The sequence below is a fragment of the Scleropages formosus genome, chromosome 9, assembly GCF_900964775.1.
Source record: "Scleropages formosus chromosome 9, fSclFor1.1, whole genome shotgun sequence".
Classification (NCBI taxonomy): domain Eukaryota; kingdom Metazoa; phylum Chordata; class Actinopteri; order Osteoglossiformes; family Osteoglossidae; genus Scleropages; species Scleropages formosus.
In genome coordinates this window covers 756,077-807,500 of record NC_041814.1, presented here as the reverse complement: position 1 = coordinate 807,500, position 51,424 = coordinate 756,077, and the positions used below count along the sequence as shown (strand labels likewise).

Genomic DNA, 51,424 nt, shown 5'->3' with positions numbered 1-51,424 from the left:
TTTGAAGAAAAGTATCAGCTGAATGAAAAACTGGGAACAAAACTCTGTCATGAATAAGCTGAACCTTCCCTGCAAAGTGAAACGAACAATTCAAGGCTATACTGTGTATCAAATTCAAAGAGGTGAATATTCATCTACACATGGCAATAATGGACATTACTGTGGACACAGTGTCCCCCAGATGGTCTACGTGCTGCCTGGAGGGACACCTGTAAAAATAAAAAGCCACTTTACAAATGTCATGACATTGTGAAGGGAGAGTGCACACACTGTTCATTGAGCTGACATTCTTCTCCAAAGTGACTTACAGTGATTTACCCTTCTTATACAGCAGAGTGACTCATACTGGAGCAATTCAGGGTAAGTACCTTGCTCAAGGGTATTAGAGCAGGAAGAGGGATTTGAACCCGTGACCTCAAAGTTCCGAAGAAGCAGCGCTAGCCGCTACGCCTCTAGGTGCCGAATGAACACGTGACTTTCTGTGCCTGAAAAATGTGACCCACGTTAGTAAACCCGACATCCCGTTTTTGGGGGACGGCTGCATCTGGATTCACCGAAACAAAGGTCACCCAAAGTGTCCCCGAAGGTCCTCGTGGAGTCCCGCAGCCCCTTTGGGAGCCTGGCTCAGTGACAAAGGCGCAAGGCAGCTAGGAACACACACACACACACACACACACACACACACACACACACACACACCGTCACACTTTGGCAAGATCAGCAGCACACCCACAATGGGTAGAGTTTCAGGGAAGTTTCTGGAACCATCCAGGCTCAATAAATTCCTAATAATCTCGTTTCAGGAAGAGCATGAGAAAAGAGGGCTGGACGCGTAAAACCTTAAAACTGTCATCTCTATTTTCATCTTTCGTCACCAATATGACCAGTGGACACAGGGCACAAGTTTCACCCCCAGCCATCCTTCTCTTTTCATTTCCCCACCAATAACATCTATTCTCATACAGCAGGAGTGAGAGAGGAGCTGTTCATGTACTACATTTAGGGTTAGAGTCACTTCCACTGGACCCTTTTCTCCAAAGCAACTTACAACGATTTAACCCTTTAGAGAGCACGGTACTTTCAGCAACGGAGCAATGCAGAGGAAGCACCTTGGGGTACTGGAGCAGCAGGTGGGGTTTGAACCCACACTGTCCGCACCCAAAGGAGCCACTGTTGCCTGTATAGCAGCGAAAAGGCGGCTTCCTATAGCTGCCTGAATCAAATTCAAGACTGGTTGTGGCCTACAAAAGCATAAATGGAACTGCCCCCAGCTATTTACAAGACCTGATCATCTGCTACACCCCAACCAGACTGTTATGCTCCTCCACATCTGCCTGCTTGGTGGTCCCATGCATGAAAGGTAAAGCGCAAAGATTCTCGGTTCTGGCTCCGTTGTGGTGGAACGACTTCCCCCTCTCACTCAGAACTGCTGGATCCCTGACCACAGTTAAAAGGGTCTTAAAATTCACCTCTTCCAGACTCACTTTGTCCATGATCTCTTAAGTTTGTGTAAGGTGTAAGTGTTCTTGCTTTGTAATTCTGAGATCATAACTGTTGAACAATGGATAAACCTTTACGCTGCTAACCCTGTAATGTAATATAAATGTTATATATTTTCAAAAGGGGGCGCGGTGGGTTGGACCGGGTCCTGCTCTCCGGTGGGTCTGGGGTTGGAGTCCCGCTCGGGGTGCCTTGCGGCGGACTGGCGTCTCGTCCTGGGTGTGTCCCCTCCCCCTCCAGCCTTATGCCCTATGTTGCCAGGTTAGGCTCTGGCTCCCTGTGCCCCAGCTTGGGACAATACGTACATATATATATATATGTATTTTCAAAAAACAACTAGGAAGGTGATTAGGAATCGTTACTATTCAGATCAACTTTTATGCAGCTACTCGTGTGATGTACAGTAGTACATTGGTTCATGGTGGAAAGAAACAAACGCGTCTGCATCTAACTGTCTCTTCCAGCTGATGTAAGGAACACATGATTGTTTTTTTCTATGAGATGTTCGTCGCTTTGGAGAAAAGTGTCTCATAAACGAATACATGATGATGTACATGTAAAAGGCGTGTTCCGCCGGGCTCCGTCCCAAAGGCCAAGAGGATGCGCGACTTTTGCGCTCTCGGTTCGCTCACAGAGGGAGGAGCATCTCGGCAACCGGAGCTCTGCGCCAAAGTGCAACCTTCCTTCCTTCGTGAGCGCAGCAGGTTTGGCCGGTGGCCCTGGAGCCGAAGCCGAGTCACACCTCCACAGTGCGCCGAGCGCGGCTGCAGCGCGGGGCTCCAGCTGGACACGGGGTCGATGCCCGACGCGGCTCACAGGAGCAGCAGGTACGATCGCACGTGTCAAGAAGAAAGAGACGTACACTCGCGTGACTCGGCTCGCGTGAGTTCCGCTTCACCACCAGCTTTTCCACGCGTCTCACCGACTCCTGGTGCTGCCGGCTGTGTGGCCGCAGATCTTCCGTTCTTTTTTTCTGCGTCACCGCGCTTGTCTTGATGAGGGTCGCGGGGGAGCGGAGCCTGTCCCTGAGGCATGATTCGGTCCAAAGCTGGGGCGAGGGGGCGGGGTACACCTTGGCTTGGACGGGACGCCATTCGCACACCAAGGGCAATGTAGAATCACCGATCTACGTGAACCGTGTGTCTTTGGGGCTGTGTGTGGGAGGAAACCGGAGCACAGGGACACGGGGACACCCCGCAGACTCCACACTGAGTGAGCCGGGATCAAAGCCGCGTGCTCTCGCGCCGCCCAATCTAGTTTATTATGTTTATTATTATTCCTCGCGACGGTGCTGCATGTAAGTCACAGTCCACGTCTCTGCGAAGCGTGATTGTGTCCAGATCCGAAATACCGCGCGTCTCGAGGACAAACGACGTGATAGTGTGACGTGATACAGTACGAGCGATAAGTCTTATCATAAGAGTGGGAATAAAGGGCATCAACAGCACAAGTCAAGTGACTCTTACAGTAACACAGTGACAGTGTACACCGGCAGCAGCAACGGGGCACGCGCACAGTTCGGAGGGGACATCGCTCGCTCCGGGTGGGGTGTGCCAGCGGACAGGGGATGGGGGCGGGGGGGCACATTATGGGCTGTAGGAGGCAAGAATAGACAGGATGGGGGGCTGTAGGAAATCATGTGCTTTTAAATGGTGAGAACATCAGTACTTTACACCTTGAAGCCATGAGTGGCTGTTTTTCTTTATGTAACTATCAGAAGTGTTCGGCTCAATTTCCATTGTCACTTTGGGAGGAGGTTATAAAAAACTGAGGTACTTGTTTGTGTATCTTATTATAAAAAAAGAAAAACTTTTGATAGGAGGTTATGATCACGACTCATCTATCCTGCGTTTTATGCACCTGCTTGAGTGATGAACATCGGTGCATCAAGTGGAAAGTAACAAACTAGGTTTACTTGAGAATCACATGTCTGCAGCCATGTCTCTTTCTCTTAATGTAATCAACAAATTGTATCTTTGCTGAGGTGTACGTCGCTTTGGGGAAAAGTGTCTGCTAAATGAATAAATGTAAATGTAAATGTAGTTACCATCTAGTACCTTGCTTGCCTCCACACACCATGAGGAAAAACTCTAAAACCTTTACATTTATGTGACGCTTTTCTCCAAAGCAACTTAGTGTTAAGGTTCTTACAACCATTTACCTATTTATATAGGTATTCATATTTACCCTTTTTTCTTCTTTCTGCTGCTTTCTGCTGCTGGCTTCTGAGGGTTGCCACACAAAATTAAATTCAGTTCAATTCGATTCAATTCAATTCCGTTCAATTCACTTCACTTCAATTCAATTCGATTCAATTCAATTCCGTTCAATTCAATTCAATTCAATTCAATTCAATGTATCTTTATAGAGTGCTCTTCTCATGCACTGACACAGTGCACTTGAGCACAGGTATAGGAAAAAGAAACAAATGCATCAGACAAGGAAACAAGGAAACTCTTCTTCTTCTTCCTCCTTGGTTTGACTTTGCGAACAAAGATCAGGAAGGATAGGATCCACGTCTGATGCAGGCACGCTGGTGACTGATGAGGCCAACGCGAGACAGGCAGAGTCTGCCGCAGCGGCTGCATGGGAGGGACTGCTTTACGGTTGCTGCTGAAGGAATCGCTACAAGACCTGACTTAAAGGAGTTGTGGATGTATCCTAAAGCCTGCGCAAAGGAGCTTTTAGGTGGAATGCAGTGTGCGCGGAACTGATCCCATCCTTTAAGCCCGAGGTTCATCTGCCATGGCCTAGCGAGCTGGGATGGGGACGACGGGGTCCTCAGGCCTTAGGTTTTCTCTCGGAGTTTCCCTCTCCTAGGCAGACTGCTGCCCAAAGCTGAATAGGTCTGCCTGCCCCACTAAGGAAACTACAGAACTAGTGTAATACATGATCAACGCGTTTATAAAGCTATAAGTTTGTCTACTGGCCATGGAGGAAAGGAACAAAAACTCCCAACTGAAAGTTGAGGGAGAAAAAAAAACCTCTGAGGGTCCAAGTGCCAGTGGCTGCTCAGCCCTCCTGGGCATCCTAGATTCAATAAGACTCCTAAATCAGATTACAGGTAATAATGGCATTGTTGCTGTACGGTGGCTTCATTTCCCAGTTCAAAAAGGTACGTCTTGTCCATCATGGTGGTTGCTCACCATCTTCAGTCAGCATGATTTCACAAAATTTCAGTGTATTGTATACATGGCAATAAAGTGTCTTATACAGCTGGGTAATTGTACTGGGTAAGTACCTTGCTCAAGGGTACTACAGCTGGAGGTGGGAGTTGAACCTCTGACCTTGGGGTGCAAAGGCAGTACCTCTAACCACTACTGTACCAACTGCCTCTTTAGATTTAATGGCCTCTATGATTCGGTTTTCTAGCTACACATTTAGTGAGAGAAACAGAAGAAAGACTTGTGATTTCGAGTAATGAACTCAAGTATTTGTATGTGTCATTCCAAGTATCAATGTGAAATATTGCCAAGACACGGGAACACCTGCCTGTAGGTCAGCATTTGTTCGAGTCCTCATTTTAGCGATGATGGAAGTAGAAGTGGCTGTAGTAGGGATGCAGGGGGCACTGTGCTTTTTCCTAAGGTTTGGGCATTTTGAATCCCACTCCTACTCTAGAACCCTTAAAAAAAGCAGACAAGGTGTCAAGCCAAGGTTGGTCATTTCTCGGGCCACTTTGACAGCAGCCATTGAGTTGCTTCCACTATAAAACCATCTTGCGCTCCTATCTCCATGCTGGTACCCACAAGTAGCTCTTGCGTCCTGTCTCGCTGCGCAGGATGGATACACCCTTAGACCACTGGTTTTGGCAGCAGGAGTACTGGCTCCCTCCCGGCATCACCTGGAAGGACACCGAGATGAAGAGGGGCCTGCAGAATCCAGCGCCTCGAGATCTGCTGCTCTCCCTGCCTTTGGCTCTGGGCTTCATGGTCCTCCGCTACAGCTTTGAAAGGTATGCGATGGAGAGATTGCGCTGGGTGGTTTGGAGGCAGGGTGGGGCCAGCACGATTTTGTCACGCATCACCCGTCCTTCGATTGTACAACCGGACCGGGCGTCCTCGACCTCTTCCTGGAGCACGCGAACCCGATAGAAATCTATTATGAACCTCGGCTGGAATGTGAACGCGATGGTGCGGGACACAGAGAAACCGGTGCTCAGATATGGGCTGGGCATTCATATTTCTTTCCTCGTTGGTTCCTTCGCGCAGCAGGCGTGGCGCAAAGGGCGAAACTCGGACAGGCCCGCATCGCATCGTTGGCGCCTTGCGCTCTCGTCTCACATCTGCATTTTTTCACACGCTCTATAGGCAAGGCTTGCATTCCTCACTTTGCCGGAAACACATCTCTGGGCTTCGCGTTCACAACCGAGCAAGCCGGGTTATCCTAAACGTTGTGTATTCGAGAGAGAAACAAGAGAGCTAAAGAATACCAGTCAAAAGTTTGAGTACGTTTGCTGGAAACTACCTTTATCCAGCTATGAAGCTTCTGTGGGAAATGAGGCCACGTGTCTTCGCGGCTCTTCCACGATTTTGGAAGCGGAGCTATACGATTTTACCTGTTCATTTAGAGGAGAACTTTTCGTCCAAGGTGACTCGCAGTGCAGTTACAGTGCGGTACACTAGCCGCTGTCAATCACTCATCCGCACACTAGAGCAACACACACACACACTACTACTATGTCTTTGGATTCTGGGAGGAAAGGGGAGGAAATGCAAACTTCACACAGTCTGAGCAGGGATCAAACTCATGTCTTCTTGCACCATCCACGCGCACTGAGACAACGGTGCTTCTCGCTCGCCACTGTACCACCTACTGCTTTCACTCTTCTCCAGTTTACCTCTCAAACATCGTTGAGGTCACCCAGGTGTACCCAAACTTTCGACTAGTACTACTAAACTAAAAAAAAATTATCTTCCGCTATCACGGCAGACTAAACAAGTTGTCCCATGACTCAGTACTTTGCGAAGGAACGCAAAGTAGGTGACGAGCGTCTCGTGGTAGAGGTACGGGTGGAGGAGCTGGGCGGCGCTTGTCAGGTGAGATTTCTGGGGACAGGAAGTGACGGGCGCTCTGTTCGAGGACAAAGCGGGCAGGAACACCCAAGGGAAGAAGTTCCAGAAGCTAAAGAGCCCTCAGGCTGCTCTACATTGAACACACGCGCGAGCGAGAACGTCCACATGCGCAGATGTTTAAACGCACGCAGCGCAGCCGCGATTCCCGTGACTCGAGCTGTAAATGGTCTCCTTCTCCTCACAATTTCTAGTTACGGGGTTTCATTTTCGACTGTGACAAGTGGATCTTCTCTAATGTAAAGCAAATGATGACAAATGAGCCCTTTTAGCACGATCGCTCTATGATGGTGCGCCGAATAGGTGCTCAGTGGTTTCCGAATTCTGCCGAAGTGTCTGGAAGGGCAAAAATAATCACCGTGTCCCCGTAGGAAAGTGGCTCTCCCCCTGAGCAGACTGCTGGGTGTGCAGAACCAGAGACGGGTCCAAGTCTCCCACGTTCCGAAGTTAGAAGCCTTTTACACCCAAAGGAGTCACCAGCCGTCTCAGGTGAGAGACCCCGACGCCCGTCCGCACCCGGAAAGCCAAAGAGCGCGTGTTACATGCGAGAAGAATACGGTGCTGGCAGAGGAACACCGAGCTGAAAGTTCGCTTCACGTCTCGTCCCGTTCGCAGAAACTCGAGAACGTTGTGCTGTAGAGATTTTTTTTCCCTCCAAAACCAAAGCGTCTGCTTCGTAAACTGTGCTCTGTTTGTCTGCGTTACACAATGAAACACAATGGCTTTTATGTCCAAAAACATTTCCTCAAAACCTGGGCCAAAATGCAACCAGGTATTTGTAAAGAGGTCAAAGTGAGGACGCTGGTGGTGTATAGAGAAGCACGAACAGTATACCTTGGTTAATATATCACAAGGGAACATTATATGTAAACACACCTGATGACTTTTTTCACCTCAGCACCGAGAATGGAAAATGGACAAGTTTTACCCCGTTGAGAGAAACCGGAATCGCCGGAATCGGAAGTGTCCGCCGAGTCCCCTGAGTGTGACGCAGTTGATGGATCCCGTTTGCTTTCTGGAATGTTCTCCGTGGTATCTCCACGTTTGTTTAGACAGAGTTTGTTCCTTGAACCCCCCCGTCTGTTTTACAGGGACTGTTTTATCCCCCCGTGACTTTGCTTCCTGAAGTTTGACCAAAAGTAATTTTAGCCTAAACTCACAAACTGTGTGTAAAGTTCCAGGTTAATTCAGCCCCTTCCAGCACAGTTATATTGACATTTATTTAGCTGATGCTTTCCTTCAGGGGGGTGTGGTGGAGCAGCGGCACAGTGGGTTGAACCGGGTCCTGCTCTCTGGTGGGTCTGGGGTTCAAGCCCCGCTTGGGGTGCCTTGCAATGGACTGGCGTCCCGTCCTGGGTGTCCCCCCTCCAGCCCTACGCCCCGTGTTGCCGGGTTAGTGCGTGTGTGTATGTTTCCTTCAAGGCCATTTACACAGGTGGGTCACTTTTCCTGGAGCAAGTTAAGGTTGGTCAAGGATATTACAGGTGGAAGTGGGATTCAAACGTGCAACCCTTGGGTTTGAAGGCAGCAGCTCTAACCACTACAGCACCAGCTATGCCTATGTTAAACAACCTCCCAGTCTGGGAAACGCACGAGAGATGGAAATTAAGCTCAACGAGAACCATTCAGAATGAGCTGTTACTCCCCAACACATGGGGACGACATCACAGCGGCTCTCGGGTAACACGCCTTCCCTCGGCCGGTTCTCGTCTTTATTCTTTCGTAAACAAGCTCCTCTCGATCCCTGCTCGCATGCCAGAAATCCATCGTGTCAAGGAAGCGATGGGTGGTGGAGTGCTTCCTTCTGCCTTTCACCGACATCTGCGTTGCGCAACACGGGTGGTGAGTCAGTGTTTCTCACGCACCTCCTCTTAAAACACCTGCTGTTCTGCAACAACCTAATACCTGTAGCAGAGTCATGTGAGCAGGATCACATGTATATTTTTTTCTCACTGCACTTCTCATGGCTTTGTCCGAGTCTTCTGCTCCTGTGTTTAGAAAATGTTTGAGCGGGGCAACCGCTCGCTTATTTTGGGACCAAAAACACGAACGGTGGAGTTACGCGCAAATATCGAGGGGACGCGGCAGACTTGATTAAACCTCATGTTACGGGCTCTCAGTTCATCTTCTAAGTCTTCGAGTGTTTTCCTCCAGCAGGAGGAATTTTGTTTCCTTTCCCCTGCTGCCTTGGACAAATTTATACCTTCAGTTTATACTTTCAAATGTGTCTTTGTTGTGCTTGTTTCTGCCAGTTTTTCCCATACCTCTTTGCACTTTCGCTATTATTCCCTTACAATTGCACCGTGCGTAAGTGAAGTGAACCGAGAGTCGAGCTGTAATTATAATAAGGAGCAACATCACGGTATGTGGGTGACGCCCATTTCTTGCATTGCTCCCGATTTATCTGCTGCCAGGAGAACATCCTGACCACGCGAGTTGTTTATTGTCGGTCCCAGGTAACATGTGCGTATTTGATGTGTCCCTGCATGGCGTCCAGAGCGAGGTTGTCGTCCTGGCTAAGCAGTGCGGTCTCACTCCGAGACAAACCGAGACGTGGTTCCGTCGCCGCGGGAACCAGGACAGGCCGACCAAAACCAAAAAATTTTGCGAGGCCTGGTAAGTCCCGACCGCCCGCGTTGTGCGGCACGACGTGTGATGTTGGGGCTTGCGTCTAAGGAACGATGGAAGTCTCTGAAATTTCCCATGAGCAATAACTGAAACGACCTGTGTTTATCTTACTTTGCAGCTGGAGGTTTGCGTTCTACCTCATTGCATTTATGGCAGGTCTTGCTTCTCTGATCGACGTAAGTACCGAACACACACACGCACGCATGCACACACACACACGGAACGGCGCCACTACCGCTGCTCTCAAAGACATACTAGTCCAGCAGATGTTCCTCACGGTTGACGTCCACGATGGACTACAGCCACGGAGCTGTCTGTCCTCCCAGCGTGCGACGCTTACTCCGTTCAAAGTAAATATGACGACGCAGGATTTAGACCCGGTCGCCCGATTGGCTTGACGGGTTCTGGCTTGCGACTCATCCTGCTGTTCCTCTTGCTGTGAAATTTCCCCTTCCGTGACACCGCCGTCGCATCTCTGAACACAGAGTCCTCTTTGTGCTCCTCTCGCCCCACCTTGCAGACCCCGTGGTTCTGGGATCAGAGAGAGTGCTGGCGGGGATACCCACGGCAGGTGAGTCCTCGGCCTTGCGGTTCTTGCCGAACGCAATATGTCCTCGCAGACGTAGGCAGGGCCGTGTAAAAAAAAAATGTGGGCACAGCGTATGTAGAGAGGGACTTGTGCCCCGAAGGCGAGCTGGGGCGCATTCGCATGTTTGCACGGAGCCTGTGAATGACGGTGAAAATCTCGCAGAGAGGGCTAGAGAGGGTGCGAGGCCGGTTTTTCCACAGTCGTCTTCCCCGCAAACGAAAGCTGTCGAACTGCGGGCGTGTGTCTCGGTGCCTCGGGCCCGAGCGGGACGCGCGAGCCGAAAGGACGCGGGCACCGGGGGCAAACCCCGTCCAACGCGAACGAGACGGTTGGATGGGGGGCTGGAACCCGTGCCCGTGCAAATCCCTCGCGTACGATTCAACACAAGGCCCCGTTTGTTTCCACAGCCTGTCGCCGAGGCTCACTACTGGTACTATGTCACGGAGCTCGGCTTCTACTGCTCTCTCCTGCTCAGCATCACGGCGGATGTCAAGCGCAAAGTAAGCCTCCGCCTCACGGCCACGTGACGCACCGCGCCGGCCTGCCGGCTCCCAGGGTCGCGACGTGTCGCATTTCCAAGTCCCGGCCGCAGCTCCGCTCTCCGCTTCTCTGGCTGCTTTTCTCGGCGTTTTCCCTGTTTGTTCCAGTATGCGAGAGGCGCTGCTTTCTGGGCGCCCCAACCCCCCCCGCCCCGGCCTCCTCGGTCCTCCACGGGGTCGGCGTGTGCACTTCCCCACCCTCGCTCCCAGGGGGGCCCCTCCTCCAAAAACAGTGCCGTTGTGAGCGCCACACCCGCTACACTCATTGTGCGCCACATTGTTCCGACACACCTTTCCGTTTGTCGGCGAGGACCAAACGGAGCAGAGCGTTTTTCCCAATGCAAACAGCGTAACGGAGCTGAGAGAATGTGAACGAACACATAGCGATCGCATTCGCTCCCGGGCTCGTTTATCGTTTCCCGCGTGGCTAGGTTCCCGGGCCCACGGAGAGAATCCAAGACACGGTAGCCGAACGCTGCTGGCGTAACCCCCCGACAAGAATGAACGAAAAGCGGATCACGGAGCTTCGTGGTCAGATCAGTGGTAAAAAAAGGCAAATCATTTTTGCCGTGCTTGCGCGCACGCACACGCACGCTGGCTGAAGCCGCTTGTCCCGAGCAGGGTCGCAGTAAGCCGGAGCCTAACCCGGCAACGCAGGGCGTAAGGCCGGAGGGGGAGGGGACGCACCCAGGACGGCACCCCAAGCGGGACCTGGCCAAACCCGCCGCACCACCGCGCCCCCCTTCACTGTGTTCTTTTCTCGCCAGATTAACGTAAACTACTGAACGATATTTCAATTAGGCCCAAATAACAGGGAAATTATCTCTCGCTCTCACAAGCACACCCTAGTATTGGTGACACGTCCGCGATAGTGGCAGTCACAGGCAGTCAGAGCCTGAAATGTGTCTCTCTCCAGGACTTCAAGGAGCAGATCATTCACCACGTTGTGACCGTTTTGCTGATCGGCTTCTCGTACTGCGGCAATTACGTCCGCGTCGGCACACTGGTCATGCTGATCCACGACTCGTCGGACTTCCTGCTCGAGGTGAGAACCGCTTCCCCGTTGCCGCTTCCCATTCGTTCTCATGTGTTTTTGAGTCTGCGTTCTTACGTTTGGCCGCCTACGCCCACAAAGTGTCGCAAGAAACACAAACACCAACACATGTAATTTACACTAAAAGAGTAGCTACAAGAACCTCTAAGAATACGCATTACGGACAGTACGAAAACGTAACGCCATGACTGAGACGGGACTCTGTTTGCCGGAACTGTAGAGATTCCCGCCTGCTTTGTTAGAGCCTTGTTTTATTTTCATCCGTGTTTCATTTTTGCTCGTATTTTAGTTCCGAATTTCTTTCCCTCCGATTTTAACGCGAGGCACGTAATTGATTCGCTTTGACGGGGAAACTCTTACTTCTGGAACGCGACACACCCTCGGCACCGGCATTGTTTTTGGTCTTTCTCGTCACGTTGTGCCGCACGCAGGAGTCTTTTTCTTGGTTAATCTTTTACGGGGAGATTGCTTAAAAACATCCATTACCTTCTCATGGGCTGATGCGTCACTGTTGTTGTCGTACACTGATCTCTTCTGTAATCCCTGTTCTCTCTCACCCCACCCGTTTGCTTGCTGTCTTGGCACGTCTCTGTCTTCGTTCCCTCTCGCTTCGCTCGTGTCCTCAAGGGACAGCCCAAGATCGACTATCTTGATCTTTGTCTTCCGTATGAACGTTAACGTGGTTTGCTGGAGATGGATGGAAATGGATGGATGAGCCGATGACCGATGACTAGCAGAGGCACACAACGGTGGCGTTCCCATTATTAAGAAAGGAATGTGAAGACGGCGGTGAGAGTCACTACGCTCATTTGAAGTAGAACGCTCAAGTAAACCATGCGCTTCGCTCCACAGTCTGCCAAGATGTTCAACTACGCTGGCTGGCAGAGGACATGTGACGCTCTTTTTGTCATTTTTGCCACGGTCTTCCTGGTCACTCGCCTTGTGGTTTTTCCCAACAGGTAAGAAGTTTGCCTTCGGGATGTTAAATGGCAGAACGATCGCAGCACCGTACATTTCGAGGAACAGGAAAAGTGACAGTCAGAACGAGACAAGTATACTAGTGTAGGGTATGCTGCTCGTCTCAATGTGATCAGTGTGAAAAGGTGAACAGGAGGTAACTTGTGTAACTTGAGGTAGCAGTGCAAGATAAACGTGCGAGATATCAGGTGTACATCAGGTGTAACGTGATGGTGAGATTTGTTGCTCATCAGAGTGTCTCTTTTTGCATGTAGAATACTCCATACCACCCTTGTCTTAAGCATGGAGTTCTTCGCACCCTTCTTTGGTTATTATTTCTTCAATTTCCTCCTGCTGGTGCTCCAGGCACTGCATGTCTTCTGGGGCTACCTCATCCTGCGTATGATCTACAAATTTGTCTTCCTAGGAAAGGTGAGTGTGGCTGTCGCGATGAGACTCGCCTTGCCGAAGAGGCACGCGCGTCGAGCGTGGACGCTGCAGGTCCATCCTTGAAGATGATGGAACGCGGCCATTTTCACGCAGGTCCTGTCGCGGTATAAGGCCTTCACAGCCGTTCTGTCCCGTGCAGGTGGAACGAGATGAACGCAGTGACGAAGAGAGCGGCGACGAGGAGGACGAAAGAGGAGAGAAGGAGGAAGAGTCAATGTGGGAAGAAAGAAAATGTGTCCTCGATTCTAGATTGGCGGCCCTGGCCAACAAGTGTGCGCTCAGCAACCTGACGAACGAGAAGAGTGCTCCGGCCAGTGCCGTCCCGAAGTCCAGATGGCACATCGCTTCTCCGGCAAATCCAAGAGTTAGGATAAATTAGAACTCGTGTCAATTATCGGAGATGGTCCCGTGAGAATTTCAGACTTAAATTCTGACACTGAAACCAATGGGAAATGCTGGGAAATGTGCGGATGACCAAATTTTTTCCTTTTTGAAATGTTAATATTTCACGCTTTGAAATATTAAGCGCAAATGAGGTTTTACATACATCAATATTTGATAAAAATTCAGCAGAAGAGTATCAGAATTTAAGTGACAGGATACTTATTGCGACTGTCTGAGTCACCCGCATAGCACAGGCATGGCCGAGCGTTCACGCGGTGCCTCCGCTGAAGTGCAGACACTGAGGCTGTGATTTATTCGAGATGACTGAAACGGGAACTTCAGAATCTTCACGAAATGCCATCTCGGAAGAGCGAAAAATAACCCACGTTCACTTTCTGTGAAGTTAGAGGCTCCGAGGTCTGCTTCGCTACGGGCCGATATTGGCCGAAAGGCCTTCACGCGACGCTGGCAGCCGGCGTAGTTGCGTACACACACACGATGAAATAAAACAAACGTCAACATATTTGACACACCAGCCAGCAATCTTTTTTCCTCACAAGTTGTAGATTACTATGAAGCCTGAATATTTGTACTTTTAACTGTACTGTATGTTATTTATTGCGTGATCAGTTTGGTTACTGTGAAGGGGCAGCTGTCTCGAATGTTCCTCTGCTCTGTCTCTCTTTTCCACCTGCTTGGATGACGGACTCTTCGTCAAAAGCGAAACACCTCACGGCGGAAGCAGCTCCGCGGCCGTCGCTGCGACCAAATGGGTGTCCTTAACTACTTGGATTGAGTGACGCTGACCTTCCCGGGAGCGCACACGTCACACGATGGGCTGCAGCTGAAAGCGAGGACCTCCCGATTATCCATACAGTTTTGAGAGTCCTTCGTCGTTGACTTGTATTGTCTTCACGAAGGCGAGTGTGAAAAAGTCTCCCTCTGCTGTTGAGTAATGGCAGGATGCGTGTGCAGCTCCTACGTGAACCTTCACGGCTCCCGACGAACGACACGGCGGAGTGCTGTTCGCGTCCATTTATTGTAGCGCTCACCTATTCAACTTGCTGACTCTTTTCTCTTCGTTGACGAAGTATCTTGCCGAAACAATCATCATCCACTTTTGACGGATTGCGAGGAATAACCTTTGACAGTTGACTGCATGCAGGCCGCTTTCACCCTGTCTTTGCGATGCGTGGCATTTTGTCTCAAAATCACGTTGATCTGGCCTGCAGCACTTTTAACCGTAATTTGTTTAAAAAATAAATATAAAATAATCGTAAAGAATTACAGTTAATATTTTCCATTTTTAAAACTGTTCTTGGTTGGTGTTTTTACGTACAGTATGTTAGCTACAGAAATGTCTTACAATGGATGTAATTAAATGTGATATTTCTGAATTGTATTGAAAGCAATACTGGAAAATCAAAGGCGAAGTGGGAAATGTGGGGGAAAAGACACTGCTCCTGTGTTTCTGTTGTCCTGCGTTCCTCAGATACACATATGGAAAAGAGGAGAATGTAAATGTCATTATCATTCTGTATATGGCACACACAACCGCCAGCCTCAAAGACTCTTCATGACTTTCCTCTTCGTTGACGTATTCTTGATGGCTTTCCTGCCACAGTTTCATACCTCGTGTAAGACTCTTTATTAAATCCAGTTCAAGTACTGTGAACAATCTGATATAGCACTGCTTTAACATATTAAAAAAGGTACTGAATGCGAAGTACGTTGCGCGTATGCACTTCACGTTCTGTTTACAGCCTACAAAATGCATACATTCGTTCAGTTGTGGATGCTTACAAGCATCATGACCTCATGCATACAGGCATTTGTAAGGAAATCTGAAATTGAATCGTTATTACATTCCAATATTGCACTTGTGTCAGAGCTGGGGAAGTGAGCGGAGGAAACCCATACGAGACGTGCTACACGATGGGTCCCATCCACAACTAGCTGCTGGACCGAATGGTGACGCAGCCACGGACTGGGACGGGACAGGGGATTTCCTCATCGATTTGCACGCAGGTGTCCGTGTAAGGGTCCAGCAGGACCATGTTGGGGAGCACCTTGTTCCCCTTGCGCTCCCCCAGCAGGTACACCTGACCGCCAGCAGTGGTGCAGCCTGTGAAAAACTTCCTCTGGAGACACTCCTCTTCCAGAACGGTCCACTCGTCCGTCTCCACATCCAGTCGCAGCGCCTGACCGCCGAAGAAGTAGCAAGCGCCGTTGAGCACCGTGGCGAGAAGGTCGTACCTAGACGCGAGAGGATGGAGAATGGCGAGTTGCTCCACGTGCGCAGGCAATTACCGAGGTGCGCCGTGAGCCTTGTGAAAAGGAGGGATCCCGCAAAAAGACGGTTACTCTCATTCTACGCCCAACATATAGCTTTGTGTTCGGTTACTGGAGGCATGGCTTCTCTTGCACGTCGGGGGCCTCCAACAGCTCCATGTCTACTGGCAAGCAAATAACACGGTTCTTGTACCTTTTCATCCCAGAGGAAATCCTTCATCTATCATAGTAATGGGCCCTACAGCAAAAAATGTCTTCAACAAAGTACCAAGGTGAGTTAAAAAGACAAAGGAAAGTTGAAAATTTGAAGGGATAAAATGCACCGGGAAGGGAAAGCTAAGCTAGGCCATGTGCAGGATCCTCCGTTTTTATGAGCGACACTTTGCGATTTTCATTCGATTAATTTCCATCGAGAATCTTGGATGTCTGATGTACAAATATGGGAACCTTTTGTGCCTCGGGGTGCATTATTTCTTTTTTCCCTTTTAAATTAATGGCAGTTAAGCTCTATGTGGAACATGTTCTAATATACGAAGTGTTTAAATTAATTAATTCATTTAATGAGAATTCACCTGACCGCAAGATGTTCGGGAACAAATGACACCGTGTTACGGTGTACAATGTATGCGTGAATAATCTCGATAGGACGTTCTTCTACTTCTCATTGATGACAGTAACCGTGAGCAGACTGATTTATCGGCCTCCTGCACTCAATCCCAAGACTGGCCAGCTAAGACTTTTTCGCTTTGTTGTTTAGTAGAAATGTACAACCCTAACAGCACTTTTGATTTTACTGACATTTAAACATCGCCTTGTATTTCGGTCGTTTGGAGCACAGAAGCGTTGCTTGCATGCTGTCCGTGTACCTTCACGACACAGTCAAGAGAGCGGACATGCGATTTTGCAGCGTCTTACCGTGGAAATGGGGAGTAGGAGACCACATCCCATTGGTCTGTCTCTACCTGGTACCTCTGGATGCCGCCGTAAACGTCACCATTTTCATCTAAGCCACATGCCACGTAGATACAGGGAGCCAGAGCGACAGCGGCCGCCCGCTCTACCGCCCGTACCATAGGACTCACGCTCTCCCAGCTCTGGGCTCCCAGTGTCAGCCTCTCCACGTCAGGCACAAGGCCTTCGTCCATGCTGCCTCCCAGGACAAAGACTCGGCACCCCAGGCCCGCCGTACAGTGGCTGTGCCGGGACTTGAGCAGCGAGGGGCCGTCGACCCAGCAGCCGTTCGCGCACCGAAAGATCCGCACCCAGTCCACGCTGTACCACACGACCTCGTCGCGAAAGTAACCGCCAGTCACCACCACGCTGTCACCTGGGAAAAGATGAAGAAAAAGAGGGTGTGATGCTGGCCTGCAAGATCGAACAGACTCACGGGACGTCGCTCCATGACTCTTTCTGAACGACTGTTTTCCCTCGTCTGAAATGACACCATTACCTACAGCAGCTACCGCGTACTGCATGAGATTCTTCCTCGTAAAAGGTACGCAAGACTTCCACATTCCACATCGTGGGTGGAACTGGCACAGGGTCTGATCGTCGCGGTCGTGGGGCCCACCGAGCACATACAGTGTTTCCTTCACGCGGGTTCGAGGACTGAGCCTCGGCGTCGTCCAGCTGGCGGGCGGCTGCGAATCCAGTTTGCAGAGGAGTTTGGCCCGAGGGTCAGAGCCTTTCACGTGGACCAGCATCTCACTGATGTACTGGAGGGAAAGACACTCGGGTCGCACAAAGGCGGCCAGCTCGAGGAAGTCGTCTTCGCGGCTGGGGTCGAAGGTCGCCCAGCGCAGAGCGACCTCAAAAGCTAAGTCCTCTCGCGGCAAGAACAGGTCCTCGCTAGCAAGGAGGTCGGCCACGCTCTCTTTGGACAGGTACAGGAAGTCCTCCTCGCAGGCCAAGGCAGGTAGATGGGTGAGGGCCACCTCTCTTGCGGCTGCGTACAGCTCCAGACAGCCCAGCCGCCAAGCGTACGCCATCATACCCAAACAGTTGCTCAGATGCAGCTGCCGCTCGAGGAATTTGCAGCACAGCAGCCTGGCTTGCTCCATCTGGAGGAAGTCCGCGGCCTCCAGGATCCCCAGAACATTCTCCTTGTCCAGGGGCAGCCTGGAGGTTCGTGCGAACGCCATCAGGGTACGGAACTGCTCGAGTCCCACGCCTTTGATCTGGATGTGACTCCTGGTGCTCTCCTGTCCGCCCCCGTAGAAAAGGGCTCGGAAATAAGGGCTCAGGCTCGCCAGCCGTCGCCGGTTCACGAGAAAACTCTCCGTTTCCACTTGAAGAACGGTGTCAGGCACCGCTTCTCCCTGGGGCTCCCTAGTTGCTGTGCAGACGGGCGTTTGGGGGGAGTCAAAGTGCTCCCTGAGCGGCTCAAGTGGAGTAGCGGCGTTGAGGCTTTTGAGTCCCTCCTCTTGCTTGCTGGAGGCCATAGTCACAGCACATAGCTGCCTCTACTGACTCTAACTCTTCACCGACTTGTGATCTGAAGTATTTATAACCACTGGCCCCTCTTGCATTTGGTTGCCAGCTTAGCAGGGAAGTCATTTTAGTTCGGTAAACAAGCACTAAATATAGCCTGTACTTGTCTGCTAGCCGCGCGTTTAGAATACTTAAATCCTTGCATTGGCTCCCGGTCTCTTATAGAGTTGATTATAAAATCCTACTTTTGACCTATAAGGCAATACATAGCATTGCTCCGGGTTACCTTTATGAGATCATTAATTTTTATATTCCAGCACGATATCTCCGTTCGTTAGATGCAGGTTACCTTAAAGTACCTGTGATCAATAAGACCTCAGTAGGAGGTCACGCCTTTAGTTATAGAGCACCTAAACTGTGGAATAGTCTACCAGTTACTGTCAGAAATGCCCGTCTGTTTCTGTTTTCAAATCCCGACTTAAGACTTATATGTTCACTCAGGCATTCCACCCCATAATGTAATTTGACCTGCCTTGGTTGTTTATCACCTTTACAAAAATGCATTTTAAATTTACTTAAGTAACAAATGACTAACTCTGTCCTATCTTCTCGTTGAGCACTACCTCACTATAAGACCTGAGGAGGCTGGCCAATGGTGATAGAGGAATAGTGTGCTGACAGAGGATGATGTCCATCTGCCGTGACGATCGAGACGTTCCACTTCGAGCTGGGGATCCAAGATGCCATTTACCAACATTATAATTACTTGTTAAACACTGGCTTACAAATTGTTACTTTCTAGAATGCCCAGGAGGGGTGGGCAACCACTGGCCCGTGGACCCCCAGAGGTTTTTTTCTCCCTCAACCTTCAGTTGGGAGTTTTTGTTCCTTTCCCCATGGCCAGTAGGTATACTTATAGCTCTATAATAAGTTCTTCATTATGGTAGCCATTAGTTGACTGTCTTCTTCGTTTGTATCAATTTTTCTTGCTGTATGCCCGTGTTAAAGCACTCTGTGTGACTGCGTGAGACGAGTGCTCTATAAAAAATAAAAATAATAATAATAATTATAATAATATCGGAAATTACATATAATGTCTGCTACTAAGCCTGATTTAGACTAATTTTTAATGCACTTGGCAATCACCAAATTATAGGTCTGATTTTGTAGAAATAACATGGACTAAACTTGCACATTTGGGAAGATACTTGATTTCACGCACAAGCTGCCGACCAAATGCATTATCTGTAAGAAATGTTTCAACTGGTCAAATAAAGTTCAATTTAAATCATAAAATAATGTACACGTAATTTTTTGCAGGTAATCCAAGAATAAAAAATATGAGGTACCCAGTCTGAGAAATATGTGTGCAAGCATTTAAAAAGGATGCCTGGATGAATGCAAATAGTCAAAAAACTAAAAATGTAAAAGGCCAAGTATTTATCAAGGTTTTTCAGCAGTACAACAAATACCGTTACAACAATGTCGGCGTAAGAGCGAACGAAGAAAACTTCTAGCATTTTTTTGTACCTTTCAGTTTCTGTCAATAAAAAAATTTCACTTTTGTTTGACTTCACAATGTGATATAACTGCCCCTCCATGCTGACAGAAGTGCATCCCAAATTACCGCAAAGTGAACGCAGTTTCCTCACATAACTTGCATAATTTGTACCCGAAATCTGCTAAGGTCAGTCCTCCGACAAAAAACTCTTAATTGCCATACATTTACGCGGAGAAAATCAATTCCCGAGGCGCAAAAGCCATTTTTTTTGCACCAAATATTCTTCATTTAAAATTCAATTCTAATTTAATTCAAAACAAAGTTTAGAATATTAGAAACACCTACTGAGGTACTTCTAATGTAATTAATGTAACGATGCGTGTACGACTTAAGTAATGTATAATTTGCAAAAGTGAATCCATCCACCATCAATAACTGCTTATCCACGCAGGGACAAGATGGTCCAAATCCTATCGCAGTTTACACATTGGACAGGACACCAGCCCCCACTCACACACGCTCGTACACACACTACAATCAATAGCGTCGCCTATTCGCCTGAATCACGTGTTTGGACTGTGTGAGGAAACCATAACATGCAGAGAAACCTCGAGCAAATACAAGGTTAACATGCAAACCCCACACAGGACGACCCAAATTGAAACCTGAGCCCAAGGCTTGTGAGGCATCCCCACAATCTCCTGCACTGCTATGGATTTGCACACAATGCATTCACTTTGCGGTAATTTGGGATGCACTTCTGTCACGGCGAACTGGAGCCTAATTCGGCAACACAGGACGTAAGGCTGGAGGGGACACACCCCGGACGGGATGCCAGTCCATCGCAAAGCACCCGAAGCGGGACTCGAACCCCAGACCCATCGGAGAGCAGGCCCCAGCCAAACCCGGTGCGCCACCGCACCCCCTATATATTTGCAATAAATGAATAATAAATCAGATTACACAATTTGTATTGATATTTCCTTTCAGAAGAATTCTATGTCTGTTTTAAACTGCAAGTTTTAAACTGATAGATAAGGCTCTCTTTTGCATTTTTGCTGTTTCAGTATCTTTTTGCACATTCTTCATAACATCTCATTTCGGCTTGTTATTACTGAAAAAGTGATTTTGCTCTATAAAAAGTCGCAAGATTTTTGAGGCACTTCTGAATGGACACACTGCTACAAGACAGATGAGATGCACAGAACGCCACACTATTTGAATGGAGGAATGCTGTTCAACATCATCGAAGCTCATATTTTCATTTGAAATATCCGGCAATTCTCATGAGATTTGCAGTTAAGTATACCAACGACATGTGCTCTTACGCATATAATGAGAGAGATCATTATGCAGGGGAAGACTGTATTTTAATATTTATGTACATTGTTTTTTAGATTTGATTTTAAGGGCATGTGTAACACCAGTAGTGGTGGGGAATCACATCGGCTCGTCTGTATACCAGTGAAACACTTTCTTTAAAAACATGAGAATCATAAAATGGGGGTTTTTTACCAAAAAACACTTAAAGTAACTATTTCGAGATAAAACATGCATCACTGAAGGTCTGTATCTTCTCTCATAAAGCATTTTATAGCAAGACAGTCACAAATAAGGAGCAATGTCTGTGGGACATCATATACCAGGGTGCTGTTACTATGCATTGTGACGTAAACTTTTCCAGTAGAGTACTGTACTTATCTGTCTTTCTGGAAAGATGGAAACTGCACTGATGCTTTACTCCAAATCCACTTAAAGTGATCTACCAATTTACTGTGGTGCTTGAAAGGTTGTGAACCCTTTAGAATTCTATTTCCGCATAAATTTAACCTAAAACATTATCAAATTTTCACAGAAAGTCCTAAAACTAAAGAGAGCCAATTAAACAAAAGAGACAAAAACATTATAGTTGCTCATTTATTGAGGAAAATAACCAAATGTTACATATTTGTGTGTGGCAAAAGTATGTGATCCTCTAGGATTATCAGTTTATTTGAAGAGGAAATTAATCGGCCGTTTCAGTCAACGGGATGACACCGAGGTGCGAGTGGGGGAGGTCCTGCCTTATTTGAAGAACAGAAATCGGGGGCTTTGCTGTCAGTCTGATCGTCACAACACAAGTTTGTGGAAGTGTGTCACGGCTTGAACAAAGGAGATTTCTGAGGACGTTTCTAAAGAATCCGAACTCCTCCAGTCCGCCGTCAGGCCGACTGTGTACAAATGGAGGAAATTCATCACCGTTGCTACCCTCCCCAGGAGTGGTCGATCAACAAAGATCACACCAAGGGCGAGGTGCGTAGTAAATCGGGAGGTCACAAAGAAACTCAGGATGTAACGTCTAAGAAACTAAAGGCCTGTCTTGCATTTGCTAATGTCGGTGTTCATGAGTTCACCATCAGAAGAACACTGAACGACAATGGAGTACGTGGTAGGGTTGCAGGTAGAAAAGCACCACTCTCCAAAAAGAACATTGTTGCCCATCTACAGCTTGCTAAAGACCATGTGGATAAGCCAGAAGGCTAATAGAAGAATGTTCAGTATATGGATGAGGCCAAAATAGAACTTTTTGACTTGAATGACAAGCGTTATGTTTCGCAAAAAGCAAACACTGCATTCCTGCATAAGATTCTTGCCTCATCCGTAAAAGATAACATGGCAGCATCATGATTTTGGCCTACTTTACTTCCTCTGGACCAGGATGGCTTGCCATCATTGACAGGACTATGAATTCTGAATTGTACCAGAAATTCTACAGGAAAATTTCAGGGTATCTGTCCATGAACTGAAACTAAAAAAGTAGATCATGCAGCATAACAACTCTAAAGTCATTCTACCAACAAATGATTATAGCAGACAAAAGTTAATGTTTTTGGAATGGCAGAGTCAAAGTCCTGACCTTAATGCTATAGAAAGGTGGAAAGACCTGAAAGGGGCAGTTCATGCGAGGAAGCCCACCCACATTCCTGAGTTGAAGTTGTTCTGTAAGGAGGAATGGGCTGAACATCCTCTAAGCAGCTGTGCCAGCATTGTCCGGCGAAAGGCAAACATAACTGCAAACATTACTGGAAATGTTTAGTTGTAATTATTGCTGCACAAGTGGGTCATAGTTATTGAAAGCAAAGGTTCACATACTTTTGCCACACAAGTAACATTGGATCATTTTCCTCAAATAATGAAGTATGTGTCTTATTTGATTGGGTTCTCTTTAGTTTTAGGACTTGTGTGGCAATCTGATCACATTTATGCAGAGAGAATTCTAAAAGGTTCACAAACTTTCAAATGCCACTTTCTATACCTATTTAAATGTACTGTAGTACTTTCCCTGAATTGCTACATCTTGCTCACAGTTACAACAGGTGAGATTCAAACCTGTACAAGGGTTTATCCACTATCTGCTACACTACATGCTGCTGGAACTCTTGATCCTCAGCCTTACAAAAGTTAATTAATACTCATACAATCCCTCATTTTCTATTCACTGCACTCAGTTTTTAGTCCACTTTGCATTTACTACACTAGACTTTCAACACAAGGCCCTGCAGCCAAGAAAACATTTAAAAAGAGCCCGGTACCACCACATCTTTGCTATGTATGAACTGTTTTCAATTCGTTCTGGAGGCATCCTTCTAGACAAAACTGAGAAGTGCATTTAATTTGCCTTAACTTGCATTCACAATCTCGGCTGCATTATGCGATTTATATACTGAAACAATGAAATGACAGAAATAGTTCAATTTGATTTTTATAAAATTAAGTTTCATAACACAAAGGGCACATTCTTCAGGTGACTTCAGACAAGTAACAAAACTCAAATCTCTCCTGATATAAGACACAACTTAAATGACAGCACAAACTAAACAATCTGTGGCAAAGTGTTTAAAAAAAAAAGTTTAAGCCACTTTGTACATACAGTGTTCCTCTCCATTCCTTAAGTGCAGCACGACACATTTTCACTTTTGTGCACTTCAAGTGGTGACTTCAGCTCAGAAAAATACCAACTGGAAACTTAAGAGGAAACAAAGCCTTCTACGAGGAACCGATGAGATGCGTCAGTCACACAGAGGTGCGATGAGATGTGAGCCACTACAGGTGGAAGAGCGGAAGGAGGGAGGGAGGCATGATGAAGGAAGGGCAGGAGAAGACCGCTAGCCATCCTGCTGCTGGATGAACGGGTTCGGAATGGATTCCATGCCATCCTGCGGACAAATGAGAACCACCGACGTCCCGCGGCAAACCACCAAACCCAGCTGCCGGGTGTCCTCCGTTAGCTTGTACTGATCATCAGGGTCTGCACAGAGCGGAGAAGGAATAGAAAAGGTGAGCCAAATATACCTGCAAAGACTCACAGCGCAGTCAGTGTAGTGGCACAGCACATGCATCAAGGTATTTTTGGAAAAGTGACTAACAGATCACAGGCACAAGAGCAGTATCTCAGCAGAAGTGCTTCACCACACACACACACACACACACACACACACACACACACACAGGACAGGTGCTGTTACTTACCTCTCAGGTACTCTATAGTACCATCCAGCACCAGGTTGAGCAGAGGGTCGAACCCTTTGAGGACTCCACTGGCTGTGGGGACAAACAAACTCTGCTTAACTTTTTTTTTTTTTTTTTTTACTGAATTTAACGCTCTCCTCGCAGGAACGTATTGTAAATACAGAGAAAGTGTAAAGAAACGAAGGTTGTAGGAAAGAAATGTAACACGACGAACGTCGAAGCCTCGAGTCCTCCTGGGCTGCCGGCGGTGCTGCCCGCATCGGAGCCCACTTTACACTTTTATTTCGTATTATTTCCATACCTTCCCGACCGCCCTGAAATTTCACTCGGATGGTCTTGTCAATGTACTTGGACAGGTCGAAAATGCTCTCTTTCTTCTTCTTCTCTTTGTCCTGAAATTACAGAGAATCAAGTTGAATGAATCGTGTCACACACTCAGTGACAGTCCGGCTCACTCTGCCTCAGAGTTCAGCGGAGCATAGCGCAGCAACAAGTTACCGTTACGCATAAGCTTCTTTTTTTTTTTGCTCTCTTCACTTCCCCCACTTAAAAATATGCTTAAAAAGCACAATGGCTTTATACCGTCTACAAGCATTCCTCATATAATTCAATTAACATTCACGGAGCGAAACCGCACTCACCGCCATTTTTTTTAACTCCGCATCAAACCCTCTGAAGCTCCGCCCTTCCACCTTCAACCTTTGACCTCTTTGTCTGTCCGCTGGAAAAAAAAAATCCTTATATTGTTTACTTTATTTTTATTGTTGGTAAAAACCTTTAAGATTATATTACAGTTCCGGTGCAATGTTTCAAACCTTCTTTAAAAAATATATTTGAAACATTGACATGTACTTATGGCCAGTTTTAGGGGCGTGGCTTTGTGATTGACGTATGGGAACCAATCAATGTTTTTCTTTCATTCCGCTCCCCTAGCTAGCATCCTACAGGCCCGTGGGAGGAAACGGAGCCTGATTGATATGCCTACGAACCACACAGATTGGGCTTCTTCTGCAGACGGACTGATATTAGCCAGTGAGGAAGGCGCTAGAGAATGTGGGCGGGGACTGGCGAACAGCTGGGGGGCCTTGAGTGTGGCGGTGCGGGGCAAACAATAAAGCGAGGCGGACATCATGAGGGACCCCGTGGTGCTGCTTTTCGGGACGTTGTTGGTGAGACAGGTAGGACAGCGTATATATTCCCGTTCGGGGCGTGTTTTGCCGTCCGAAAGATGTCCTCTGGAGCCGAGGGAACGCGCTGCCGGGTGGGGGCGCCAAAATGGTCCGCACGAGCGCACAGCGAAGGGCCTCTCGGCTCGGCAGCCAATCCGCACGTCAGTGTCCGGCGCCGCATTGCCCTTCCTGGCTTCCAGCTTTTTTTGTTTCTTTTTTTCCCCATTCCTCCAAATATAATAATAATAATAATAATAATAATAATAATAATGTTCGCTGCCTGCGATTCGGCGAGTAAAGTTGGGCCGCTTCGCGTTTGCCGTCCTGGGCTGTAGTAGAAAACGAGAACGCGCTTCGTCTTCCACGCGTTCAGAATGGCTTAGTTACAGTTACCGAGCACAAAAAGCCGGCTGTGTATTTAATTTATTTTCCCCGGAGAACTGGGGCTGTCGAGCGTTTTCCTCCAGTCAGACGGCCGAGGGGAGAAGAAGGATGACGAGAGGCGAGTCCTTCTCCTGCCCGGGTTGCTGTCGGGGGTCTTGTCACACCGACGGTCTTTGCTGCGGCGCTTGATGATGGAGACCCAAAAAAAAAAAAAGTGAACCGTTAGTATTTTCGGGGCAAAATATGTGCACCTGCAAATTAATACTTCCGGTAGTAACGCTCACCACAATCCCCAATACTTAATTCCTGCTACATAATGCCAAGGAGTTATTCTACAGCTGTGTGTGTGTGTGTGTGTCTGTGTCACACAGTTCGCTCACTGTAGAAACACACAGTAAATGGTGTCACCTATTCATCTGGACAATACTGAATATTCCCTTTGCTCCACAGCTGTTGAACACACTTCCATCCAGCTTACATTCATTTGCGAGATGCTCTCTCTCTCTTGTGCCGTTTCTGTTGTTTAAATACCGGAGGGCGTGTGTTTCGCGAGCTCTTCTCGTGCTTGCGGAGAGCGTGTCCGAACGCCCCGTCTCTCCCGCAGGTGCTCGGCGAACACGGCATGGCCCACTTCAGCGACAAGGACAAGAACAAGGGCAAGGATTACTGCATCTTCTTCAACTCGCAGTGGGCGCGTCTACCTCAGGACCTCAACAAAGCCGTGAGCCCCTCGCGCCGCCGCCGCTTCCTCCCGTTTCCCTCCCGGCTCTCCCGTTCGTGCGGCCGAGCGTCGATCGACCCGCCGCGCTGCCGTAAGGGAAACCGGTTCCTGCTTTAATCGTATGGTTGCGATCGAAGGTGATCGCCAGGAACGGCACAGCCAAGGAGCGGGTCGTCATCTGCTACCCGGGATTTCCTTGGCGCTGCTCATTTCGGGCATTTGTAAATATACATGAGCGGGGTCGCGGTGGACCGGAGCCTAACCCGGCAATGCAGGGCGTAGGGCCGGAGGGGGAGGGGACGCCGGTCCGCCGCGGAGCACCCCGAGCGGGACTCGAACCCCAGACCCACCGGAGAGCAGGCGCAGGCCAAACCCGCTGCACCATCGCACCCCCCCCCCTTGCATTTGTAAATAGAGGGACTGTTATTTCGTATAGGAACCGTCGCTGACGCCTTTGTCCGAGGCAGCGTGCGATGTATACGCACACGCGCAACGTCGCACAAGCATCTGTAAAATTACAAATTGTATTTATGCTGCAGGCTGTTCTTACCGTGTCCGTTTAGGGTACGTACCTCGGTCAGGGCCGCTGCGAGGCGACGGGCCGAGACGCCGCTGCGCCTGGAGTCCCGCGAGCGACGGAGAATTAAAGGGTATTTTACGGCGAAATGTGGAAAGTTTCGCGGAGGGTTGGTGACGATCTCTTAACGTAGATCCGTGAGCTGAATAAGCGGGTAACGTGACGGCTTTCGTCCGACGCCATTTACTCTTGATGTCTTTGGCCGTATGTTGAGATTCCGGCGGGGAGAAGGTGAGGATTTCTCTTTTCGTGCTGACCGACAGCTTTTGAACTAAAGGGCTGTAACATAGTTAATGATGTAATACAGGTAATTTTGTGACACGAAATACCTCTGAGGGAGGATTCTGTCTCATAGGAGCTTTAAACCCGTCGCACTCTTCTACGAAAGCAGAAGCCCTTAGCGTGGCAGCTTCCTGCTGCTTGTGAAATTAAGAAATTTCCATCTTGTGTGTGTGATCCACGTGCGTTATTGTATAGCACTGTGTAATATTCCCTGTTGTGGTTTCCCCTACTTGCTAAGAGCTAACAGCCTGGGAATATGGCATCTGCCAAAGCGTACAAAAGCCCGTTGCCACTTGGAGTAACCAGTTTTTCATCTGTGCTCCATCGCCGGAATGTCAGTGTTGACACACTATTCACCACACTGCTTTATAAAGAAGTTTACGTCCTGCTTCTGGATTTTTGTAAATTGGGTGGGGTTGAGGTGCAAGTGACTCAAAACTCGTGTCTTTAGACTTTGAACTGTATCTGTCGTTGCTGTGCATCTGCGGTATTGTTAGCGTTGCCTGTTTTTATCCTCTATTTTCTCTTCTCGTCTGTTGATATCTGAAAGTCCTTTGTTTTCTTTTTAATTCCCCTCCGTTTCCGTGATCTCAGTCGCGCCTACAGATTCACGACCTGACGGGCTCCGTGCTGTGCTCGTCCTCCGAGGTGCCCGAGGGGGGCTTCACCAACCGCGTGCCGATGGTGCTACGCGGCAACTGCACTTTCTACGAGAAAGTCAGGCTGGCACAGATCAATGGTGCAAAGGGCCTTCTCATCGTCAGCAAGGAGAAGCTGGTAAGGGCTGCACTCCGCTACTGTAGAAGATGCCCTTTCCCGGCCTGTACGCCGGCACACGCGCGAGGAGCGGTGTGCCTAGGCTGCACGTTGGGTTCTATGATGTCGTGCGGTTGCACATCAGTAAAAGTAAAGCTAATAATGGGGTGCCTGTGTGTCGTAGAATGGGACTACAAGATTGCATACTTGCATCCTACTTACTTCATATTTCCATTGGTCTCATACCTGCATACTTACTTGAGAGTGCTTGCTGCACAGGCGGACCTAAGTCTAAGTAAATCGTACTTATAATATTTCCAGATGAGGAACGTGCAGTAACGCGTTAAGCTGTATTTAGCTGACAAATTGTCCGTGGTGACTTGGAGCGTGACAATGGATATAATTCTAATTTCTCTGCTGCTCATGGTGAAGACTCCACCAGCTGGGAACAAGACTCAGTATGAAGAAATCGACATCCCTGTCGCCCTGCTTAGCTATTCTGACATGCTGGACATCAGCAAGGTAGGTGTAACTGTTCGCCCCGCCGCAGGACCTGCAGCGTGCGTCGTCCCGCATGCTCGTGTGACAGCTGTTGCCCTGCCCTCCGCTGCAGACTTTCGGGAAGGGAGGTCAAGTGGCCATGTATGCGCCGAATGAGCCGGTCCTGGATTACAACATGGTGATCATCTTCCTCATGGCTGTGGGGACGGTGGCTGTTGGAAGCTACTGGGCTGGCAGTCGAGACATCAATAAGTACGTTTCTTAAGCGGCGACAAACAAGGGCCTGATGAGCGTTGCTCGTTTATTTTGACTTGGACTGATGTGCGGTTATTAATATCGGGCAGCACTTTGTCTTACTCGCGGGATCGTTAGACTGGTGCCAGTACTGGATTACTGGATTTCAAAGTGCGTCGCTGCACAGAGGTGTGTGTTAGTGTGTGTATGCATGGCAGAGACCTGGTGAGTCTGAGAAGTCTGTCAGTGTTGGGAGCAGATGATGTGTGTCGTGAGGGTGCTATACTTTTAACCAGAAGCCACTTCAGATCCTCTTAGGTTGAGCCTGTGAGAAGAGTAGTAGTAACTTGACCAGTGTCTGTCTGTCTGCTTGAGCTGACGGAAACGATGCACTTGGCATGCCGTTTGAACTCGCAGGCGCTACATGAAGCACAAGAGGGACGACGGCGCCGAGAAGCAGGAGGAGGAGACGGTGGACGTGACCCCGATAATGATCTGCGTGTTCGTGGTTATGTGCTGCTCCATGCTGGTGCTGCTCTACTACTTCTACGATCAGCTGGGTAACGGCCACTTTCACAGACGCGCCTGCTGCCGTCGAACCGGGCTCGAAGCTTAGCGACTTGCCGAAGGAACGGTGCCGTAACGAACGCTGCCTTGGCACGCGGAAGCATTCTGCACGCTTTGCTCGTGCACGTTAGCAGCGTGGGCAGATCTTACGTTTTTGGCATCTGGGGCATCTCAAAGGTAGAGCTGCTGTTTTGCTGCTTGTCAAGTTTAAGTGGTGTGAAAGGTGATGAGACGCGCTGTCCGTTCTTTCTCTTTCTGCCCAGTGTATGTGATCATCGGGATATTCTGTCTGGCTGCTTCGATTGGCCTCTATAGCTGCCTGTGCCCTTTGGTGCGCCGGATTCCGTTTGGAAAGTGCAGGTGAGTGCAGAAGCGAACAAAGTGACGCGCTTCGCTGCCGTTCCTCCTTCGAAGCTTTCAGCGTTGCCGCTGGCCGTCTTGGCCGCTTCCCCTGCGCAGGATCCCGGAGAACAGCCTGCCTTATTGTCACAAGCGACCCCAGGTGCGCATGCTGCTTCTGTCCGTTTTCTGCGTGAGCGTCAGTGTCGTCTGGGGAGTTTTCCGGAACGAGGACCAGTGAGTCTGTTCCCAGCTGGGAAAAAAATAATTGCATAGTCAGCATTTATCACATCATTTGTTAAATTTTCTTTCACTGAACAACTGGCTTGAAGTCTTACTTTGTTGTTACGTACAGGTGACTGATGCTTGCGATAGTAAGAAGGGAGAACAGTTAGTTTTAATGTCTTAAGTGTTTAAATCATTATAAGGCTGTCCTATGTCACTGAACTTCAATGCGTGTGGATGTTTACTTTATTCTTCAAGCAAAATGAACAGAGTGTAATGAATCCCCATGACTGCTTACAGGTGGGCTTGGATGCTACAGGATGCTCTGGGAATTGCTTTCTGTCTCTACATGCTCAAAACAATCAGATTGCCCACTTTTAAGGTGGGTGCTGCATCGCTTCTCCTCTTCGTGGCATCGCTGTCCCGAGAGATGTGTGAACGGTGGCAACCAGCCGTGTGTCGTACAGGGCCATTTCCGATATGGGGGGAAAAAAAACAGAGAAAACCCAATTCGGACTGCGGGGACTGTTTCCCTCGCACTAGATTAGATGGGGTATCATCTTCCCAGCATCTTTTGTGTTTAAGTGCTGGAAGACTTGTCCAGTGAACATCCACCGAATTCACACTTTTTTTTTTTCCCTCTCTCTCCCCTCTCTACAGGCTTGTACCCTCCTGTTGGTTGTGTTGTTTGTCTATGATGTTTTCTTTGTATTTATAACTCCACGTTTCACTAAGGTAAGTTCACGTTCAGTTTACTTTTTTTTTTTTTTTTTTTTTTTTTTTTAAATATTGCTATAGACTTCACGTCTCATCACTTCTGAGATTTCTTTGCGCAGACTGAAGATTCTTGTCTCTGTGCTGTCCTCAGAGTGGAGAGAGTATTATGGTAGAGGTGGCAGCCGGTCCCTCAAATTCCTCTACTCACGAGAAAGTAAGTTCTTAAGTGTTTTGTTTTTAACTAAATGTTGGTTTCAAATGCCAAAGTTGTTTGCTACACGAATCTCTCTCTATCTCCAAACCTTATTACCACAGTGGTTCTTGCGGTGAATGTAATCATTTGTTCTTCATATTCGCTGTCTGCAGCTTGTTTACGTTCCCCAGGGCAGTTTACACTGGATTGCATTGTTCTTCCGCAGCTCCCAATGGTGCTTAAAGTCCCCAGACTGAACTCGTCTCCCTTAGCGCTGTGTGACCGACCCTTCTCCCTGCTCGGCTTCGGGGACATCTTAGTTCCAGGTAGAATTAATTGTGCACTCTAATTTGATTTCTCTTCTTGTTTACCTCATGCGTTTAAAGTTTAAAAAAAAAAAAAAAAAAAATCGGTAACATTACTTAACAGTGACTTTAGTCTTACTGTCTGTGACTGAAGGAATCTTCAGTTGACCTCTTTTTGAAAAAGGAACAGGTAATTTGCGATCCGTCAGTGACACTGTGTTGCGTCACTTTTTTTTGCTGCGCTTTCCTGTTTTGACCATTTGAAATGTTAGTGCCTATAGTGTCTGACATACTACGTAAGGAGCGTAACGGTACTGCAGGTAACGAACGCGGTCAGGCCCGCTATGCCTAAATGTGTATGGAGCATGGATGAGATGAGTTCAAGGTTTATTGTAAATACAAGTACCGTGTAAAGAGTACTATAAAATTCTTGCTTGAGTGTTTCTCCATAGACTATAGACAACACAATAGATAGTGCTAAACAATGCCAGTAACGATAAATAGCCAGAGTACTTAAAAGCGACAATGCAAGTGATGTGCTTGGAGGGATCAGTGCAAACAGATGAGTGATGAGAGAGAAGAGATTAGATTACATCTGTGCATCAAGTAAGCTTCTGGTCTGCGAAGCTCGCGGTATGAGATGGTAACTGCTCTTGTGCTCTGCTTTTCCTGCAAGGCCTGCTTGTGGCTTACTGCCACAGGTTTGACATTGTCATGCACTCATCACAGGTCTATTTTGTGGCCTGCACTATAGGTGAGTACTCTTTCCCTTTCCTCCTCTTTTCAGGTCATCCAGTAAATACAATTACAGGGATGCTTTCCTTAAGATTTAAAGTGTGTTATAAATTAAATGCAAGGTTTGCTTTGTGTCACAATCTCTCTTGTTTGTGTAGGCCCAGATCCAGATTTGCAATTGCCAGATAGGCTGTAATACCAGTCTTGCCTTATATGTGAATGCACCTTCGATGCCTGAACCCCGATGTGTGCCGATGTCTCCCTGCAGCGTATGGGATCGGCCTGCTGATCACATTCGTGGCTCTGGCCATGATGCAGACAGGCCAGCCTGCCCTCTTATACCTGGTGCCTTGCACTCTCCTCACCAGCCTGGCAGTGGCACTGTGGCGCAGGGAGTTGCACATGTTCTGGACAGGAAGTGGATTTGTGGTGAATAGCAGTTTGATATGAGTGCCTACAGAAATTGCTGTTGTTATTAAGAGTAACTGAATTTAAAGTTGAGTAACACCAAACTTGCCCAAATCAAATTGAACTTCTTTGTTTGTTTCTTCCTAACATTAATGTCTGTATTGACTTGTGAAGTGAGTGAGTGAGTGAGTGGCCTAATGGCATATTTCTTTGAGCTCCTGTTTCACATTTCTTAATAGACTTGTTTTGGGTGCGTGCATAATGTTTACTACAGTTTCCATGTCTCTTTTTTTTTTTTTTTTTTTTTTTTTTTTTTTTTTTTGTGAATATATAATTCACAATGTCTTTCTTTCTTTTTCTTTCGGTCTTTGATAACCGCCACAGAAAGATGTACCCCAGCCTCCTGTAGCGCTGGCCCCCATCAACTGCACTCAGACCCCCGAACAGCCCTCGGAAGAGGCACTGTCCAACCCTGAGCTGCAGCATGCAGCGGTGTCCAATCAGACTGAAGACCCACCTCCGCTACAAGAAGCAGCCCCCCCCAAAGATGCGGGGAGCCCCTCGGAATAAAAGACAATGATATGGGATGCCAATTTCTTTTTTTTTTTTTTTTCTTTTCTTTTCTATAGAGTAAAGTTGTATACCGAAGGACGTCTCCCCTTTAGCAGACTACGAATCGTGAGGACTGTACACTTGGCATTAAGGAAGCGACGGGGGCACTCGGCTGCTAATTTCTGGATCATCTCTCAAAGTATAAAGCTATAATTTATGGATGCTAGGAGGCCTGTTGCAGAGATACCGTGTGACCTGGGGTTTTCTCCCGTGCGTAACGAGCACACTGCCATGCTTACAGCTGTGGTTTCCCTTTACTTGCTTCTGTGGCAGTTTTTACCCATGTACGCGCAGCCAAGCAATAGCAGGGAAAGCTGTGCAGAATGTCATTGGAAGGAGCCTAAGTGATTATGGTACTATACAGTTCCATAATTAAATTTTCTTCCTGTCATACTGTATTTTTGCTCTTTTCTCCTCCGTGTCCCTTATAATGAACTGCTGATGTTCATGTCACACTCTAGTCAGTATAAGTGGGAGAAATGGCAAAAAAAAAAAAAAAAAATTCCAATAGAAAGAATGCAGTTTTATTTAACTGCACTGAAATCGATATCCCATCTCCATGGTTTATTTTCTGCTTCCTTCTGCTGTAACACATGCATGCTAATATTTTAAGTATTTCATAATGGGGAACTCTATGATATGCAGTAATATAAAACAACTATACTTATATTTTATACTGGTGTTTCAGCGTATTCTAGTATTTAATTCCCTTTTTATAATGTACCAGCAGGTGTCTCTTTTGTATGGACTTCTGTTTAGACAATAGTGATAAACCTGATTTGAAACAAACATGTATGTGTGTAAATAACCACATAACAGAAACCAAGTACTGTAGTTGTGACTTGCTCCAGGTTGTGGTGTGTGGTGGGGGGGGGTTTAAATGGCTTGGAAGGTAAACAATACCTGTTGGCCTTGACATTGTCATTTGGTGTTACTGGAACTGAAGAGTAGTTGGGTTGTTTTGTGTTTATTTTTTAATTTAGAGCATTGTTCCAGTCTTGTCTTGCATTGCAATTTAAACCACATGCTGCTTGAACATTGTACATTGTGTGTGTATATATAAACACATTTACTGCTAATTTAACAATCTTATTCCCAATTAGACTCTACACACATATGGAAAAGTAGACTTTTTTTTTTTTTTTTTTTTTCTTCCCCTGAAAGCATCTTTCTATGCTTTGACTTTTGAGGTGTCACAGTATATCATTTGACATTTACGTACTTCTCTTGCATTTCATCTCACTTTATGAGCAGGTCTGACTTGTTACTACACGTGTAGTATTACAGCCTTGAGGGCTGCTAGTAACTCCTTGTTTGGGGGCTGGATGGCAGTATTCTGCACTTGTGTTCTTTCCGTTCAACACGGGATCAGCAGCCATTACTGGTCCTTTTTTGTCTGGGTTTGTGTATTTTATAACCTGAAGCTTGAACTCAGTTTTAAAGGGGGGTTAAGACAATTTCCATTTGCTCTTTGGGTGTTGCAGAAAATCATGTGTTTTGAGTGCCCGTGGTCAGTTTACACTGTGTCCAGTGCAATCTGGTGTAACGTCACTGAAATAAGCTGTGGGTGGGAGTGGGCCAAGTGCTTTTATATACCTCAGTTGAGCATTAAGTACAATAAAGAACCTGCATTTCATGCCTGGAGACTTTTAAATGTTGTTTTCTGTTTGATGCATTTCAAAACAATATGTAGGTCTGTATCACTTTTCACAAACGGGTCAGCAGACAACAGTATAAATGGTAGGGTAAAACAAACCTGAAGTCGCTGTCCAGGAGTTCTGCTTGCTTGTGCGTTTGTGTCGGGGGGACAAATTATTCCGAGGCCTTCTGTCTCTCCTGCCGGGCTCAAGACTGTGAGGTTTGGTTGTTGTCCTGTGGCTTCTGGAGCAGATGTGTGACACCGTCACCTGTAGAATGTCACAGTTTGGAGGAGCCACCATGCGGCTTGAATGTCCCCTCTTATTTCGCGGGAAGAGAGGCCTGCTGATTGTGATCTGAACGCTCTATTTGGCTGTGGCTCCAGCAGTGGGATGTGTGTGTGTGTGTGTGTGTGTGTGTGTGTGTGTGTGTGTGTGTGTGTGTGTGTGTGTGTGTGTGTGTGTGTGTGAGAGAAGATTAGCAATTCATGCCTCCCAGCACACTCACAAAGAGATGCTTGTGGCTTTAACCGCATCTGCTTGGGATCTCAACTTGAAGCGTTATGAAAAATGCCTTGTTAACATGTCTTGGTCAAAACTGATTCCAAGTGGAGTGCCTTCGCAACTTGAGTCATCTTAACAGAAAATGTCAAATCATTCTTTGCACATCTCTAAATTCTGAGATCTAAACGTATACAGGTCCACTGATTCCCTCCCCAGTGCTTTTCAGTATAAGCTCTGCTGCTGCATCTAGGTAATTCTTGTGCTACAAATAGTGCAGAAATTATTAATTTATGTAATTTTGTGTTTCTGCAGATTTAAAGCGAAGGTGTCTGCTGAGACGGGAAACCAGCTTTGCGGCTTTTCTGATTTTTGCTGGTGGTGGGCACAATCCCATTTCAGGTCACTGAACAGGTCTTTTAAAAAAAAAAAAAAAAAAAAAAAACCCTGAAAAGACGAGCTTCTGCGGGCGGAAAGGCGTTATGATGAGGAGGCACCTGAGCAACTGCAGCGGGTTCGTTGCCAGAGAGAATTTGCATTGGGGGGAGAATGTGGATCCTTGAAAGATGTAAAGAGATACGTGTGGAGAAGGGACTTTGTGGGCTTCTGGCCAGGTGCTGACGGCTTGCCAAAGTGCTCTTTTTCTCCAAGCGGTCAAGTACACCACATACCTGTTCCCTGTCGGGTTTTCTCAAACCTGTATAACACAATGTTCCAACTGCTACAGGTGTTCCATATTTCTCAAAGGCTCTTCAGCACTGTGTTCCATTTATGCTGATGTGACCAGTTTTCCATGAAAAAACTGGTTTCCATCTTTTCAAATCCACTAAATCCTTGCTTTTTCAGCCAGTTAGGTGTGTACAGTCCAGCCCTGTGTAAATAAAAATGCAGGGTTTACCATGAAACTTGCAGAACAGAATCCATTACACATGTAAATAAGCATCTGGGCTCTTGTTTGGAGTGAAAGAAGAAACCTGTGCTTTAGCTGTCCATTTATTGGCTTCAGCTTCCCAATAATCCAGAATGGCTTCACTTGAGTGATGCAAGATGCTCAAGAAGTTTTTCTCTCTGATATTGGCCCTTGGGTTGGGGCCACACTCACCTACTTATGTAAAATGGCAGTAAAAAGCATCCCGTGTTGATACCGTACTAGAGCGAGTTGCTCCGTTTCCCTTGTGCACAGTCCTTTGTTCCCCGGAAAGAGCGAGGAGGTGTTGGATGTGCAACGGGATATGCTGGGGGGGGGGTTACCTGGAACCTCTACACACCCACCGGCTGCCTGAGCGCATAATAGAGCCGCCGGTGTTTCCTCCTGCGACTCGTCCCTGCGCATCTCGGAGGAGGTCACGAAACGGCTTCAGAAAGGGTGAGATCTTTGATGCGAACACACACACACACACACAGTACATTACTCTACCCTGACTCCTGTTGATGGTGTCATTTCGTTTTTATTTGCAAAGTAGACATTTGCCAAGTGTTGATGCATTTTGGAGCTCGAAACTTGTTGAACCCAGTGGAACATGGTACCGATACTGGGAAATGTTGCCTGTATCATCGCGATGAATATCGAAAAGCTCGGGGAGACGCAATTCCAGCTTTGTTAAGCTCCTGCGGCCCGAAGGCTGCTCTCGAAATATGGAAATGAGTCGCTCCGCTTTTCTCACCGAGGGCTTCCGTTTCTGGGTCGTCATCCTCTACTGCGCAGCTATACTGTGTTTTCCAGCTACATTTTACGCCCCTTTTTACACACTGTCCCAAGTCACAGTACCCTTTTGCAGATGGGTTGCTTATCGGCTCTTAGTTTCTTGTTTCGCGCATTTATTGCACTCCCGTGTTATTTGTAAGAGGAAAATAAAGCTGAGTATCTCCAAACCTGCAAAGTGAATCTTTTGTTCAACGCCCCGGTCCCACTAACTTTAAAAAAACTTGTTTACATCTGCGATGTGAGCCATTTGCAATTTTCGTGTTCGTCGACTGGCCTCGCGATCCGTCTCTTATCCTGCAGCTTCTGGTTCGCAATTCTTACCGGACCCGCTTCTCGTACGTCCTCGTCGTTCACGACCGCTCACCTGTTCGGGTCATCTTCGCTTGTCTGATCTGCTGATAATTTGCAAGAAGAACTTTCAGCTCAGACACCCAGATGTTCCGGGGTAGACGCAGTGCAAGTGTTGTTCGCTCTCACACTTACAGTAGGCTATTTGTGTAATGAATCCAGTTTAGACTGTGGGACAGTAGAATCGATGTCTGTTTCCATTTGTCTTCCGCAGCTTTGCAGAGAGCAGCCGCTTTACTGCTGTTGCGTGTAAAACAATCCAGTGTCATCAAAGCTCTGGCAGGTGTGCAGAAGATTGTTGGAGGTTCATGTGTTGCGTCCTTGGACTCGAATGTACTGGAAACATCGCCCAAGGTGTGCGTTTCTGAATGGCTTCTAATAATTAAAAATTGTTACACTGATACATCAATACATGCTCATGGCGATCTTCATAAATAGCTCATTGTGTAAAGGCTGCGGTACCACCATTGCCTGTAATATCTACCCGAAAAAGTGCATTACTGTATTCCAGGACAAACGCTCGGTGAGGTACGGTTAGAGAGAACTTAATTTGTGTTCGTATAACGCAAATTAACACGTAACATCTTGTGTGTCGGCAGAGGCGGAGCGCGGCGCACTTCTTCAGGAGCAATGGAGGCGAAGAAGGATGCGGAGGGTGCAGCACGGAATCGATCATCTCCTACCTGCTCCTCCATGTGCTGCAAGAGCATTGCCCTGGCTTTCTTCTTCATCTTCCTCATCATTGGGCTGTTTGCGGGACTCTTGATTGGTAAACTGCTTTCTGCCGGCTCACGTTTGCCCTTGACAAACAGACTGCACCCACTGTGTCCGTCCCAACCGAACTTCCAACAGGTTTACTTCAGCTGCGTCTTATGGCGTAAATCAAATGCGACGGTGCTGACCGTCTGGCTATATTATTCAGGGGAACCACGTTGAGTTCGTGTTCTCTTTTCAGCATACCTAAAGCAAGAGGAATACAATTTCATGGAGACCGTTGAGTTGAAAGGACTCAAATATAATTCCAGTCTGCAAGATCAGACGGCTGCGTTTCCCATATTGCTCTCCAACGTGCTGAACACAAAGGTATGACCAGAGAGGTTTCTACACCAAGTTTGTCTCCAGATTCACTTCTTTTACCGAGATCTATTTGACCCTAGGTCTACAATGATGGGGGGAAAAAAATTATATGAATTTTATACTTTTACAGATCAAACATGTTTTTCTGGCTTCAACTGTAGCAGAACATTTTGTGAGCAGTAACATTGTAATGTATGGGTAAGTAAATTTAATTAATATTGGATTAAAAAAAAATCACATTTCTTCAATCGCAGTCATTCTGATCATCTACGCCTTTTTAATTCATATCTGGGGAAAAAGAATTGGATCTTTCTCAGTGTATGTGTTCCGGAGGAGTACATTCTGTACAAATGCTTCTTTTCACAAACTCTTCATTATTACTGTTGTTGCTAATTCATGACTTGCCACTAAATGTCACACCATTCCCGCCTTTCTCTCTGCCGCCTTCTAGGAATGTCAATGACAATGTGATGGCAGCCATCACGCTGACCTTCAAGATGTCCAAGGCAGAGAAGTACTCTGCTGACTTCATCCAGGATGTCATGAGAGCAGGCCTAGATTCTTTCTTCAATGGGCGTACCCTGGTGATTCCACAATTTGGGGAGATCAGCGCTATCATTTTGCACGGTACTTTTAATATGAACAACGCTGTCGGGTTCAGCAGTATCGTTTCTGCCACGAAGCCTTGCGTTGAGGAGGCCATGAATTGTTGCACATATATAAGTGTATTCCATCTCTTTTCAATACACAGGGGCCAGTGGGAAGTCGTTCTATAATATTGGAAATAGAGAAGGTAGGATGCAAAATGCAATCTCATCCTCGATAGCATGTGGAGCGCCAGGGTCCTCTTAAAACACATCCAACCTTTCGGCTTCGTCCCTACAGCCACCTGTCCGGAGAATACTTTTCCTTGTGACAACGGGCAGTGCATCACAAAACCCAACCCTGAGTGCGACTTCCTGCAGGACTGTGCTGATGCTTCTGATGAGTCTCACTGCAGTGAGTATCTATGAGAGTAGTGCCATCCGGCCAAAGCAGACAAGGAGATATATATTTGTTACAAAAATCTGAAACGATGTTTGTAGGGAAACGCAGCGAAGGTAAATTGAATGTAACTTTATTCTGATGTAGTTTGGTTTAACCCTTGTCGTCGTTTTCAAATCGCTTATCCCCTGTTCTTCAGTCTTACGATGTCCAGTTCATCACTTATTAAGAACCCTGACCAGTAAAGTAGTAGTTTCGCTTATCTTGTCTGGAACATCCAGTCCAGCACAATAAACTGGGACCACATTTAAAAACTGTGCGAGATACTGAGACACAGTGCATTGTGGGAAATGTGTACCCACGCTCTCAGTTGCATTCTGGCACTCTACGGTCTAGAATCATGCCTACATTTCTGGTTCTTCTGTTCTGCACGGTTGTGTTTTAATTTACTAATTATTAATTTATTTAAATGTGACACGTAGCCTTCCTCTTTCTCAAGGCAAGTCCATGCACACCGCTGTGATATTTGCTTTAAGAAACTATATTTATTTTATAAATAATGTTACTACTTGCTGTTGACTCTATTTCAATGTGTTATCCTACTTTTTCCTTCATCATTTAGGACGATTTTGGGGTAAAGCTGGGATGCGCTCGAAATGAACTGGAATTGTTCTGCTACAGGAAATAACGGACCGAGTGATTTCATGATCCCGATTTTTGATATTCGGCCCATTTTCAGGAGCAAATTAGGACCAGATAGTATGCAAGAAGTGTAATGGTCCTTTTTGAGAGTCAGTGAGTCATTCAGCCACAGGTTGGCGATGCATAATCTGTGCAGTAACATGTTGGACTGCATTACCTGTTGGGTTTCCCCCCCCCCCTACCTGGCTGTCCTCCGCAGACTGCGGAACACGTCCTGCCATGAGCAGCCGTGTGGTGGGCGGCGTGGACACCCGTGGAGGGGAGCTGCCGTGGCAGGTCAGTTTGAGGCTTCGTGGCCAGCACGCCTGCGGGGCTTCCATAGTCAATGAGAAATGGCTGGTCAGTGCTGCCCACTGCTTTGAAAGGTAAATGGCTGAATAAATTCTTTCCAAACTATACAGCATGCATAATTCTGTAACACTTAAGCTAAGTTTTATGTTTTTACCGTAATTCCCCCCTTGGTGTAGAGACAATGACCCAAAGGACTGGACTGCCCTGGTGGGGGCCACTCTGTTGAGCGGGACAGAGACGGAGTCCAGGCTCATTAACATCACAACCGTCATTGTGTCGCCGAATTATGACCCGGAGACCACCGACAGCGACGTGTCCGTGCTGGAGCTGGAAACCGCCCTCACCTTCGGCCCTTACATTCAGCCCATCTGCCTGCCCTCCCCCTCCCACATCTTCAGCCAGGGCCAGGAGTGTGTAGTGTCTGGGTGGGGGGCTCTCCATCAGTTCAGCTGTGAGTGTGAGCTGGGTGTTGAAGAATTTGTGTGTCTGTATATGTATGTATGTATATTTATTTTCAAGGCCTGATCTGAAGACATTTACATCCATCCTGTTGCCAAAAAGTCCTGTAATAACTCATATTTTACTCTTTTATGTGCATTTTTGTAATGTCACAACTGTAATTTCATCCCATTTCTGAAGACCTCCATTGATTCAGCTGTTGGTTTTTTTTTTTTTTTTTTTTTTTTGTGTTTCCACGGGCAGTCGAGCTGCCATCTGCTCTTCAGAAAGCGGTGGTGAAGATCATTGACTTGGGCGTGTGCAACGGGACCGCTGTGTACAAAGGAGCCATCACCAACAACATGCTGTGCGCTGGCTTTCTGCAGGGAAAGGTGGATGCCTGTCAGGTGAGGCCTCTGCTTGCATGATATCAAGAGCTTACGCACTCATGTACTATGTATGTACACCATGTTTCCCTGGATTAAACAATTACCTTATGCCGTTTCCCCTCTCATACTTCTTACACGTGGCTTTTTTGGTTACAAAAACTACCAAGCAATCCAAGCTGTTCCATTTTTCATATACACTTCACGTGTTGATGTATGCAGATTACAGGTGAACTGGAGGCCCTAAAATCCTTAACTACATAGCTCTATGAGTGAATGTGTGTGTCCGTGTCCTGTCGTGGGCAGCTGATGGACAGGCAGCCAGTCCCAGGAGTCCACGGTCTCTTGTTTGCAGGCATTGAACTGGCAATACATAGTCAGTGAATTGGATTTTCAAATTCTACTGTAAGCACTGTTGTAAAAGACTTATAGAACAAAAAGTAATTTACCAATTGCTGGAGAAAAAGCACTGGAACCACTTGTACTGATATTTTTACTCTCTCGTGTAAACTGTGAAGTAGCGTACACTGTGATTGAAGAGACCGATGGAAACTGAATCCAACATGGAAGGTATTTAACAGCCAAACTGTCTTTGTGAAAGTGTGTTTTCTTCAATAACTGATACAGTTGATATAACAGTCTCAAGCTGGCAGGTGGACTAAGACCTTTAACCAGGCATTTTTTTTGATTGCTGAAAGGCCTCAAATCATAAGTCTGCCTCTCATGTGCTTGCAACCTTCACTCACAAATCTTTTTTTGCCATTGTGTAAAACTATCATTAGTCATAATGAGCCCTAAAGCAAAAAAGGTTTTAAAAAAAAAAAAGTACTAAAATTTAAAAAGAGACTTCAGATTCAAACCTGAGGGGAGACGGTGCAGTGAGGAGGCCGATGCATAAGCCCAGTACCCCAAGGGTCTTTAGCCAGCTGTTTCTTACAGCGTTCTCATTTTCTGTACTAGGTTTTTCGTTACATTTTCTCTGTGTTTAAAATAAAGGAATTTAATTTTTTTTTTTCTTTTTTTTTTTTTGAAAAATCTGAACTGTTTGCTACTCAGGAGCACAATATTTTTCCCATTTCAATGAATGGCAGTTAAATTTGTTTTAGGAAAATTCTCCCAGGAACTGATTTATAGAAATAAATGTGTTACACAAAGGAAGCCTGTATAAACGTGGGATATGGATGAACAGTTAATTATTCTAGAGCATTCCTTCCAGCGGAGTGACGTGGAGCTCCAAACAGTAGATACGAGTTTAGAAAAATACAGTAATGGACAATAGAGGTGGCAAGTAAGTGCAATGACAGCTGAGGAAAGGAAAACAAAAAAACCTCTTGGGCATTTTGGTGTGGTTGTAGGGACAGCTGGTAGCATAGTGGTTAGCGCTGTTGCCTTTGGCCCCAGAGGTCACAGGGTTGAGTCTCACCTCCAGCTGTAGTACCCTTGAGCAAGGTACTTACCCTAAAATTGCTCCTACAAAAAATTATCCAGCTGTATAATTTGGTAAATAACTGTGTAGCTTAACACTGTAAGTTGCTTTGAAGAAAAACATGAGCTAAATGAAGGAATGTAACGTGATCCATTACCATTACGCTCTGTGCCTTGCTGAGCACTAGATGACACACAGCACCTCGGTGCACTCGTAGATCATCGTAGGGAAGTACAGACTTCCTATAACAGAGGCTTCATTTATGAGAGTTTGAAGTTATGAGGAAATTTGTACTCCATATATGAGAAAGGCTTTAGGAGAACAAACATTTCCATGGAAAACATGAATTTACCTTTAAGACTTAGTCATTAATCTCTAAATTTGAGTTTGACAGAACAGTTCTCAGCAACACATTGTACCTGCAAACCAGTCTAAAGGAGCGGGGAGGGAGTTGAAGCTTCCCCTACTTCCCTCCTAAACCTTGTAAGCCCTTTCTGTGGAACAGTTAATACAATATATTTGGGTGGTACAAACCTGAATCGGTGTTGGTCCATAGGCACCTCGACTACAACAAGGTGTTTAAGTAAAACCTTCAAATTTCAGCTCGTGAATGGATGTTGTGCTGCAGTCACGTTTCCTGCGGTCGTTGTGTTCAAGGACTGCGTGTCGTTGGGCTGCAGGGGGACTCCGGAGGCCCCTTGGTTTGCGAGGATGCCCCTGGACGCTTCTTCTTGGCGGGAGTGGTGAGCTGGGGAGTGGGCTGTGCTATGGTCAACAAGCCTGGGGTGTACTCGCGTGTCACGAGGCTGCGGAGTTGGATCCTCATCCACACTTCGCCCAGCCTGGGTCCTCCGGCGCCGGTAGCACCTGCTACGCCCATGACTACGCCGGCCAAAGACCGCTCCGCCAGGATTTTCACCGCAAGTCCCGTTCCAGGTTAATGAATATCATCCATGAATGAATATTAAACATTCACTCATGAGTCAGTTACACATTCGTTCCTGAGCTCAGAACTGCAGTTCTGAAACGATCAACTTTAAAGACCGATTTCCAGGACTTGAATCGCAGTAAATGCTCAATTTTCTTCCTACTGATAGTTAAATATGTTTTGTCATATTTTGTGACTTTTATAAAGACCTGTCTTGTGTTTTTTTTGTAGCCATAAACTGTAGCGGTAACTTCCATTGCGGTGCGGGTGTATGCGTGGGCAAGGTCAACCCTGAGTGTGACGGGGTCATCGACTGTGCAAACAAAGCTGATGAGATGAACTGCGGTAAGTGTGTAACTTGCCTATTCTCACAACCCCGCACATGTGATGATGACGAAAAGAGGTGTGATCTTTTTCCACCTAGAGTATTGCGCTGCTTTTCAGTTCTGTTGAACAAATAATTACAATGTACAGATTTCCAGTTTCATTTATAACATCATTTAGCCCATTGATCCGATTTACAAAAAGAAAAAAGAAAAACCTCAAATCCACATCTTAACATGTTTAAAACGACAGATTTCCAGGGTTTGTACGCATGTTTCACATGACTGTAAGGCAGTAAGTATTTCAGCAGCGAAATAGCAGACTGTTAAGAAGGTTCAAGATTGTTAGGCGACCATCCTGGATCCATCACACAATCAACGCTGTCATTTCGAGTGACTGACAGCCCGCGGCCCCGCGGGGCCCTCTCCGCAGACTGTGGGAGTCGACCGGCGGTGGGGCCCCAGAGGATCGTGGGCGGCGTGGCGGCACGGAGGGGTGAGTTCCCATGGATGGGCAGCCTGCAGCACCAGCGCTCCCACCGCTGCGGAGCCACACTCATACACTGCAAGTGGCTCCTGACGGCGGCCCACTGCTTCCTTAGGTACATGGGCCACTGGCTGCCTGCACCCGCACCTCCACCCCACACTGCTGCGCCGCTCTGCCTGCATTTCACCGTGAGCCGCACGCATGCCAAAATAGACGTCTTACGCTGACGCAAAAAACCGTCCATCGCTACGCAACGCAACACACGATTCGGGGCTGTTCGGCTGCGCTCCTGCAGTCGAGCTCTTTGCACAACCGAGAGGTCAGAAAGGATAATAAAATGCATTCAGTTGAGTGAGTAGCTGGAGTTGGATGGTTCTCTGCCCAGCTAGGAGAACTAGACCCTGGGCTTGGTGCCACAGGACAGCATCTCAATAGCCCTGGCAGGCTTGATGCAGTGTTTCCGTCACACCGACCGACCGATCGAGCGCAAATTGCGCCGACGTTGCCGCGAGACTCGTGGTGTACGTCCACAGCAAAACGGATTCTGCTCTGCTTAACATACAGCGATCCCAACCCTGGTGGCTGGACCGTCAGCCTGGGCTCCGTGATCCGCTCGGGTGTAGGCGCTTTGGTCATACCCATCCAGAGGGTCATCCTACACCCGGGCTACAACAGCACCAATATGGACCTTGACGTTGCCCTGCTGGAGCTATCAGTCCCAGCGCCACAGTCCTACACCATTCGGTCGGTCTGCCTCCCCTCCCCCGTGCACAGCTTCCTGAAGACAGCAGATTGCTACATTGGCGGCTGGGGTTCTTTCAAGGAAGGGGGTAAGTGAACTGACCACTGTAGCCAGATGACCTCCAACAGAAGTAAAATTAACAAATACATCATCTGCATTAGTCACAAAAAAAAAAAAAAAAAAAAAAAAAACGCACACACAAAAAGAATCGGGATTCGGTTCAAAGGTCAACACCTTTTTATGTCTTGGCATGGACAAACGCTTTGTATAAATTTGACTCGGCTGCTTGAAATATGACATGCAAAGCAACTACAGCTCATTTACAGTCTACAGCTTAAGTTTGTTACCCGCTTTCGATGTTCTACAAGCAACGTGGTACATCGCGTTCCTTCGCAAGGTAATCATGATGGAACGTGTTCCTCACCTAGGAACGCTGACCAACCTCCTGCAGAAAGCCCAACTCGAGATCATCGATCAGCCCGAGTGCCAGCAAGCCTATGGCAACGGGCTAACTCCCAACATGCTGTGTGCAGGGTTCATGGAAGGTGGCAGAGACACGTGCATGGTAAGAAATCCGGCATACATCTGAAAGGCTTTAGCAGGAGCCTCTTTGTGTTTGTTGGTATTAAGTGTTGATGTTCTGGGTCGCTTTGGGTAATGGACGGTCTTTCCGTCCTGATACGTTCCATCGAATTAACGAGAAGCTCGGCTTCCCGCTTTAGCGGTTTCATTTAAACGTTCTTTGTAAATGATGTTCAAGGGTTTGTATGGAAAATGTCATTACAACGATACATTCCGGCTCTCATCTCCTGCAAGGCTCCAGTTAGCTTTGAATTCCACCGACTTACCCTGAACACGCTGCTGCTTTGCTGCAGGGAGACTCTGGGGGACCTCTGATGTGCCAGGAACCGTCAGGCCGCTGGTTTATTGCCGGGGTCACCAGCTGGGGTCGTGGATGTGGACGGACTGGCTTCCCTGGGGTTTACGTGCGAGTCACTGCCATTAGAGAGTGGATATCCCAGCACCTGCCTTTCTAACGTCGTCCATTTCACATCCCACTCCACCCATGACACCAACACCACGTGCACTCCCCACCACCCGTGGAAATAAGACAACGCTGTCAACCTCTTTGCCTGCACAGGCAAATTTGCATCATATGACTTGTATTTATTTTAATATTTATTGAGCTGTATGTTAAAATTAAGTACAATAGTGTGTACAGTGCTGTAAAGGAGATGTTACATGAACATGTCTTTGACAGCACCATCTTACCTCCAGAGGCATCCTATATTGTAAAACTCTTGTTCATCATTCTGACCACCTGTGCCTTTTTCTTCAACCTGTACATCGACGTGTCACTGTTCCACGTGTGTGCATGTTACGGTAAATATTAAAACGGCAAAAGCTCTGCACTTCCTGTCTGTGTGGTAAATCTGCATGATTACTAGAGAACACAAAAATGTTCTATTTTTGACAGGAAAAGTGAAGGTGTACATTACAGAGAACGGATGTCCACTCTTAACAGGAGACACCCAACTAGTTCAGTCCAGCTTCTGACAACCCCCGTGGCTGCTGGAATTTTAACTGACCTTAAGTATTTACGTAGAGTCGGGAGATAAGAGAAGAATGTTGAGAGCCCTAAATATCATACTGAGGAAAAAAAGGGTTCGTTGACAACTTTCTACATTTTCCACAAAATGAGTGATTTCCATTTATGAACTTTACATTATTGCTCAAAAGCCTAATGTATGCCTTACATTCAAATGTAGTGTTTTGTGATGATCACATAGCCTATATGAACATTTTATTAGAACATATGCACCAGCATATTTGGAACATCTCTATAAAACTATACCTACAAATGAATAATAATGAATTCAAGAAATGGGCAAAATTTCCAATTCATTAAACACTGACTCAGACATGGTAGGCTTTATAAGTGCCTACGAAAAGGATGAGCCTTGTCTAAGACCACTGCACTATCATTTGTACCTCTCCTGGTATAAAAAAAAAAAATTTACCACACAAGTCATATGTATACAGTACCTATTTTTCCCATTTACTGTGAGCTACACATACATATGGTCTTGACCGGTACAACTATCGGTGTGCAGCACTTTGTTCCAGTATACGTGTGCTTTCTACAGAATAAAGTATGTGCACTGGTCTCAGCATGTGACAGACGCATTCTTAGTGCTTTATAAACTATAAGGCAGTTCTCCAAAAACAAAAACTCAGCCAGGATATTGTACTTACACACTGTTCTCACATGAGCAGCACCTTAACTGAGTCTCCTTTCAAACTACAGTTGAAATCCTATGAAAAGAGCTTTCATAGCCATTTAATGAAAGGACACATATTCTATTGTCACCAAAATGCACTTGTTTGACCAAATGCTATACCAGATGTCAAATAAACCCTCAAATCATAGAGAATATTGGTGGTCTCTGTAGCTCGGGCTGATGGTTGAGATGTTCGGTTGTTCGCCGAGCTTGGCATTTAGGTTGCAAATGTTTCATCACCAGTCGAGGTGCAACCTAAATGCCAAGCTCGGCGAACAACCGAACACCTCAACCCCTCAAATACCTGCCCAGCAATGGCCACTGTACAGTTTGACTGATAAATGTTATTGCGACTTGTTTTGGCTCAAATTAAAAAAATAATTGGTACATACTAAAAGCCAACCCATTAATGTGACCAGTACTTGTGTGACAGTTAAAACAGCAAGACTAACAATGAGGTTTCGTTATTGAAGAGCATCTCGGTATAAAATGTGGAGAAGAGCTTTTTCCAACATTATCACAATTAATGAACTTAAGTTGCAGAACGCGGCAGACTCTTTCTCCGTCATAAGGGAGATTTTATGAATTAACAGCCCATGACAAGTAAATGAGGACTATACAGGAAGCACAGAGCATTACGTTTTTAGAAAATGACAGAGCACGCCGATGCACTAGAGAGAGCCATTTTCAAGTTGTCGATTTTTTTTTTTTTTTGTTTTTAACAGTTCTTTCAACACAAAGTTTTTTCCTGTATTGATTAATAACGTCCATTCTATGAAAAATCAGTAAAGGACAACGAATCACAAAAGCCTGCAGTTGACATCTCTGACAGCAGAGCGCAGGTCCAGCAGCCTCGTCTGTTACTGTGCCAAGCACGTGTGCTTGGAACTTGGGTCTTCCTTCTGCACGCGGGATCGAAAAGCACCGAAGCGGAGGAAGGAGGTCCTCAAATCCGCGCCCTCTCCTTCTGCAGTCTGGAATTGTAGGCTCGGGACACGGTGTTCCACGCATCCATATATCGATCCATGCACATAGCAATGCATTTCTACCACACAAAAATCAAGTTAGGGAAACGGCAGCAAGTGATGCCAAGCAAAAAGAACCATCTTGGTATAATTATATCATCTCTGGTATCATTATTATTAATTACTATTATTTAGCCTATTTAGACATATTTTGTCTTTGTTCAAGGTGACTTACAATGTTAAGTTTATGTACTAGACTCCCTACAATGATCCATTTATACACCAGGGTTTTTTTTTTTTTTTGGTTTAAGCCATCAGATCGGGGTACCGCAATCAAAGATACTACAGCAAGAGCAGCCATTCAAACCCGGGCCCTTTCAATGCGAGAGCACAGCTCTAACTAGCGCGCCCCCCACTGCCCGCGCTGGCGTACAGCGGCACCCATCTTGGGCGTTAAAGTGCGAGGCGGCGGCCAGCGCTCTGCTGTGGGCTCCAGTCTCGTCGCGGGCATGTTGCGCGACAGTACCTTGAATTCAGCTGAACCGGCAGGGTAAAGCAGGGTAAAAGAAACCAAGTCACTGTAGTGCTGAGCTAATACTGTACTGTGTACACCAGCTAAGTTCCCTCGATGCCGATGGCAGCTCATGTTCAATGTGCTGGAACAACAAAGTTCAGTGATACAGAGAGTAGTAGCAGGACTCGAGTCACACCTGTTCAGAGTTGTCCAGGGTTCCTCCGGGTTTGCCGATGCACTTCTTGAAGCACTTGTCCGTCATCCTCTGTGGCACAAACAGAGAGAGAGAGAGAGAGAGAGAGAGAGAGAGAGAGAGAGAGAGAGAGAGAGAGAGAGAGGGAGAGAGTCAGTGCGCGCGACGGGTCACTGAGTCACTCACTGACTGACTGAAAACTGCGCCGGAGCGGCTTGTATCGACTCATTCATTCCAGCGACAAATGTGCCGCCATGTCAGAAGCACCAAGGCGGGGAAAAGGGAGACGGAGAGTGGAGGGGAAGGTCAAGGTGAAGGAAGGGAAGGAGGCAACCCGCCGACAGAACTGTGTGACTCTGAGGCGCCGTTTCCAAAGCCGGAGCCGCTCATCACGTCAGTCAGATACTCGCCTGCAGCAGCTCTTGTGCGTTCGCCACCGCAATCTGCACTTTGACCTGCTCCATTATGCTCCCCGTGTCCATTTTACCGGAACCAGCGCCGGACGAGAAATCCGAACCAAAACTATCCATATTCGTAAAGTTAAAATAAAAATGCCTTTCGAACGAGTGCCTAACACGTGAGGCCAGGCACACCAGCAGAAACCCGCTCTATGCCCTTGAGAAGCGCCGGAAGTGGATATGCGACTTCCTGGTGTAGGGTACACTGGGAAGTGTAGTTTGTTGTGTTCATAAAGCCTAGTAAAGGAATTAGACAGTATCGCCTATCGTGGAATGTTTCGAGGATCTGCGAGGACGTGAACTGAACCCATATTTAAATCATTCAAGCAAATGAATGAATAAATGAATGTTTCCGTAAGTCATTCAAGCAAATGAAACGGAAAAGCAACATTTTAAAAATCCTTTTCAATGAATGAGAAAATTAAATGATGTCCTATAATTTATTATCATAATCTTTGCTACCTTACCTTCTCATCATAATTATTAATTTTTTAGTAATATTCATAATAGGCATTTCTTATAATTATCGAGGATCGGTACGGTGGCACAGAGTTTACAAGTGCTCTGGACACCTTCAAATTCACGCATAGGACCCACGTGTTTAAACTGCTGGCAAATACACATTTATGTGTTTCTTTGCCCCATTTCCCCTTTGCTGCTTATATGGTCGTACTTCTAGTTCTAGTAAGAATTCTCGCAGCAGCATTTTGTACCAGCTGTAGCCTGGATACAGTCTGGTACAGACAGCCTGATAAAAAATTTTAAAAAAACTATTACAATAGCCTATATATATTAAACAAAAGCATGGACCAATTTCTCAGCATCTTGCCTAGATAAAAATCACCTTAATTTAGCTGTGCTTCTCAACTGAAGGAAGCACAACCTACTCAGTGTAATATCATGAGACACAAATGACAGCTCTCCATCCAACAAAACACCCAAATCCTTAACACAATCTGTATGCTTGAGGCTTATACCATTGGTGGTAAAGATTGGTGTGATTCTGTCAAATTTTTCAGCATCACTACCCACCTCAAGTACTTCTGTTTTACTGGCATTCGGAAATAAAAAATGATTACTCATCCATAATTTTATATTGGTAAAACCATTTGCTAAAGACAAAATATGTGATGGGTCATCCCTCTTAAATGAATCATATAGCTGAGTGTCATCAGCATCTGAGTGGAAACTTACATTACATTTGTGAATAATATCACCCAGCGATAACATATAGAGTGAGAACATTAATGGACCCAACACAGAACCCTGAGGCACACCTTATTGAACCATAGATGAGAAGGACGGAGGTGAAGTTACATTTACATACATTTATTACCTTTATTCATTTAGCAAATACTTTTCTCCAAAGTGATGTCCATCAAAAAATACATTATGTTCATTACATTAGCAGGGAGACTTCGATGCAGATGCGTAATTCTAAAGTACAGTTAATTTGTTACTTTCCATCATATGACGTAATGTACATCACACGATTAGCTGCATAAAGCATTATCCAAATATCGACAATTCCTAATCACATTCCAGATAATGATAATTTATTCTTTCTCTAAATAAACATTTACATTACATTACATGAGGAGCTGTGTGAAGGTTTATCTGTTGTTTAATAGGCATGATCTCAGTTATAGTGCATGAACTTAAGAGATCATGGGTGAAGTCAGTCCGGAAAAGGTGAGCTATAAGATCCTTTTAAGATCCTTTTTAAATGGGGACAGAGATTCAGCAGTTCTGAGTGAGAGGGGGAGGTTGTTCCACCACATCGGAGCCAGAACCGAGAATCTTTGTGCTTTTCCTTTCATGTGTGGGACCACAAAGCGGGCAGAAGTAGAAGAGCAAAGCCGCCTTGTTAAGGTGTAGCGGATGATCAAGTCCTGTAGATATCTGGGAGCAATTCCACTGATGTATTTGCAGGTCATAACCAGGGTCTTAAATTTGATTCAGGCACCTATAGGAAGCTAATGCAGAGAGACGAGTAGAGGAGATGCATGCGAACGCTTCGGCAAGTGAAACGCAGCTCATGCAGCAGCGTTCTATATCGGCTGTAGAGGTTTGATGGCAGTAGCAGGAAGGCCAGATAGGAGAGAGTTGCAGAGTCCAGATGGCATGTCACCATGGCCTGGACAAGTAGTTGGGCAGAGTCAGTAGTGATGGTAAGGATGGATCCTGTGGATGTTATGCAGGCTGTATGTGCAGGTTTGGGTTGTGGCTTCGATGTGCTGAGAGAAAGACGGACTTGAGTCAATCATCACTCCCAGACTCCTAGCCGAGGAGGTAGGCAAAATGAGTGAATTGTCCAGTTTGATCGAGAGGTCGTGACAGGAAGACAGGCCAGCTGGGAGGTGTAGGATCTCTGTTTTAGAGAGGATGACTTGTAAGTGGTGATCAG

The 51,424-nt window shown here is 46.7% G+C and overlaps 6 protein-coding genes across 9 annotated transcripts; 3 read left to right on the top strand and 3 right to left on the bottom strand.

Moving 5' to 3' along the window:
* The first annotated feature begins 2,108 nt into the window (after positions 1 to 2,108).
* cers4a (ceramide synthase 4a) lies at positions 2,109 to 14,264 on the top strand. 3 transcript variants are annotated; one of them, XM_018728136.2, is made up of 11 exons: positions 2,109 to 2,327; positions 5,282 to 5,455; positions 6,944 to 7,061; positions 9,070 to 9,188; positions 9,319 to 9,376; positions 9,721 to 9,771; positions 10,197 to 10,289; positions 11,245 to 11,373; positions 12,235 to 12,341; positions 12,615 to 12,771; positions 12,929 to 14,264. In XM_018728136.2, exons 1-11 carry the CDS (start codon positions 2,299 to 2,301, stop codon positions 13,166 to 13,168), a joined length of 1,275 nt encoding a protein of 424 aa, XP_018583652.2. In that variant the 5' UTR covers positions 2,109 to 2,298; the 3' UTR covers positions 13,169 to 14,264. The 3 variants fall into 3 exon arrangements, with proteins under 3 accessions (XP_018583652.2, XP_018583649.2, XP_018583651.2); XM_018728133.2 differs by having other exon boundaries at positions 2,109 to 2,382; XM_018728135.2 differs by lacking the exon at positions 10,197 to 10,289 and having other exon boundaries at positions 2,109 to 2,382.
* An 83-nt stretch (positions 14,265 to 14,347) lies between these two features.
* LOC108919848 (kelch-like protein 24) lies at positions 14,348 to 17,938 on the bottom strand. Its single transcript, XM_018728142.2, has 3 exons — positions 16,916 to 17,938; positions 16,381 to 16,792; positions 14,348 to 15,429 (listed from the first exon to the last, which is right to left on the bottom strand). The coding sequence occupies exons 1-3, from the start codon at positions 17,904 to 17,906 to the stop codon at positions 15,126 to 15,128; spliced, it is 1,707 nt and encodes a 568-aa protein (XP_018583658.2). The 5' UTR covers positions 17,907 to 17,938; the 3' UTR covers positions 14,348 to 15,125.
* A 5,007-nt stretch (positions 17,939 to 22,945) lies between these two features.
* On the bottom strand, positions 22,946 to 24,630 carry lsm7 (LSM7 homolog, U6 small nuclear RNA and mRNA degradation associated). Its single transcript, XM_018728138.2, has 4 exons — positions 24,547 to 24,630; positions 24,207 to 24,297; positions 23,906 to 23,977; positions 22,946 to 23,684 (listed from the first exon to the last, which is right to left on the bottom strand). The coding sequence occupies exons 1-4, from the start codon at positions 24,550 to 24,552 to the stop codon at positions 23,542 to 23,544; spliced, it is 312 nt and encodes a 103-aa protein (XP_018583654.1). The 5' UTR covers positions 24,553 to 24,630; the 3' UTR covers positions 22,946 to 23,541.
* Positions 24,631 to 24,969: 339 nt separating this feature from the next.
* sppl2 (signal peptide peptidase-like 2) lies at positions 24,970 to 34,274 on the top strand. Of its 2 annotated transcripts, none has more exons than XM_018728131.2 (15): positions 24,970 to 25,083; positions 26,063 to 26,179; positions 27,633 to 27,815; positions 28,227 to 28,316; positions 28,408 to 28,547; positions 28,947 to 29,089; positions 29,360 to 29,456; positions 29,556 to 29,672; positions 29,961 to 30,042; positions 30,321 to 30,395; positions 30,529 to 30,591; positions 30,797 to 30,896; positions 31,552 to 31,629; positions 31,879 to 32,039; positions 32,403 to 34,274. In XM_018728131.2, the coding sequence occupies exons 1-15, from the start codon at positions 25,036 to 25,038 to the stop codon at positions 32,586 to 32,588; spliced, it is 1,680 nt and encodes a 559-aa protein (XP_018583647.1). In that variant the 5' UTR covers positions 24,970 to 25,035; the 3' UTR covers positions 32,589 to 34,274. The 2 variants fall into 2 exon arrangements, with proteins under 2 accessions (XP_018583647.1, XP_018583648.1); XM_018728132.2 differs by having other exon boundaries at positions 31,879 to 32,106; positions 32,403 to 32,481.
* A 3,177-nt stretch (positions 34,275 to 37,451) lies between these two features.
* Positions 37,452 to 47,134, top strand: tmprss9 (transmembrane serine protease 9). The gene is made up of 15 exons (XM_029254815.1): positions 37,452 to 37,590; positions 37,777 to 37,904; positions 38,029 to 38,096; positions 38,350 to 38,525; positions 38,650 to 38,691; positions 38,784 to 38,897; positions 39,784 to 39,949; positions 40,052 to 40,326; positions 40,578 to 40,720; positions 42,806 to 43,061; positions 43,285 to 43,398; positions 43,810 to 43,978; positions 44,428 to 44,693; positions 45,034 to 45,170; positions 45,481 to 47,134. Exons 1-15 carry the CDS (start codon positions 37,452 to 37,454, stop codon positions 45,640 to 45,642), a joined length of 2,355 nt encoding a protein of 784 aa, XP_029110648.1. The 3' UTR covers positions 45,643 to 47,134.
* On the bottom strand, positions 47,134 to 49,179 carry timm13 (translocase of inner mitochondrial membrane 13 homolog (yeast)). The gene is made up of 3 exons (XM_018728139.2): positions 48,970 to 49,179; positions 48,563 to 48,631; positions 47,134 to 47,932 (listed from the first exon to the last, which is right to left on the bottom strand). Exons 1-3 carry the CDS (start codon positions 49,087 to 49,089, stop codon positions 47,834 to 47,836), a joined length of 288 nt encoding a protein of 95 aa, XP_018583655.1. The 5' UTR covers positions 49,090 to 49,179; the 3' UTR covers positions 47,134 to 47,833.
* Between the last annotated feature and the right edge of the window lie 2,245 nt (positions 49,180 to 51,424).

What these genes read in the sequence shown, in the direction of transcription:
- timm13 (XM_018728139.2), bottom strand. Translation starts at nt 49,089, where the DNA reads ATGGATAGTTTTGGTTCGGATTTCTCGTCCGGCGCTGGTTCCGGTAAA. An exon ending in ACGCACAAGAGCTGCTGCAG is followed by an intron (nt 48,632 to 48,969) that starts GCGAGTATCTGA and finishes TTTGTGCCACAG; the next exon opens with AGGATGACGGACAAGTGCTT. An exon ending in CCCTGGACAACTCTGAACAG is followed by an intron (nt 47,933 to 48,562) that starts GTGTGACTCGAG and finishes TTTGTGTGGTAG; the next exon opens with AAATGCATTGCTATGTGCAT.
- lsm7 (XM_018728138.2), bottom strand. An exon ending in ATTTCAGGGCGGTCGGGAAG is followed by an intron (nt 23,978 to 24,206) that starts GTATGGAAATAA and finishes TTGTCCCCACAG; the next exon opens with CCAGTGGAGTCCTCAAAGGG. An exon ending in TACTATAGAGTACCTGAGAG is followed by an intron (nt 23,685 to 23,905) that starts GTAAGTAACAGC and finishes CGCTCTGTGCAG; the next exon opens with ACCCTGATGATCAGTACAAG.
- LOC108919848 (XM_018728142.2), bottom strand. Translation starts at nt 17,906, where the DNA reads ATGGCCTCCAGCAAGCAAGAGGAGGGACTCAAAAGCCTCAACGCCGCT. An exon ending in GTACGCGGTAGCTGCTGTAG is followed by an intron (nt 16,793 to 16,915) that starts GTAATGGTGTCA and finishes ATCTTTTCCCAG; the next exon opens with GTGACAGCGTGGTGGTGACT. An exon ending in TCCTACTCCCCATTTCCACG is followed by an intron (nt 15,430 to 16,380) that starts GTAAGACGCTGC and finishes TCTCGCGTCTAG; the next exon opens with GTACGACCTTCTCGCCACGG.
- tmprss9 (XM_029254815.1), top strand. Translation starts at nt 37,452, where the DNA reads ATGGAGGCGAAGAAGGATGCGGAGGGTGCAGCACGGAATCGATCATCT. An exon ending in TAATATTGGAAATAGAGAAG is followed by an intron (nt 38,692 to 38,783) that starts GTAGGATGCAAA and finishes TCGTCCCTACAG; the next exon opens with CCACCTGTCCGGAGAATACT. An exon ending in AGCTGATGAGATGAACTGCG is followed by an intron (nt 43,399 to 43,809) that starts GTAAGTGTGTAA and finishes CCCTCTCCGCAG; the next exon opens with ACTGTGGGAGTCGACCGGCG.
- cers4a (XM_018728136.2), top strand. Translation starts at nt 2,299, where the DNA reads ATGCCCGACGCGGCTCACAGGAGCAGCAG. An exon ending in CGTCGGACTTCCTGCTCGAG is followed by an intron (nt 11,374 to 12,234) that starts GTGAGAACCGCT and finishes TTCGCTCCACAG; the next exon opens with TCTGCCAAGATGTTCAACTA. An exon ending in AATTTGTCTTCCTAGGAAAG is followed by an intron (nt 12,772 to 12,928) that starts GTGAGTGTGGCT and finishes TGTCCCGTGCAG; the next exon opens with GTGGAACGAGATGAACGCAG.
- sppl2 (XM_018728131.2), top strand. Translation starts at nt 25,036, where the DNA reads ATGAGGGACCCCGTGGTGCTGCTTTTCGGGACGTTGTTGGTGAGACAG. An exon ending in CGGGGACATCTTAGTTCCAG is followed by an intron (nt 30,897 to 31,551) that starts GTAGAATTAATT and finishes TTTTCCTGCAAG; the next exon opens with GCCTGCTTGTGGCTTACTGC. An exon ending in TTTTGTGGCCTGCACTATAG is followed by an intron (nt 31,630 to 31,878) that starts GTGAGTACTCTT and finishes GTCTCCCTGCAG; the next exon opens with CGTATGGGATCGGCCTGCTG.